At 37.6% G+C, this 60948-nt stretch overlaps 3 protein-coding genes across 5 annotated transcripts; 1 reads left to right on the top strand and 2 right to left on the bottom strand.

Moving 5' to 3' along the window:
- Positions 1–3968: 3968 nt before the first annotated feature.
- On the bottom strand, positions 3969–32523 carry usp22 (ubiquitin specific peptidase 22). The gene is made up of 13 exons (XM_028476815.1): positions 32053–32523; positions 27168–27300; positions 22762–22875; positions 17860–17961; positions 16565–16731; positions 15531–15678; positions 13772–13874; positions 12045–12203; positions 11848–11974; positions 11655–11746; positions 9079–9141; positions 8860–9009; positions 3969–6338 (listed from the first exon to the last, which is right to left on the bottom strand). Exons 1-13 carry the CDS (start codon positions 32170–32172, stop codon positions 6296–6298), a joined length of 1521 nt encoding a protein of 506 aa, XP_028332616.1. The 5' UTR covers positions 32173–32523; the 3' UTR covers positions 3969–6295.
- A 3169-nt stretch (positions 32524–35692) lies between these two features.
- On the bottom strand, positions 35693–44432 carry cops3 (COP9 signalosome subunit 3). The gene is made up of 12 exons (XM_028475968.1): positions 44378–44432; positions 43062–43191; positions 41892–42004; positions 41561–41610; positions 40540–40632; positions 40106–40285; positions 39893–40033; positions 38467–38640; positions 36905–36991; positions 36670–36783; positions 36469–36549; positions 35693–35771 (listed from the first exon to the last, which is right to left on the bottom strand). Exons 1-12 carry the CDS (start codon positions 44430–44432, stop codon positions 35718–35720), a joined length of 1272 nt encoding a protein of 423 aa, XP_028331769.1. The 3' UTR covers positions 35693–35717.
- Positions 44433–45441: 1009 nt separating this feature from the next.
- nt5m (5',3'-nucleotidase, mitochondrial) lies at positions 45442–53774 on the top strand. Of its 3 annotated transcripts, none has more exons than XR_003676303.1 (6): positions 45442–46126; positions 48133–48233; positions 50254–50314; positions 50398–50512; positions 51418–51507; positions 53055–53191. XR_003676303.1 is itself a non-coding variant. In XM_028477191.1 (6 exons), exons 1-5 carry the CDS (start codon positions 45863–45865, stop codon positions 51450–51452), a joined length of 576 nt encoding a protein of 191 aa, XP_028332992.1. In that variant the 5' UTR covers positions 45442–45862; the 3' UTR covers positions 51453–51490; positions 53055–53187. The 3 variants fall into 3 exon arrangements, 2 of the variants coding, with proteins under 2 accessions (XP_028332992.1, XP_028332990.1); XM_028477191.1 differs by having other exon boundaries at positions 51418–51490; positions 53055–53187; XM_028477189.1 differs by lacking the exon at positions 51418–51507 and having other exon boundaries at positions 45443–46126; positions 53055–53774.
- The last annotated feature ends 7174 nt before the right edge of the window (positions 53775–60948 follow it).

Raw genomic sequence — 60948 nt, 5'->3', positions numbered from 1 at the left:
CCCGCTGGAGACCCAGATAGTCGGTGTTTTTGTGCACCAGGGGTAACCTGTGTGGAGGCAAGGTGCTGCTGCTGAGCTGCTCCCATCGGTTTTTAAAAGTGCTCGGATCTGCTGAAAGTGGCAACAGCAGAAAACCCTTGTCGCTCCTTGAGTCCGAATGTGTAATATTAATAATATACACTATTAAAACCCTAAAGATTTGTGGAATAAAATTACAAATGCAGTTAGGTTGGAAATAAAGTAAATGAGCTTGTTCACGTTTATATTCCTCTCGACCTATGACCCCCCCGAAGGTCGCGCATGCACAGTTCCAGAGTGTGAAAAGGCTTTTTGTCACACATCCAAAACACTTGCTCCTTTTAGCTGACTGATAGCTAACTAAAAAAAGCGATGATTAGATGAAGGTGGCTAACGGTGAGAATTCTATATTAAAGCTGCTATCCGGAGTTTCTGAGAAATGTCTCGATGTCCCGCCCTAAAGCCTCACTTCCTCCCACTGCCTCTGCCAATCTCCCAAAAGCCACGCCTCTACTTTTCTGCACGCGCATCGCGGAACATAACAAGGTTGCATCGGGTCGCATTGATATAGGTCTATGGGTCAGGTAAGAGCCAAAATCATATTTACCTGTTTGCTGTTGTGACGCTTGGCCTCGTTTCCGTGCACAGTTCCGCATTCACTTTGATTGACAGTCTCAAAAACAGGAAGTCGAAGCCTATTGGCTGGGTGCACTCTGCGATTGTTTCCATTTGTATAGGTGTCTATAGGACGAAGCAGGGACTTACAGTATATACATTAATGTATATGAATGACCACCAGCAGTAGAACATAGTAAAAGACTAGTTAGGTATTTTTTCACATTTCAAAAGAATCATACATAAACATAGATTTCTCAGAAACTCCAGATATCAGCTTTAACTGTTTTGTATAAAAAAGAAGAACAATTGAACTAGCATTTTAAAAAGTCAGATTTGACATCCAACAATTGTACACTAAGTTCACAATAAAATAAAATAGATGATTTTGGGGCTCACAATAATGATACAATATTTTTGATAAAGGAAAACAGACAAACATAATTCAGTTGTGAAAATAAGGATGCTTTTATTTTTTATTTAACTCGGGACATACTTGCATACTAACTCTGGGTGTGTTTTTAACTCAACAGTAATATTAGTAATATACAGTAATGTGTTTCTTGCTATGAAGAAATAATCGGACACTTTTGATCACATGCTGCAAACAAACTTCTTACAAGTTCATCTTTTTGCTTTTCATAAACTGTAAATCGCTCAATGTTGACAGTTCTTTTTCAACTGCTGCACTTTCCAGTGTTTGGAATTTCAAATAGTTTGTTATTTCCTCTCCTGTCTGACATTTTTCATGCCGGTTTTTTTTTTGGTTTCCATAACCTTCAACCATATTCCACAATGTAGTGCATCGCTGCGATATCAATTCAAGCTAGGTTTTTAGCATCAAACTGTGTGCCAGTGGGAGGAGTCACTATTTACTAGGCCTGGTTAAGGCTTTTAGTTCATGTTTACAGCTTAAATATCTAAGATCATAAAAAAATGTGACTTCACAAAGACCTTAAACAATACTGTGAGAGCCCAGGCGTGACCAACAAGTTGGTTTGTTTGTGAAACCATTAGCACGTTATGCTAGTTGCACAACTTAGAGGAAAGCACAAAATATACACAATTAACATGGTATGTAAAAATGAATTGATTTAATTTAACTTTAGCCACATTTATAGAGGTTTTTTCTGATTTAGATAGATTTACAGCTCTGTGGGTAGTTAGGTTGCACGGGACCGAATAGAAGAGTAACTGGACACCAGAAAAAGTCACAAGAACTGCGTTTTTGAAAAATAAAAGTCAGGTAAAGACTTTTTGATTTCTTTATAAATTTTGGTAGCTTTTTGGGTATTTTGTCTGATCAATTTAAGAGACCAGATAAAAGGAGTAGGGTTTTGCCATTTACAAGTATGAATGAAATAATTACCCATTGAAATAAAAAGAGTTATAAGTTGCTATGTTGGCAACAGTGCTGTCAAAGCACAGAAAAAGTCTAGAATCTCGATCTGATCGAACAGCTTTTCACTGCTTATATTATGGGGGGATAAAATAAACATGTTGTTCTTTAGAGATAAAAACTTTCCAGATAGGTGCATATAACTATGACAGAGCCTGTCCGTTTATTGCAGTCTAGCACCATCTCCTGTTTGAAGTCACATATGAAATAAAAAAAACAGTAAAATAAATTATGCCCCTTTTTCTCTCTCTCGGCATCAAAATAAAATCTAATTCAATAAAACACAAGGTCAGTCAGTGCCCTCATTAACAGTGGAACCAAAAACTGCCAATTCAATCTTATACCTTCTATGAGTAAAATACAGTATATACAAATGCATACATAAATAAAATGTATATTTAGAGAAATGCAGAGCTCAAAAACTGACTAGTATTTTGGACTGATAACAATCCTGACTAAAATCTGTGCCAATTAATCATAAGCAACAAAAAATCATGATACCGCCACCACCGTGCTCTACTGCAGTGATGTCAAACTCCTTTTAGTTCAGGGGCCAAATATGGAGCAGTTTATTCTCCAGTGGGCCACAGGTTTAATGCGGAAAAATGAGTAATTTCAACATTATTGGGCCCTAGTTTGCACTTCTACATATACTTAAAATGTAAGAAACCAACAATATCCAAGCATTAAGTGATAAATATTAGCCCCAACAGGATCTTCATTTAAAAATATCCTTGATTTTGTTTCCAATTTCTTTTAAATTTGGGGAAATATTATTTTTTATACTTTCATATCAGACTATTTATATTACTAGTTACTGGGATAAAAATTTACTATATTTGTATTACAATATTGCTGTTTTTTTTTTTTTTTTTAATGTAACTGAGTTACACTACTTTGAGTTAATTTTGGTCCAGAAGACTAATTATATCACACTGATAGTGTTCGAATAACATCGGTCTAAGTTTTGTGTCAGATACTTCTGCTGTTTCAGGAGCAGAAAGCTCCTTTTTGTTCCCCATAAGTTATATTTAACTATACTATATACTTTTTATTCCTCAAATAATTGCAAACAGTGAGAAAACAAAGCAAATATGCACTTAAATTAAATATGCATGTAACGTTAATTGTAACGAGTAATATATTACACCACTTTTTGAGTTACTTCAAAAAGGAATACGTTACAGTAATATATTAAAAAAAATAACTAGTTACTCCCAACACTGCTCGGGGTCCATTTAAACCATACAAACAAACACAAAAACACACATTTTGTAATAATTTTAGGAAACTTGAAGGATTTTGTAACAATTTTTTGTTTTTTTCAACTGTAAAAATAAAAAAGTAACATTAAAAATGACTGCAATGATGTGATATAAGCATGTTTTCTCATAATTTGAGGAAAATTGAAGGATTTTGTAAGAATGTTGAGTTTTTTTTTCTCAACAGTTTAACATTAAAAATGACATAAGTAAATGATATAAGTACCCAGAAAACTGTGAGCCCAGGCAAATATTGTTGAGTTTTATTTACACAATGATTTACGTTTTTTTCCTGTCATTCTTGAGTTTGACAAATATGCTCTACTGTAAGTGTAGGCGTTTCTTTAGTTCAGTTAAGATGTGTTTTCACTTTTTTTGCTCAGAGGCTCAGATGGCTTTAAATTTAAAGATTTCATAGGTTGATTCTAGGCTTAACCTGCCCACGTGTTGAAGTGCCCTTGGGCAAAAAAATGGACACTTAATAAGATGCTGCCAACAGCATCAAAAAATTAAATTAATTTAAAAAAAAGATGCTGCCAAGAGTTCTGTAGTCATTAATGTGTGAATCTGGCTTTGGAAGAACTCACTCACATGATGAAAATATTCAGACAATAAGCACCAGCAGTACACCGTTCACCACAACAAATGACACCGTAGTCATGACAACACAGCTGTTACAGATATAAATTAGTCTTTATTTTAGTGTCTTTCTATCATTGTGTCCAGTTCTTGCAGCAGATAAATGTGTGTGCGAGTGTGTGAAAGGAATGACAAACCGGAGCAAGAAAAAGTTCTTTTCCATTTCCAACGTCTGTGAAAAAAAATCTGAGGTTTCATTTGTGTCTTACATACAAACTTTACACATGATACATTTAGACCATCAACATAAAGACCATCCAGTTCAAAAGTGTTTCCCAGCTCAGATAGCATGCTAACAGGAAGTACTGATTCAGTACACAAACACGCACGCGCTCAACACACGTGCTAACACGTTCACAAACACACAGACACACACACAAACACATCTCTTTTCTCATGATCGCAAAACATTTTACACAAACTGGGTTTTTCATTATTTTTCCTTCTTCTTTACACACACACACGCGCAAACGCATCAAATAGGAGCGACATGCGACAGCCATAGCACGGCTGAGTTTTCACGTTAACTCTCTGCCCCGCTGTCAGTTTGAGAATCTGATTCTCTTAAAAAACACACAAACAAACAAACACACAAACAGCTGTAGCAGCAGCTCCATGAGTGTCGTCAGTAAATACAACCAACGCTGAAATACTCAGTGTTTCTTCTGACGTGGGCGCCATCTTGTGAGTTTTGCATTCTTACAGTACAACAAATGCTAAGGCCAGTTTGGAAATACTGGTTTTTACTATTAATTATATACCTTCTTCATATTTGGTAACTTCAGCTTATAGAATTCTTTCTAAGAATAAACAGCATTTTTTATTTTTTTTTTAATTGTGAATCTACTTAATGAAGACAGTGAGATCCTAAATCAGGGGTTTCATAAGGTTTCGTTCTTTACAGATTTTATTTTGAAACAGTAAGTGCACCTACAGCCACTTGCTGTCCCTTCAAACAATCAGAAACTCGAAAAATCAAAAGGAAACATATATATATTCGTAAAAAAAATAAAAATAATAAAAATAAAAAAAATAACAACTTACTTTCAGTAAAAAAAAAAAAAAACTGTCAGGAACTCTCACCATCACCATGGTAACAGAAACAAACAAAATTCCCTTTGCAATTGTCATGGTCACAACCCGTCATTTAAAATGACAATTAGACATTAAATCTACCTGATTATAATCCAAACTGATTTACAGACCAAATATGATATAAAACAAATATTAGAAGCACTTTACATGCTTTAAACACCAACATAATAAGATTAACTCCATTACAGAAATGCTAAAATAACGCAACAACTTAATCCCGACATTATTTTCTTGTTGAAAATAACCAAGTGTAAATTGTAGATGTAAATCCAAAAATCCTGCTTCGTTAACTCAACATTGCACCTGTCATGTTCATTGCATCCACTAGGGGGCTCCTAAACCCTCCTCGACTCATGGTGCTTTTCTTAACGGTTTTGCCGTGCCCCAGTGTCAGACTCAAAGACAAAACTATGGAAAATATTCAGCTATATATACACACGGAGGTAGATGCTTTGCTCCAGTTCAGCCGTTACCTCACAAAACGCCGCCCATTTTTCCGACCATGTATTTTTATGATTATTGTGTACCAAACACAAACGATGACAACGCCACACACACGCACACGCACACACACACACACACAAACCAAAGGAGGGAAATTAGAAGAATGAAAAATCGTAAACAACCAACATGTCTTTAAATGACAGTGTGTATAAAAATATAATATTTACTGTGTAAACCATTTTCTCCCCATTTGTACTGTTGGAAGCAGCAAAAAAAGTGACAGAATAGAACAGATCCTTCATGCCCTTTAGGGAGAAAAATGCTTTTTTTGTTTTTTTTTTAAAGTCCTTAAAGAAAAACGTGTTTTAAAAGAAGTTCAGTCTGTCTTTGAAGGATTTGGTCTTTTGAAGGACAAGGATGTGTCGGATGAGTGTGCTTACGTGGACGTCCGTTTGAAAGGAGAGAACGATCACTTAGGCATAGCTCAGCGGACCCCCATGGTTCCACTTCCTCGCGCCTCATAAACGTGAGCGGTGCAGCATTTGGATGAAGTAGTTCACAGGACTTTCACTGCTTCCCTCTTCATTCTCTGAACAAACGCTTTGAAAAACAAAACAAACAAAAAAAAAAAAAAACCCTTTTCCTCCCTTTGTTCTTTACATTTCTCACATTTTACTTCAACATGTCATTGACGCATGTTGCTGAGAGGAAGTAGAACTTCAATCATACAGTGTTCATCCTTTAATGCCTATTCTGTCACCATGTTACCTACAGTATTTCTGTGTGTTCTCCTACAGCGCCCCCTGCTGACTGAAGGAAGAAACTATTCGTACTCCAAGAACTGTTTGTGGTAAAACAAGAGATACCTGACCAAAGAAAGAAAGAAAAAAATGGTCAATCATACACATCCTGAAACAGATTAATACTTCAAACTACTGACATTGTCTCTGATATTTCATAAAATGGTCATCATTGGGTAAGGTTTGCATATACAGTACATTATGATGGACTAGATTTTTTAGTCATTTTAAAGAATTCTTCAAAACACCAGTTAAGGCCACATGATATTTTGACACTTTGAATGACAGATTAATTACAGAAGTACTACATATTTTTAATCTTTTTATGCATTTAAACCGTCTTTTTTTTTTTTACCAAAAAAAAGGCAGTTGTGCAGAATATTTAGGTGTCACTTCATTGACCCATTTATGGTCAAAGCTGTTTAAAAAAATAAAATTTCAATCTCTACAGAGTAATAGTAATAATATTAGTAATAGTAATAGTAGTACAAACTCATCAAGCCAACTAATGATATGTAGGTTTGTAGGGCTCAATAAGGATTGTTACCTTTAAAATCAATATTTGCTTATATTTTAGTTCTTTTTTATTTCATTTTATTTTTTACATGTTTTCAATCATTTTGTGAAAAGCAAAAAAAAAAGCCTTCAGAATGCTAACAACTAGGGCTCGGTATCGATTCAAATTTCCCAAATCGATTCGATTTTACGATTCACTTTAGGATATCACGCAGTACCAATTTTACTTGGATATGGACATTCTCATTAGAACTAATGATGCAAATAATAGAAACTACAGCTTTATCTTGGTGCACGAGTAAAAATATGAATATTTACATTAATGATTGAATCTCATGCTACATTAATCATGGATGTTTTATTTAACATGACCTGAGCAGAACAAAAATGCAATGACAAATCAATTCAAAGCACAGGAGCAGGCTGTGTAAATAAAGTGGCAACAGACACATTGTGAGACTCAAAGCAATGAGAATGTCTTAAGTTTACAAAGGTTTTGTGCTAATGTTCCAGTGGCTGCATAACAAATTTAACTGTATAGGAGACACAACCATCAAAATAAATAAATAATTGTAAATAAAAGCAAACATCCAGAAATTAAAATGATTCTGAATTGTCTTAAAGTGCAAAAAGTTGGTAAATGTAAGACAATACTTCAAGAAAACTTCATTTTTCTCATTTATTTGTGTTATGGCAATTTTTATATTCATCATAATATCGTCAAATGTGTGTTCATGTGTACAATTTGTCATGTTTTAATACATGATGACTGTATTGTACTGTGTGCAACACAGAGTCTCTGCTGAAGGCCATACACACGAACACACACACTATCAAGGATAGATAAGAGTGGCGCCCAATCTTCCTCATAATATACACGTCTTCATCATCCTCAAATGTTTCCACTGTTGGGCATCTGACTCCCTCCTTCTCCTCACCTCAGGGTGGAACTTTTTCTGTTATCTGTATAAAAGCTTAAGCTGTGAAACTGTTAGTTAGAGTGGGTCTTGCCTTTTTGCTCTGCCACGAGCCTTTTGCCTTTCATTCTTTCAGGATGGAAGCTTCTTTTTTACTCCTTTTTTATTTAATTTTATAATAAACCTTTTTCATAAAATCATCAATGCCTTGCCTGGACTCCATCATTCAACCAGAGCAATAAATCATGTCTCCAAATGAGGTCAACCGCAAATTTGCCGTGACATTTGCAAGTCAAATATTACGATGGTTGTGATGCCAAATCAATGACACATACCAATATATGGGTGGGGCCCATTACCCCGTACGTGTCACGGGGCTGCCCATGTTTCAAATGACCACTCCACTGTTAGTTTTTGTTAGATCAGTATGTATCGGTATGAATACTCGAATGAATATGATGAGATTCTCGGAGCCCTTTTTTTTTTTTTTTTTTTAAAATAGGGCCCGGGTGCCCACCCCCCATTTCCGGTAATTTCCAAATTCATGGGAACATAGTCGTGTGATATATTGTTATTCAACATAGATTATGACTCTCACAATTTTTTTTCCATTAAAGTCATTTTCTCATTTATTTGTGAGTGGTACCGAATCATTGACACATACCAATATATAAATGGGGCTCATTACTCCGTATGTGCCACGGGGGCTCCAGGGGGGGCCCATTTTTCAAATGACTACTCCTCCATTGGTGCTCGTTGAATTGGGCTGTAATATGACATGGATATTATCTCTGAGACCTTTTTCTACTCGGTGGAACTGAGTGATTTGACTAAATTCTCTGGAACGTGGTACGTGTTATTCGGCGTGGAGACGTTCCGCGGGCCCAGCCGTAGTTCATCAGAACTTGTTTAATTAAAATGGTATAAATCTAGATATTTACAGTACAAAATGAAGCTTTAAATAAAATATATACCAAAAAAAAAAAATATATATATATATATATATATATATATATATACAGTATATATCTATATATTTGGAATCTTGATATATTGCCCAGGCTTAGGTTCCAGTACAATTTTCTTTTTCAGATTAATATTTCCTGTATCAGCTACTTCCTGATCAGACTTTCAGAATAAAAGTTGTTGCTCACCCTTCACTATCCAGCACATCCTTGATGCTGGCTTTTGTGATGATTGCGTCGTCGCACTTAAACCACTGGTCTTTGTGTTGTCGGATGAAGGTGGTGTAGTGGCCGCTCTCTAACGTGCCCTGGTGGTTTACTACTGCAAACAAACTGTACCTAAAACAGGAAACACACGTGAGCTCAGTGCTGCAGCTCAGACTCACAACGTCACAAAGTCGCTCTTACTTGTTGTCGTTGTTGAAAGGATCCACGGCCAGCTGGTATTGTCCGTTCATGCGGCTTTCTTTACTGAAACACAGTCAGACACCAATAATTCAACAATAACATCAAATTCCATTAATTTTCAAAGGTGGGAAACTTTCCATGGGAAATTAATAATAAACAGTGTAACGACGAGGTGACGTTACTTATGGACTGTTACACTTATGAACTGTTGTAATTTAAAAAAGAGTCAATTGTAATACTGTGACAAACTGCAGTGCTTAATGAAATTAAGAGACACATTTTTGTTGTATTGGTTTAATTAATTTATTGGTCAAATGGTGAAGCACATGGTTCAGGCCACAGGATTCATCTAGTGATAAACACAGAAAATACATTTCAGTTAATTGATAAATTACTTAGCAGTGACATGAAAGATAAAACAATTAAATATGTTCTGGTATTTTGCATGTGATTGAAATGTAATCTTCAACAAAGCTTAGCTGTGCATGCTCTCTTCCTCTTTCCTGAGGTGTTCGGGTAAAAGAATTCCCTGGGGCTTTTGGACACCTTTTTATAGTTCCAGGTGGGAGAGACCAAGCAGAGACTAGGAACAGGGGAGCTGGATGTGTGTAGCTCAATGTAAATATGTAGTTCAATAATTTAGGGGATGTAAATAAGATTAATGATATTAATACAGGGTTAGTGTTTGTGATAATGTCTGTTAGGAAGTGTTTGTGTAAATATTTATGTTGTACTTTTAATATGCACATTATATGTCACCCCATGCTTGGTACAGGCTAATTAGTGGTACACCTGTATATAAGGACTTTCATTCTGTTCAGTTGAGTGTGGAATGGAGATTGAAGTACACTGTGCTTGTGGTGCAAACTAAAAAATAAACAGATAAAACTGATGCATCAAAACCTGGAGCCTGGTTTCCTTATTGACTGCCTCCACTGCTACGGTTGATCCTTGACAAACAGGGATGTTAAATACAGTTTGGAAAACATATTTTAGCATCATCTTGACTTAAATCACATGCACATGGCCACGCCCCCTGCATGCACTTAGCAATCCTCCATCAGCATCAGGAAGAAGACATTATCTGAAAGGGTTTTAAACAGAATTTTCTTTCTATTTATTCAGTGCTTTATGATTTTTAGAATAGTTATGTTTTATATTTAAATAAATATTACCATTTCTGCTTTTTTTTATTTCTGACTCATTTTATGATCTTTTAAATTATTTAGCAGAACTATGTAACTTTTTCACCTTAATAAATCCTTCTCGTAGTCCCTGTGAGCATCATACAAGTGTTTATGGGGTAATTGGGGGTCCTTCATCTCCCCCTACTGTCTCTGGCCAGAAAACCGAACTTGCAACTTTTTTGCCTCTGACCCGGTAGGACGTACTGCTTTACGGCAGCCCAATACAAACTAATGCTAGATTATGACCAGCCCCGTGGCTGCACATGGTTGTCTACAAATTCACTTTTCTTCAACTTATATCATGGCGGAGCCAGCAAAAAAAAGGCCGAGAAGATCTTTGTCAGAGGAACGGAGCAACTCCATGCAGTGACAGCTCAGCAGCAACACACAGCAATCACACACACTGTCGTCATAGTGTGTGTGATTACGCAACAGGCACGCACACACACTCGCAACCCAGCACTCCATCAGGCAGCACACGCACAAATATCCATCCATCTATCTATCTCTCTATCCATCCATTTTCAGAGTCGCTTTGTCAGCAAACAAACATCACACACACTTCCACGTCATTCATTTATTGTACTTGTCTGTCTTCCTCATACTGTTCACATGGTCACATGGGACTATATGTGTGAAAGCACCGTTAGTGTCACTGTTGTATTAGGATTTTTCAGTGATCGGTTGCTACCGTCTTGGGAGAGCAAAGGTACGCATGTAGCTGTGGGGTGTGGCAGGCGGCGGGGGTGCTGAGTTTTTACGACAGTGACATAACCAAAAGGGACCTTTAGGGGGAGCGCTAAGCACAAGTTACTTAGTTCTGCTTTAAATTACTTCTGTGTGCATTAGTCTCTAAACCTTTTAATAATTTTTAGAAAGTCACAATAAGAATGGTTGTTCACACTCACCTTCCACTCAGAAATATGAATTATGTTGAATAAAACATAATGTGGCTAAAAATGCATCTGATCCCTTTTTCTTGAACCACAGAGTGTCTGTTTTATGTCAGTTATAATCTGATAATAGGTCTTACATATCATAAAATATGGGTTTTAGATTATTAATTTAAAGTTGTTCAAGGTATATTATTGCATTTGTACGGTCATTGTGAGTTTCAGTGAGTGCTCGGGTGTGCGTTTCCCTTTAAATGTTGTCGCCGCTAGGAATTGTGGTTCAGCATTTTCTTGTCTCCTTTGGTAAAGGATGCATCAGTGTTTCCTAGGCTAAAGGAGGTAAAAAATGAAACATTGAGTCTCTTTTCCTGAGCTTACAGAGAACTCGGACACTCTTTATCATGGCCGCCATTTAAACACTTCCGGGGGTTAAGGAACAGTGGATAGGAAAGGAGATAGGGGGGACTACTCGGACGCAGCCTTGGACTTTACTCACCTTGAGGCCATGAATGGAGTCATGTCCAACTCCAGTGGAAAAGAGACGTAGGTTGTGATCTTCCGTCGTAGTTTAGCTGAATGTTCAAACCTCTGAGTAAGAACGAGCACACACACACACACGCTCAAACGTTAGCCCCACACTAGTCAACTTTAGATCCACTGAACGATCAAACAAACTTTGAATGTTTTACTTTGAGGTGAAAGCAGGCCACGATGGGCAGCTTCTTCATGGTCAGCTGCTTGGTGGATTCCTGGTAACTATGGCAACCGCTGCACTTGATCTTGGCGCTGCTGCCGAGATGCTCTGGTCTGGTGAATCTGAGCAGGAGATTTGACTTGATGAGGACCAAGATCAGTTGGGCCTTTATCGCTGTGATATTTCCATTACCTGCGCAGGCAGTCAGTGAGAGTGGTGGCCCCTGTGGCGTGACTCTCTCCGTTCAGCGCTGATCCGTCTCCTCCGGGGCTCAGGGGCCAGAATGGCGTTGAGGATCCCGGCAGGTCCAGGCTGATGTCCCAAAACGGGTCGATGGTTGTTGAAACACCACTGGGAGGAAAACAGAGCACAGTAATGAATGAATGAATGAGGAATATGATAATCACTATTTTGTTCCTACTGTATCTGAAGCAACATGGAGGTAACAACGTGGAGGATTACCATTTTTAAGTTAATCTAGAGCAGGGCTGTGAAACTCATTTTAGTTTCTTACATATTATATATATATATAGACTAAATATGTAAGAAACCGACCATGTACAAGCAATAACTGATAGATATCATTCCCAATACAATCTTCACTTTAAATTTCCAATATTTTGTGACCAAATTCTATTTAATAAAGGGAAATATTGTCATAACTTTAAGGAAAACTTAAGGATTTTGTAAGAATTCTAAGTTTTTTACAACTGTTTAACTTTAAAAATGACTGCTATCATGCAACATAAGCACTGAGAAAACTGAGTTTCATTTACACAATGAATCATGTTTTCTATGATTAATAAGAAGTTAAGCTTTTATGAACACTGTGCATTGACAACAGACCACCAGGAGGCACTAGGGAGCTCCTTTACAGAGGGAGTGCTGTTACAGGATGTTCCTGATGCTGCAGTGTCATGGTTTAATGTGTGTGTGTGTGTAAATGTGTAAAAACTCTGCATAGCAAAGCTTTATTTACTTAATTTTTGTCTCATGACTAAAGCAAAAGTCCTTCACGCTGCAACAAGGATATCAAGTTTAGACACATTGTGATGTTTGTCACTCAGAGCTGTTGTTGTTAGAGTAAACAAAAAAGAAACAACACAACAACACTGATGTCATACCTTTTTCAACTGTTTTGGCTAAAGTACCCCCTTTCTCTTATTTCTGAATCCAAGTACCCCCTATGTTCGACTATAGAGCATAATGATGGAATAAACGAGTAATGAGACACATTTTAAAGAATCTCATTCTGTAAATAATTGGAAAAGAAAATGTATTTAGTGCAGCAGTTTTCAACTTTTTTTTGGATAGAGACCCCATTTTGATATCAAGAATTTTCTGGTGACCCCAAAGACATGTTTTTCTTGTAGAATTAGTTTTTGATCATGTTTGAGCTCAAATAAAAAATCCCTTTACTGCATTTTAGTTGAACTCGATCCACAAAGCGAAAGAATAGAAATACTGTTGATTAAGATTTTTTTTTTTTTTTTTTTTAATAAAAAAAACAAAGATTAATAATTAAAAAGTTTCAAAAATCTATTTTTATTTTTCAAAAATTTCAGGTGATTTAGATTTATTTCTATAGTTTTTTTTATAATTTACGGTCATCTCATGTCTAGCGAGGGACCAAGACTGAAACTTTATTTTAGGGGTGCCCTGATCCGACATCGATACCGGACATCGATCCGATATCAGCCTGAAAAAAGAAGTACCCCCTGTAGTGCCATCCCGTACCCCTAGGGGTACACCTACCCCCATTTGAGAAACACTGCCTTAAGGTATACTAAAAACATTGCTTAAAGTAACTCCCAATCAGGCTCCCACTAACATGAAAACCAATTAAGTTAAAGTGTCCACTGACATCATCAGATATAAGTCCTGACAAAGGCTATAAAAGCCTCTTTACACACACTCACTGGCACACTTGGCAGGTGACGTCAGACTGCAGGCCTCCAGTGAAGATTTGGTCGATGATGCAGTTGCAGTGGTTGGGGTTGTTGGCTTTCTTCCCGTTGTCATCTGCGTGATTGGAATTGCAAAAAAAACAAGAATGCAGGAGTTGATGCTGCTACACGCACTCACTCACTCTGAGGGGGTGGATCGCTTCTAAATTTATGCGCACCAGTCTAACGCACGCATAGCTGCCTGCCTAACTTTTACTAAACTTACCTAATTTCAGTAGTTAGGTGTAGTGGTAGGTGTGGTGTGAGTGAAGCTATAGCGATCAGGTGACCTTCACTATGTAGCAATGTCTACGTAACACTTAGAAAAAATTGTTAGGTGTGCAGGCGTATACACGCGTGCAAGTGTGTGAGTGTTGTATCCTGTCCAATCGCAGCAACGATCTGACTCAGAGCATAACACTACAGTCACTACCACTCTACGGACGGGTGTAGTGACAGACTGTAACCGGAATAAATGGTGGTCCGTTATACACACTCACATACCTGCACGCGTGTATGTGTGTAAGCGCCTAATATTTTTCTAAGTGTTTACATGTCACATAGACGGTGCAACATAGTGAAGCGCGTCTGATCCCAATCGCTTCACTCACGCCACACCTGCGTCTACATGTGACTGATCAATTTATGTTTGTTAAGTGTACATCCAGGTGTAGCGTAGGTGTGCATACGCTTTAATGTGTATGTACATTAAAGCGTATGCAGACGTATTATCACGTTAACACGTCTGCAAGCACACATGCAGAAGTGACTTGTGCATTGTGCCCGTGTACTAGGAATGTGCGATATTTTATCGTTAATGATTTATCGTCAAAAATATTCTCACCGCTAAGAATTAGTCATCCCACGATATAAATGATAAATTCCCCTGTCGGAAATTAGAGAGGGCCACGGGCCATTTGTCCCTCAATTTAGCTAAGAATGCCCAAAAAAAACACGTTCTATGGGCCAAAACTGCCTGTTTGTTGTCAACAACTTATTATTCTCTGGAGCAAAACGTTGTTTACGGAAGCTCTGACGTGCACCGCCACCGCCTTCCTCACACACCACCGTCTGTGTGAGTGAGGTGCACGTCTCAGCTACCAGAAGCTACTGTGCTGCGATACATCACGGACCGCTACTTGGTTAAGACCAGATAACCATCCAACAAAGTGAACCAATCCAAGTTCCTCCATCAGATCCACTCAAAGTTCCACAAACGCGGGTACAGAGATGAACCTCTAGCAACGATTATGAACTGGAAACTCAACTAAAGCTAACTATGCTAAGCTAACATACTGACACACAGACTGGGCTAAGGGCTAATGCTAACCACTCCATATAAGGAATAATAGACGAAATAAAAAGAACACGTCTAACTGTCATAAAGCCACAGGCAGCTATCGACTTGTTTATGGTCATATTTAACACTTGTTTGGAAAGATAAAAGCTAAACATGTGTGAAATAAATGTCAGCATAAATATTAATGTGACCATTAATCCGTCCCAATTTGTGAAACGCAATATTTTTTTAATGTAAGGAACCTGTTTACACCAAGTTGTGATTTTTTTTATTTATAGTTTTTTGTGATTTTTATCGTTATCGTGATAAATACCAGAAATGATCGGGAAATTTTTTTTTGTCAATATCGTACATCCCTACCGAGTACCCAACCTAAGTCTATGGGAAATGTAGATCAGACGTGCAGACTCTTCACTCCACGTGGGCTCTGACCTTTGCAGTGTCTGTGCAGAACATCCAGCGCTGCGATGAGGAACTCGTGGGCGTCCTGCTGCTCGTAGCCGGCGAGGTGACGGGCGTGAGTCCACACCAGGTGGAGAAGGCGGAACGGGATGTGAGGCGAACGGTGGCCGGAATAAAACTGGAGAGGAACAGAGTGTGTGAGTCATTGGCTGAAGTGATTAATGATGTAAAATCATATCGTTATCAATTCTAACAGTGTTACAGTGACGACAACACATCATAGTCGAGTACGTCATCATTGCAAAGGAAAAGAACATTTACACAGGAATATAAGCTTGAAAATGTGGGAAATTTTCTAAAATATGAATTATTTGTAGGAGCCATTTATTTGAAATTAATAAAAAATTGAAATTAACCTTAAATAATGGCATCATAACCAAAAATAAATATTTGCATTCATTCAAAACACAACATGTCAACTAGGGTTGCAAAATTCTGGGAATTTTCAAAGTTTGAAACTTTCCATTAAAATTCATGGTAACTTTTCAAAGTTTTACGATGGCCCTTAACAAAGATGTTGAATACAGTTAGGAAAATATATTTTAACAAGTAATTTAAAATTAATCCCAAATTGGAAATACAAAAAATTTATATTTTTGAATATCCACAAATATTTCCTTATAAACAGAAATTTTCCGTCACTTTGCATCATTTATTTGTACAGCTCATGTGATCAGTGGCAATGCCTAAAATAATTATTAAATTACATTAATTTATTATTCTAATTTACAGGAAATGTTTTTTTTAAATTAAAATATTCTGGAATGATGTAACTATTAAAAACACCTTGACAGAAACTCAACCTTCTGTTTATTCAAACGACTCTATTGGATCAAACCTTCATGTTTTTGGACAACAGTAATAAACAAGTGTTCCTGTAAGAAACCCACACATGCTCTACACGGTAAACCACCGATAAATACTTTAGAAAGCTCGTTTAGTGTTGTGTCATAATGTTCTGATACATAATGTGAAGTGCTGATGAATAAAGACATGTTGGTCACCTCCTGGAACAGCTGCGACATCTCACACACTAAGCACGAGTTACTCTGCATTTCACACTTGTGTCGGTCGGACAGGAAGAAGTCACGCAGCAGCGGCGTGTGCGTCAGCGCCTGGACGATGCAGTTCATGAAGCACGTGTTCCCCAAGTTGATAAGACCTCGAAGGCCTGAGGGGAGAGAACAATAGTCAGTCATTAAATAAGAATAAAAACAATGCGATTTTCATTGAACAGACGAAAACAGCAAAAAGATCATCATAATTATAGCATCTGCTCTCCTGTGTGCACATTAGCCACTGCAGCTCAAATGCTAAAAGTTATATTAATTCTAATAAAAAGGTGTCTGAATACTCGGTGGTTTGCAGTTTTTGGGTCATAACATAATCATATGTTTCTGTACAAAAGCACCAGCATAACAGTAAGTAAGAATTTGTTGTATTAATACTTTAAAGCAGAAATTAATTGGCTTTTTGGGTAAAAGTGAAATTCAATAGGTGGAGCAAAAACTAGCGCTATAGAACTAGAGCGAAACACCTGATAGTTTGTCAATTAGTATTCATTTATATATTAAAATAATTGAAAATGCTCTATTTCAAGCAATTTTTCATGAAGTCTAAATGTCACAAGCACACACATTTGAACACATTTATTTATTCTCTTTTTTTTTTAAATCTCAGGATTAAGAATAATTCTGGCCAAAGGAAAAAAAAAAAAAAAAAAAAAAAAAAAACTTATGTAGAATTTCCATTGACACATTATCATGGTCTCGTCAATCCAAGATTCCCTTCATCCACCGCCCACATTAAGCACAACAAATGTTGCACCACTTGCGGTGATCATACAGTGAAATAATGACATGTTACATTTGTCATTTCACACTGAAGCATTAAAGCTGAAAATTCTGCATTATTGCTTTATGGGTAAAACTACTTCGAATATTTCATGCAAATTTATTCCGATTAAAAGTCAATGATGTGACGCCTAAAATGTTCTGTCCAACTGCATTTCTTTCAGTTAAAAATGATTATTTAAATGCATAAAAAGATATATTAATATATGAAATGAAAAAAAATCACATTACTTTTTTTGTATTTTATTCAGTTAATTAAAGTCTATAAAATTATGAAAAAATCAATTCAAATTAATTTTCTGCCATATTAGGCATGTTTTCCTCAGTGTTTTGCAGGCCTCTATTTTTATTTTCACCATAATATCCATTCAAACTTTCTCCGATTATGCTTATTTTATCAAATCATATCATGCAGTGGGAATCCTCATACGTCACTGATCACTGACCGATTGTGCAGTTGGAGGTGATTCTCCGTCTTTTGGGGTTGTGTCGGAGCAGCTCCAGTTCTCTCTTTGTTGGCTCCCAAGTGGAGTATTTCTCCCCAGTGCCTGGATTACAATACACAAGAAGTACAACGTCCAACAATGAGCACATACACATACAACAAAGGTGAGGAAATGGATTCTGTTGATGAGGCAACACGGTCGACTACAATCAGCTTTAAAACTCTTGTTAGTCAGTTTAATGCTGTTAACACCTCCACTAACAAATTAATTAATGTATAGTATAAACTTTCCATTGAAAAGAACAGAGTTAAGGCAGATTTGTCAGAATGTTCGCAGTTCATAACTGATTAATTAATGTGTTTATTTGACCATTAAAATAGATTCCAGAACAAAGACCCAAAAATGACATAATTACAAAAACACATTGATTGCACTAATATGTTAAGGTTTCATTTATTCATATACAACTTTCCACGAAATTAGATCTCCTGACATGCCAACTGTCAGTCTTCCTCGGAGGCATCTAGTGATTGCGTTGATGTATCCCTACGAGTTCTTTCATAAGAAAAGCATTAAAGTATCTAGTGATCGCTTTCATATGTTTCTGAGTTATTTCTGGGCGTGGCCAATCTAAGAGTTCTCCCAGGTTGCCCCCCCACTATCAAATACATCAAAGCAATCAGTAGATGCCTCTGAGGATGACTGACAGTTGGAAATCAAAACATGTCAGGGGATATAATTACCTGAAGAAAAAATTGCTTTCTGAAAAAATGAAACCATAACATTATTTAAAAAAAAAAAAACAAACAAAGACAATATCAACTTGCTGGACTTATTACATATTATGTAAACATTTTGTTGCATGTATCAAACGTTATGTCTTTAGTTATTAGTTTTTGTTTGGTATGCGTGGGCAGATTCATTCTTACAATGTAAGATCATTTAAAAGTGTGGTATGGATAAGGGTGAGTAATAAAAGCATGGCTGCAGCCCACGTCTTTATCAGTGAGTGGAAATATTATTATTTTAATTTATCAATGTGTAAATCTCTCTGTATTTCTGTGTGGTACTACTTTGTGTTAAAGAAGTGGAAGAATCACTGACACTGACTGAAATCAACGGTGTAGTAATTCAACGTGAACAACTCATTGATGCTGTACGACGGTAACAACTTCAACTTCCTTCTGCTGTTTATGAATAATATGGCAGCCATTTATAAACAATGCATCTTTTTCAAAAGTGATGCAATGATTCCTCGAGGTTCTCAAATACCTCAATAAAAAAAAAATGTAAAAATGATTTATGATTTTTTTCTGCTTAGAAGCCTTGTTTATTTAACATGCCTGCATTTTTCATCTTAGGTTGACAAAAATCTTTATGCGACAAATATGCATTTTCTTCCCCTTCTCTATAATGCATTATATGTATGTAATAAATAAATGTAATTTTTACATGAAAAGAAACAAATCGGTATTATTATTATTCATTTTTATGAACCGCCACCTTAACGTGGTGGAGGGGTTTGAGTACCCGAATGATCCTGGGAGCTATGTTGTCGGGGGCTTAATGTCCCTGGTAGGGTCTCCCAAGGCAAACAGGTCCCAGGTGACGGGTCCGACCAAGAGCGGTTCAATAGCCATGTATGAAAAATCAAAATCAAAGGAAGTTCACGTCGCCCGGATTGGCGCTACCGGGGCCCCACCTTGGAGCCAGGCCCGGGGTTGGGGCTCGAGTGCGAGCGCCTGGTGGCCGGGGCTTTGCCCACGGGCCCCGGCCGGGCAGAGCCCGAAAGGACGACGTGGGCCCGCCCTCCCGTAGGCCCACCACCCGCAGGAGGGATCATACGAGGCCGGTGCAGTGTGGATCGGGCAGTCGTCCAGGGCGGGGGCCTTGGCGATCTGATCCCCGGCTACAGAAGCTAGCGTTAGGGACGTGGAATGTCACCTCTCTGGCGGGGAAGGAGCCTGAGCTTGTGTGCGAGGTGGAGAAGTTCGGACTAGATATAGTCGGTCTCGCCTCGACACATAACAAGGGCTCTGGAACCAGCCTTCTCGACAGGGATTGGACTCTCTTCTACTCTGGAGTCGCCAACGGTGAGAGACGCTATACTTCTTGCCCCCCGACTTAGTGCCTGTACGTTGGAGTTTACCCCGGTGGACGAGAGGGTAGCCTCCCTCCGCCTTCGGGTGGGGGGACGGATCCTGACTGTTGTTTGTGCCTATGGGCCAAACGGCAGCTCGGAGTATCCACCCTTCTTGGATTCCTTAGAGGGAGTACTGGAGAGTGCTCCTTCTGGGGATTCCCTCGTTCTGCTGGGGGACTTCAACGCTCACGTTGGCAGCGACAGTGAGACCTGGAGGGGCGTGATTGGGAGGAACGGCCCCCCTGATCGGAACCCGAGCGGTGTTTTGTTGTTGGACTTCTGTGCTCGCCACAGATTGTCCATAACAAACACCATGTTCAAGCATAAGGGTGTCCATATGTGCACTTGGCACCAGGACACCCTAGGCCGCAGTTCGATGATCGACTTCGTAGTCGTGTCATCGGACTTGCGGCCGCATGTCTTGGACACTCGGGTAAAGAGAGGGGCGGAGCTGTCAACTGATCACCACCTGGTGGTGAGTTGGCTCCGATGGCGGGGGAGGATGCCGGTTAGACCTGGCAGACCCAAACGTATAGTGAGGGTCTGCTGGGAACGCCTGGCAGAGTCTCCCGTCAGAAGGAGCTTCAACTCCCACCTCCGGGAAAACTTCAACCATGTCTCGGAGGAGGCGGGGGACATTGAGTCCGAGTGGGCCATGTTCCGTGCCTCTGTTGCTGAGGCGGCTGATCAGTGCTGTGGCCGCAAGGTAGTCGGTGCCTGTCGTGGCGGCAATACCCGAACCCGTTGGTGGACACCGGGGGTGAGGGATGCCGTCAAGCTGAAGAAGGAGTCCTACTGGGCCTTTTTGGCCTGTGGGACTCCGGAGGCAGCAGACAGGTACCGACGGGCCAAGCGGAGCGCAGCCACGGCGGTCGCCGAGGCAAAAGCCCGGACATGGGAGGAGTTTGGTGAGGCCATGGAGAACGACTTCCGGACGGCTTCGAAGAGATTCTGGACCACTATCCGGCGTCTCAGGAGGGGGAAGCAGTGCACCGTCAACACTATGTATGGTGCGGATGGTGCGCTGCTGACCTCGACTCGAGACGTTGTGGATCGGTGGGGGGAATACTTCGAAGACCTCCTCAATCCCACCGACACGCCTTCCAATCAGGAAGCAGGGCCCAGGGACCCGAGAGTGGGCTCTCCTATCTCTGGGGCTGAGGTTGCCGAGGTGGTTAAAAAGCTCCTCGGTGGCAAGGCTCCGGGGGTGGATGAGATCCGCCCGGAGTTCCTCAAGGCCCTGGATGTTGTGGGGCTGTCATGGCTGACACGACTCTGCAACATCGCGTGGACATCGGGGGCAGTGCCTCTGGATTGGCAGACTGGGGTGGTCCGGTCCCCCTTTTTAAGAAGGGGGACCGGAGGGTGTGTTCCAATTATAGAGGGATCACACTCCTCAGCCTCCCCGGTAAGGTCTATTCAGGGGTACTGGAGAGGAGGGTCCGCCGGATAGTTGAACCTCGGATTCAGGAGGAGCAATGTGGTTTTCGTCCTGGCCGTGGAACTGTGGACCAGCTCTACACCCTCAGCAGGGTCCTTGAGGGGTCATGGGAATTTGCCCAACCAGTCCACATGTGTTTTGTGGACTTGGAAAAGGCATTTGACCGTGTCCCTCGGGGATTCCTGTGGGGGGTCCTCCGGGAGTATGGGGTATCGGACCTCCTGATAGGAGCTGTTCGTTCCCTGTATGACCGGAGTCAGAGTCTGGTCCGCATTGCCGGCAGTAAGTCGAAATCGTTTCCGGTGAGGGTTGGACTCCGCCAGGGCTGCCCTTTGTCACCGATTCTGTTCATAACTTTTATGGACAGAATTTCTAGGCGCAGTCAGGGCGTTGAGGGGGTCCGGTACGGGGGCCTCAGTATTGCATCACTGCTTTTCGCAGATGATGTGGTCCTGTTGGCTCCAACATACCGTGACCTTCAACTCTCACTGGATCGGTTCGCAGCCGAGTGTGAAGCGGCCGGAATGAGAATCAGCACCTCCAAATCCGAGTCCATGGTTCTCGACCGGAAAAAGGTGGAGTGCCTTCTCCGGGTTGGAGATGAGGTTCTGCCCCAGGTGGAGGAGTTCAAGTACCTCGGGGTCTTGTTCACGAGTGAGGGAAGGATGGAGCGAGAGATCGACAGGCGGATTGGTGCGGCGTCTGCAGTGATGCAGAGTCTGCACCGGTCCGTCATTGTGAAAAGGGAGCTGAGCCGAAAAGCAAAGCTCTCGATTTACAGGTCGGTCTACGTTCCAACCCTCACCTATGGTCATGAACTTTGGGTCATGACCGAAAGAACAAGATCACGGGTACAAGCGGCCGAAATGAGTTTCCTCCGTAGGGTGGCTGGGCTCTCCCTTAGAGATAGGGTGAGAAGCTCAGTCATTCGGGAGGGGCTCAAAGTAGAGTCGCTGCTCCTCTGCATCGAGAGGAGCCAGATGAGGTGGCTTGGGCACCTAATTAGGATGCCCCCTGAACGCCTCCCTAGTGCGGCGTTCAGGGCACGTCCCTCCGGAAGGAGGCCCCGGGGAAGACCCAGGACACGCTGGAGAGACTATGTCTCTCGGCTGGCCTGGGAACGTCTCGGGGTCCCCCCGGACGAGCTGGAGGAAGTGGCCGGGGAGAGGGAAGTCTGGGCCTCCCTACTGAGGATGCTGCCCCCGCGACCCGGAAACGGCTAAGCGGGAGAAGATGGATGGATGGATTTTTATGTTGATTTGAATACTGGAATGATCAATACAATACCTGATTACTAGAGCAGTGTAGTGTGGCATACCTTGCATTTTCCAAGCTTTCCTTTGTTCCTCTTTGGCGATCTGTTCCATGTCTTTGTCATAAATGTAGTCTTGGCACATGAAGCAGTAGATGCCGCCGTACAGCAGGTCAATAGCTGCAAAACAACAAGCGTCCATTCAAACACTGTCATATACCAGTAGTGTACGTTTCATTTAATGTCATTTAATGATCTCCTCTAGTGTTTTGTGTTGCAATGCTGCTGTGATGTTGGATGGATGTCTAAAGACAACTCTAAAGAAGGATCTGACTAGGGCTGCACAATCAATCGAATTTTAATCGTGATCACGATTTTGGTTGCCGCGATTAAATAAACCAGATCGTCTGCAATATTAAAGCAACACTGTAACTTTCAGTCGGGCCAGCCTCTCTTGTCTTTTGATTGTGTGTGTAGACAGTAGTTGACCTGTTGGTTGAAGAGAGATCATTGATTCACTATTAAAGAAAAGTAAAGTTAGTTTAATGTAAGTCAGAATCTGTCACTTGTGTGAAATACCTGAAGTAACTGAAGCGATTAGATTACATTGAAATCAATGTAAATGACGCTACCTCAAGTTATCCCCCCTCAAGCGACGTGACTTGCGTGATTTGAGCGACGAGGTCAAGCACAACCTTGTTGCTCAAAGTTGAAAAATGTGAACTTTTTAAGCGACTTCAAGCGACAACTCTCCCGTCCTTCACTGTCTGTAGAGCCGAGGCAACAGCCCCTTCCTTCCGCTACAGTGAGACGGCTACAGCAGAGGGCTGTACTACACTTCCTCAATTTATCGGGGCAAAATAAAGTGATTAACTTCTTGAATAGGTCTACATTCTGAGTGAACTCATCCTTTAGTAACTCCATAAGTTGATCATTTAAACCGTAAAAGCGGAGCAGTCTATGATAAGTGATCAGACCTCTCTCTCTCTCATCTGGTACCACTCGCACGGACGCACACACACACGCACACTTTTACTTCCCTAGTCAACGCGTCAGTGGAGCGATGAAGTGATGAGTGACCAAAAAGCACCACTTAGTGAAAAATAGCAGTGAAAGCCTTAGCTCCATGAGTACATCTGAGCCTGTGGTCACGTGACTGCAATAAAGTGAAACGTTCTCCAGGCATTCTCCAGGTCACATGACCTGGCCAAAGACGGTCCGTTTCCTCCAAACTTACATAGTCGGTATTTCAAGAGGGAAGCCCCACTCGGAGCATTGATACTGTCAAGTGCTGTATATTAGCCTGAGGAATCATTTAAAATAACTCATATGCATCAACTCTTTAGGTTACAAAGTCTGCGGTGTGGCTTTAACATTTAAATGTGGGCTCTGCTGCATATCTAACCAGGCACTTTCTCAAGCATTAGCCAGTGACAGCTTTAAGTCATTTGGTGGATTGATGAGAGTTGTGAGCTAAAGCTTCATTTTGCACAGTAAACTGTTCATATATTGTTTTTTAAAGTAGTGCAATAGAAATACATGTTTTTTTAACATGATAAATAATTGTCATCATAATTGTGATAACAATACTGATCAAAATAATCGTGATTATCATTTTGGACATAATCATGCAGCCTGAGATCTGACCAACCAATGAGAATGGCAAAGATGCTAAGTCATTCGTACTGATTTAAGCTGGTCAAAAATGACTTGGAGACTGAATGAAAGCCCATTGAAGGTGTTCACATTGGTAAACCTTTCCCTCTTTAGATGTGTGTGAGTCACCTATTGAATCATTAAAAACAAAAGAAAGACACGTGAAAGTTTTCAAGCGAAAGGTTTTCTTACCTTCTGTTTATTTAGCATCTTTTTATTATTTTTTTTACAACTAGGTGTCACGTCAAATAGTAAAATAGAAACAAATAAATCACATCCTGTCCATTATTGCTCAGAAATGTTGAAATTCACAGTCAGTGGGAATAAATGTTGTTGTAACGTGGCTCTTTAAGACAAAACTACACATATTTCAATAGAAACAGCGAGATGATAAAGCAAACATTGGAGAGAAAGCACGGTGGTGTATGAGCTGTGAGTGAAAACGGATTCAATGCAGACACTCAGTGTGTCACTGACTCAGGCTCAGACACACACTTTGATCTTTGACAATTCTCCGTTGTTCTGAGTTACTGCTCAAGCTCAGTTGGACCCCCTGTTGAGTGTGTGTGCGTGTGTGTGAGAATTTTTCATTCTCACACACACACACACACTGAGTGTAACTCTGGGATTAATTAGGTTAGCAGCTGATTTGGATGTAGGATCCATCTTAAACACACACAGAAAGCCGTTAGAAGAAGAAGCTGATCCTTACAGACTTATGAGGCAGTAATTAAGTCGTCTTTAAAGAACCCTTGTGGAATTAGCCTCTATTAATCATTAAACCCTGGCCCCTCCTACTACTTCCCTTGTTTCCTTTCATTATTTCCCATTTTTGCCTTTCTTCTTCTCTCATATCTACCCACTCTTCCACCCTGTCTCCATCCTCTTGTTACCATGGTTACCCTGCCAAGACCCTTCGGATATTCACAATTTGTCTAATTGTGCTTTACACCATCATGGCTTCGTCCCTACTCTCTCTCTTGTCGCCTTCCTTTCTTTTTATACCTTCTATCTTTGTTCTGCCTTCCGTACCTGCAGGCTGCGAGGCTGGTTGTTATGGCAACAGCAAACAGGTATCTACAGGTTAGAAAGCAGGTGAGGAAGGAAGGGACTGATTCCTTCGCCGTTTCACTTCCTACTGCTTTCCCAAGTCCCTTTTCTTTGTGAATGAGTTGCATGTTGAAACATTTCTTACTGTTTTAAGTTACTGCTAGTTTTTCTTATTATCTTCCCTATAATTAAAGGGAAACAAATAATAATAATAATAATAATAATAATAATAATAATAATAATAATAATAATAGTGAAACCATGAATATTCTGTATTTAAGAGAATCAGTACATTTGAAGTCACTCGCAGTTTGAGAAAGGTTGGTGACCCCTGCTTTAGAAACTCAGATTCAGACGTTATTTAAATGTACATTTCTGAATTTAATACTTTAATTCAAAGTTTTAAACGTTTACATATTAAATAAATAAAAGGTTATGAAACTGGATCTAGGATTATTCTCACTTTTTGTATATAGATTTTTTATGAGCAGCTTCCTCCTTCCTCCTTTTGTTTGGTTACTTTGCAGCTTCACTCTGAAATAATGGGGTTATTTCTGAGCAATGCTTTGGCTATTACAGGCTACGCTGATTCCCTGTGTGGGAGTCTTAAGGATGAAAACAGATAACTGCTGGCAAAGTTCAGCAAACGCCCACCCCTTTGTGCTGATGTGGAGCTCAAACCTATATTCCCCTTTCCACTTTGTGGCGGGGGATAATAATAACTCGAACAGCAATAGCAATATATATACCCTGTAAATTTCAGAACCCTCATCATAATACTTCAGCTGAAATGAATGTTTGTTGTTTATGTTCTAATAAGCCACACCCACTTTTATGAATCACGATTAACTTCGAGATATGGCCTCAGGAACAACCCAGGGTCATACCAACCAAACTTGGTAAAAATTGGTCTTGACAGTTAAGAAATATAAATATCCCATATTTGCAGCGCTCCCTAGTGGTCTACATTATTCAAATTTGGCGCATACCCTTTCAGTCACATGCCAACCAAGGATCTCAGATTTGGTGTTGTTTGCATATCTTGGTAAAAATAAATGCTAACAGTATGCATTTTTATAGCTTGCTAGAAAAACTTTATTTGTTAATAATTTGCGCTTACTACAAGTATTAGAAAAAACAAGAAGACATAATCCCCCGCCCGATTGGTTCTCATTAACTCACAACCTTTTCCTAAATATCCTAAATCTAACTTAGAGGTATACATAAGAAAATATTATCACATCAGAATATGAAATGACAAACTATATTAAACAATTTCTAAGAAAATCTGTCCCCATTGAAGATACCTCAAACAGAGTAAAAAAAACAGAACAAGGGCAATAACTCTGGAAAAAAATAATTGTGTGCTTCTCATTTTCGAACTCCATCAGGGTATTACAGTATTACCCTGAAGCCACACAACAAATTTAGTTATCCTATCTTAAACAGTTTCTGAGAAAAGTCACCTTTAAAGGCACCCCCCTTCCACATTTGTGGAAGAGGATAATAATAAAAATGATAAAATATTTTATTCTGTCATATTTTTGTCTTGCATAGTTTATGTAGCATAAAAGATCCTAAATATGTGATCCACTTCAAGTCTCTAAACTGTGTATTGTTGCTTTACTAGTGCATGACTACAAATTCACATGAAATCTGTAGTCAATGACGCGACTGTGTTTTTGATCACGTTACATGTCATACCACATACATCATACAGCTCCAAACCATTGACTCGCAGTGAGCGACTGGTGGGCGTGTCTTACCCAGGTTATGTCTTTTACTCTTGGCGTGCTCGTGGATGTGTTTTTTGGCAAAGCAGGCGAAGAATACACAGTACAGGCAGGAGTGGAGTCTGTTGAGGTGAGCGCCGCACATGTGACAAATACATGATTTGGCCTGAAACACAAGAGGAAAAAAAAACAAGTTGGAGTTGAATATTTATTAAGGATGCATCGATCGATCGGCCGGCCGATATCAAGAAGAACCTTCTGCAATAAGTGCAATAAGTCTGTGAGAACAACTGACCTGTACCATGTTAATTTTATTCATTACCTGTTGACTTTTGAAAATATTACACATGCTGCATATCATTTTTTGTAGAATGTTTTGCTTTTGTCCTGTAAACTGTTGAAAGTTATCTTTAGATTTAGAATTTTACGTTTAAATATCCACAAAACTGATGTATTTGGACATTTTTTTCTTTTTGCACTACAAGGAAACCTAAAGCTCAGGACACTTTATTAATAGTTTAAGATGTTTTGTTAGTTTATCCTGTAGATTATTATAGAGCTTTTCATAATCGATGAATCAATAAATAAATGTATCAGATTTTTTCTTTTATAAAAACATATCAGAAGGATACAGTTATCTGATATTCATTGTGTGATGTGTATTTGAAAAATAATAATATTTAAAAAAATAAATAAATAAACAGAATATCAATCAGTTTTGTTTTGGTTTTTTTTTAGCAATTACTAGACATTTCAGGTCGACCGCACATGGGGTCCTGACCCCAAGGTTGAAAAACACTGAGCTAATGTGTCATTATGCATTAACAGGTATAACATCAGGCTGGTGAACTACACACTGTTTTAAAAACTAGCACAAATGCACATTCTTATTCTACTCATGCATACGTACTCGTGTCCTCCATGCGTAAAGCGCTGCCACAGCACATGAATTATGAAAACTCCCATCAATATGCATCAGTGTTTACTTTCCACACTCATTCTTCTGGCTGTCAGGGTTACAGCTTTGAGCTTTGTCGCCTTTTCTCACATGTCGGAAAAATTGTGTCGTCTCCTTGTGCATCTTCACTGTCATCGACGTAGTGGACTCAGGCCTTAGTTTGCGATGTATACTGTACGTTCTTAGAAAAACTCTTATTCTTTTTAGATGGTATTCTTTAAGCATTTTAACCAGCTTTGCTTTTGATGCAAAATACACGATTACATTTGTTTAAATGTAGTATTGTTAAAACATGCTAAATAAAGTTATATATTTTATCCTTTTTTTTTCTTACCAAACTGTGCTGTCTTTTAAGCCTGAAAGCATTTGACTAACCATTCTTGTATTCTCTGTATTTAATTTATGTTTTTTAATCATTGAAGCTCCTACAGTGACCTTAGATACCTTGAAAGGCGACACTAAACAAAATATATTATTATTAATAATATTATTTAAAACCTTAAAAAGTTAAACACGTGCAATTCTGTTCGTCGGCGAGGTAACATACCTTGTACCTCTTTAGACATTTAACCTGAAGCCATGTACCCCCTACACCTGTACACTTAAAAAACATAATAATGTAAAGTCACATACAATGTAGCTCTACAGTGAAATTTGTCTCTGAATTGTAGCAATCCTATTGAGGAATAATATATAATAAAAAAAAGAATAATAATCTGTGAGCACACAAAAAAAAAAAATCTTATTCAGATTTATCACTCAATTTGTTTAAATAATTAGCCTACTGGCATTCTCAGTGAGAAACCAATCTCTTAAAAAAAATTTAAAAAATAACAATAAATATACCAAACATTAGTTGATTGAACATATACCAGTAATACAACATATTTATTCATCACCCTGAAACTGTGAAATACAACTTGCTGGAACTTAAATGAAAAGAGTGAAAGAGTGAGGTTGAGAGGATGAACAGCACTCTACGCAAAGTCTTGTTCATGTTTGTCAAAACTGAAAATCCCCTTTCACTTAAGTCAGTGGTGGCAAATGGCATCAAGCTAGCGTTTGGCTAGCACAAAGCAATATAGCTCACGTCATATTTGTGCTTTTTTGATGAGATTGTTTTTCTGTCACCACTAGAGGGCAGTCTTACATGATCCAATGTGGAGTTTGTGGCAATGCATGGAGGCTCCTGACTACTGCACTATTTATATTCTAGTTTCCAATAGAGATGTAACAATTCACTCAACTCCCGATACGATTCACGATACTGGGTTCACGATACGATTCTCTCACGATTTATTTTAAAAAATGGGACTGTACACAAATGACTGAAAAATATTCCTTTATTAATACTGTACTATTTTCCTTTTATTTTTCATTATCAAAAGAATCCCTTGATAAACTATTCAAAACAATGCAATTTAACTAAAAATAAATCTTGAATGAAATAAAATAAAGGAATAATACAAATGAAGAAGAAGCCTATTAATTTAAATTCTGGTTCTATAGTAAACAATGCAAAACTGCATAATAGTTATTTTTCTTTTTAAAAGTGCAACTGAAAATGTATTTTGTGCCTTAACAATTGGACTTAAAAAAAAACAGTCATTGAACTGATTTACGTCAAATATTTGTTTGGACCAGCAGAGGGTGCTGGTAACCCAGTGGTCAGTTGGCATGCAGATTCTTGCAGTGAAGAAGAGATGCTATGCTAGCAGACAGAGCTAATAGAAAAACGTGACTTTTACAGATATTCAGGTAATATTACAGATATTCTTTCGGTGCTAAAGGGGTAAGGATTCATTTATGAACATGTTTAAGAGTAGTAGGCTGGCAAAAAGAAAGTAGTAGCAGATTCTGTCCGCCACATACACTGCTGAACAAGAGAAGGGATAAATATATATGTTTAAAAAAAGTACTGCGATTCAGTTTTCACAGTATCGGTGTCAACCGTAATACCGATGAATCGATTTTTAACTGCCTTACGATTCGTTACATCCCTAGTTTCCAATGTTGTCATGCTGTTTTTTAATTTTTTCCACGTACCCGTGACAATTTGTGCACCCTACGCTGGAGAACGAGAGCAAAGGTGTCAAACTCAAGGCCAAGGGGCCAAATCTGGCCCTTTAGAGCATCAAATTAGGCTCACAAGTGTATTATTGTGTAAAAGTACCAAATAATTTAGTGGTAGATATTTGTGGAAGAACGTGAGCGAACATGGCTCAGTGGATGGTCCAATACCCGAAGGGTTGGATGTTTGAATCCCACTCTAAGCAAGTCATTGTAATTGTGTATTTGGGCAAGGCACTGACTTTACTCTTATTGCCTCGTATGAATGTGGGTGTGTGAGTGAGTGTTGGTCGGAGGGACCTCGCCTCTGTCAGTCTGCACCAGGGCAGCTATGGCTACAATAGTAGCTTACCACCACTGTGTGTGGAGTGAAAGAATAATGCACATCAATGTAAAGTCCTTTCAGTGTCTATGAAAAAGCGCTATATAAAATCCAATGCATTATTACTATTATTATCTGAAATTCACAAATTAAATTAAAACTCCACAATTCTTTTCAATGCTTATATCACATGAATGCAGTCTTTTTTTAGAAAGTGTCTATTTGTACGGTTAACGTACCGACAACCCCCGATGCTATTGGTACGTTTACCGAAGTACAAGTACGTAGCGTCTTAGGTTTAGGTTTAGTCTTAGTCACGTACCCTAAACTGACCTATGACTGACCTATCACGTGACCTTAACTGGCCAATGAGGGGCTCTACGTATGGATAGAATGTTGGTATATTGATACGGCAAACGTACGGATAGGCACTGCCCATTTTTTATGAAAGTGTCTATTAGTACGGTTGCCGTACGGACAACCCCCGGTGCTATTGGTACGGTTACCAAAGTACACGTACGTAGCGTCTTAGGGTTAGAATTAGGTTTAGAGTTAGGTTACAACCCAATATCGCAACAATTTTTAGGGTTAGGTTTAGGGTAAAGTTTAGTCTTAGTCACGCGACCTAAACTGACCTATCACGTGACCTAAACTGGCCAATGAGGGGCTCTACGTACGAATAGAATGTTGGTATATTGATATGGCAACCGTACAGCTAGCCACTGCCCATTTTTTTAATAAAAGTGTTTATTTGTACGGTTACCGTACGAACAACCCCCGGTGCTATTTGTACTGTTACCGAAGTACATGTACGTAGCATCTTAGGTTTAGAATTAGGTTTAGAGTTAGGTTATAACCCAATATCGTGACAATTTTTAGGGTTAGGGTTATGTTTAGGGTAAAATGTAGTCTTAGTCACACGACCTAAACTGGCCAATGACTGACCTATCACGTGACCTAAACTGACCATATAGGGGTGCTGCGTACTGATAGACTGTTGATATATCGATACGGCAACTGTACGGAGAGCATAGTTAATTATGGAAATAAATCTCTATCGTTATGTCTTTTTTTACTTTCTCCTGCGGGCCACAATGGAGCTTCTAAAGGGCCAGGTTTGGTCCCCAGGCCTTGAGTTGGACACAGGTGGTATAGAATAAATGATTGCGGTGATGGATTTTCCATCTAACATGACTACCCGTTAACATGCCCTAAAGCTGGCCTGCTCTGCATTGTGTGGAACTGATGTGATAGTGAAGTAAAAGCATCACCACTGCAGTGTAAACACATGCAGATTCATGCAGTGTTCACAAAACGTGTTGCCAGACTCTGGTTAAACCTGAAAAACCCCAAGACCATGATCCGGTCTATGTTTTATCCCGGAGAGGCTTTAAAAACGTGTCACACATATGCGTGCGTGTGTGTGTGTGTGTGTGTGTGTTGTCCTTGGTATGGGCGGGGAGCTGTGCACACACGCAATGCCAGCTCTCTCTCTCTCTCTCTCTCTCTCTATCACACACACAGGTTGATAGTGTGGGACATGTCTGAGTGTCAAGCACCGACATTACCTTTCGTTTTCTGGTCTCAGCCGAACCGCTCCACACAAAGCACTGATAAATGACCCTCAGGTTCTGCTTCCAGTTGTCCACTTTAAAGCTACTGACATGAGGGCAGCCCGCAGGACTCATGGCAGCCACAGCATCCGGATTATATCCTCTGTCCTCAGTGGCTACTCAAAGCATCTGGGTTCCCCACAGACGCAGAGTCCGGGACGGGGCTCCCCCGGGTAGCAGCTCAGATTAAAGGATGGCTTCGTTGAGTCGCCACAGTCTGTGTTCCGGGGCTAACTAGCCATGTTTAACTCACTATAGTTAAAATGCGCTCAGAAATGGATAGAAAAAATATTCCACTTCATGTGAGCCAGTTAAAAACGTGTTTTCAATCTTGACTGCTGTTAAATTCCTTCTTCATTTTCGTTGCATCGCATGTTAGCAGGCTAGCTAAAGTTGCTTTGCATTGGAATTTCAACAACGCCAAGACCCGCCTTATTCACCGGTGACAGCCAACCAGAAGCCAGCAATGTTTTTGATTGGCACATGCTAAGCCAATAGTTTGTGTCTGCAGAGCCGGAGACCGCACTGAGAGGGCTGTATTCTTCTTCTACGGTCATACGTTTACATCATAGACAGCGCCACTTGTACTTTTATTGCTTTATTTACCGAGTTATTAAAGGATGAGTTCACTTCAAATATAGTTAGATTTGACAAAAATACCAATTTGATATTATCTGCTTGGTGGATGTTATTAACTTTAAAAACGTTGGTAGAATATGAGGTGTATTATGTTCCTTTTATATTGTGCTTATATTATTTTTGAATAAAGAATTGACTCTAGCCAGATGCACATGCTTGTCTTTATATGTATGAACAGAGGCCCTGATTTCTACGTAATAATACCATGATGTTCTTCACAACAATTTGGGAGTGTTTAATGTTGGAAAAACATTATGTTCCAGACTGTCTACTACGGAGCCTGCCAGGGGGCATCACAAGGAAATTAATTATTGCGTTATTTGGCAATAATTCATGATAAAACAGAATAACTATTTTAAAATAACGCAATACTGTTGCAAAATAACACAATAGTTTCTACTGCACAAAAGTCGGAATCTTGGGAACCGTACGGTGCACAGACACGGTTCAGGCACCATTGGAAAGGTCTATAACGGGGGTCACCAACCTTTCTGAAACTGTGAGCTACTTCAAAGCTAGTGAATAGGCCAAAGGGCTGCCAGTTTGAAATATGCTAAATTTCCACTTTCTTTCAACTTGCAACACTTTATTTCTCTTAATGTATGCAATTGTTTCATTGTCATTACATTCCACAGAAAATCGTCATGTTCCTATTTTACTAGCCACTAACAACTTTAAATAATAACACGTTTGTACAATTCAACCATGATGTAAAATTTCCCAAAAATCCACTTTGCGTTTTTTGTACCACATCTTTTCCTTCCCTTCCCCATGATTGTGTAGCCTACAGAACTAGACTGGAGACCATTTAAAGGCCTTTGCAGGGCACCAGGTGTCTTCCATATCGAACCTCTCCACAATATTCTAATTTTCTGAGATACTCAATTTGGGGTTTTCATAATGGAAAATGTGTTATGGTCCGATGAAACCAAGGTTGAACTTTTTGGCCATAATTCCAAAAGGTATATTTGGTGCAAAAACAACACTGTTCATCACCAAAAGAACGCCATACCTACAGTGAAAGCATGGTAGTGGCAGCATCATGCTTTGGGGCTGTTTTTCATCAGCTGGAACTGGGGCCTTAGTCAAGGTGGAAGGAATTATGAACAGTTCCATATACCAGGCTGTGGTGGCAGAAAACCTTCGGGCTTCTGTTAGAAAGATGAAGATGAACTTTATCTTTCAACACGACAATGATCCTAAGCACACAGTCAAATCAACAAAAAGAATGGCTTCACCACAATAAAATGGAGGTTTTGGAAAGGCCCAGCCAGAGTCCAGACCTGAAACTGATTGAATATCTGTGGGGTGATCTGAAGAGGGCTGTGCACAGGCGATGCCCTCGCAATCGGTCAGATTTGGAGCGGTTTTGTAAAAATGAGTGTGCAAATATTGCCTCATCAACATGTGCCACAATGATAGACTCTGACCCAAAAAGACTGAGTGCTGTAATAAAAGCCAAAGGTGCTGCAACAAAGTGTTAATTTAAGGGTGTGCACATTTAGACTTAGGTTTTCCCCTTTAAAGGTTTCAATTTGCAGAAATTATTTATCTTGGTGTCATTTTTTTTTACATCACCAAAAACCCTGCATTTTAACAGGGGTGTGTAGACTTTTCACACATTATACACAAAGCATATGCGTGCAGATTAATAAAAGGTAAATATAGAATGATTAGAAATAATTGATTTCCAATTAAGATTCGATGTGCAAAATGAATGTTCCAGCATATAAATGTGTGCACGTAGTTATTTTTAAACAAAACAATATATTGCCTAAAAAAGATGTGTGTATTTAAGCTCACCTCTGCAGAATTGAGTATCGGTTGATTTGCTAAAATGTTTAAAATGCATTTTCGTACACACAGACATATATATATATATACATATATAAAAAAACAGGCTTCTGAACAAATAAGACATACTCTCAGTGCGGTCTTCTTTCAAGCAACCATATCCTGCCTTACTAGGAAAATCCTGCGATGTAATTGGTGGGAAATCCCAACAAACCACATAATTTCTAAGACATTCATTGGCTACAGCTTAAATTAGTTCGGCACATCAATCAGGAACAGCTGAGCTCTTAAAATACGAACCATATCGAGTTTCTGGCAGTGGCGATCTGTACGGTTGCCGAATCAATATACTGACATTCTATCCGTACACAGCGTCCGTATTTCGCCAGTTTAGGTCACGTGACTAAGACTAAACCATACACTAAACCTAACCCTGAAAATTGTTGCGATATTGGGTCATAACCTAACCCTAAGACCCTACATACTTGTACTTCGGTAACCGTACCAACAGCACCAGGGGTTGTCGGCACGGCAACCGTACAAATAGACACTTTCCAATTCAATCTGTTGACTTCAGGGTTGTTATTAAACCATTTTCTTTACAGCGCTAAAGCGACATCTGGTGGATTCAAACCAACAAATAAAAGTGTTCACAGGTTGAGGACAATTATCTCCATTGTACCAAGTTATGTCGAGGGCATTTCCATCTGGTCAATTCGCCGTGAGTGAGTGAGTCATAAAAACAGATTACTTCCTTATCCAATGTTGAAATGTCACAGCAGTCATCATCATGCAGCAGCAGAACAGAAACCAAGCAGGGAGGCTGTTTTTTTTTTTTTTTTTGGAACAAACCAGTCCAGTTTTTATTGTTGTGGATTCTGACATTGTAGCTGTGTGGTGCTCCACCCTGAACATTGATAAATAAAACACTGACAAAATCGTATACTTTTTTTTTTTTTTTTAAGGATTGTTTGCTATCCTTACAACACTGTGAAGTTGGGAGAACCAATTTTATTGTCATTCCAAACAATTACAATTTCCTTTGAACAATGTCCTTTTTTTTTTTTGAATAGAATGTTTTTTCCTCTTTTGAAAAACCAAAAATCCAACTCATCCTCGGAAGAACATGTTGAAGTATTGTGGTGAAGGGGGGGGGGTGGGGTATTTTCCCCCATTCCAAGGCCTCCTCAGGAATAACTTGATGTTTTGCTACCAACATCATCCTCCTGTGATCCCATACTCTGATGGAGAAACACAAAACATGACATTAGTGTAGTTATGCAAAAAAGTTGATTTGGAACATTTACATTGAGACAGATAAATAACCCCATGATAATGTCATGTGATGTGAACTACCGTAAATGCTGTATCTCGCAAATTAGCTGTGAAGTAGCTGGATAAAAAGGGTTCTCACTAAGAATTGTGCATATTTTCTATTTTTATTTAATTTTTTTCTTTTGGTTTGCCCTCCACAGGAAGGCGAGAAAGGACGCCATCAATCGCCCAAGCAGGGCCACCCCGCCAGCCATGGACCGATAAGCAGGCGAACCCAAGCACCCCCAGCCAGGCAACGCCATCCCCACACCAATATGCGGCCATCAGAGCCATCTCATCCTATTGTTCTCTGACTAATATCACTTGATAAAAGGCTTTCTTTTTTTTTTTTTTTTTTTAATATTCCACACTACAAAAACGGTAATAGAAGTATGTATCATTTGTGCTGACATTGTATTGATATGGGTCAATAACCACGGATAGGAAAACCCACGAGACTGTCCATAATTTGAGATTAGAAATGAAACATTAAGTCTGAGTTTTTGTTGCAGTTCAGTCTGTGATCTGTCTCGTTGGTGTGGTGTAAACATCAGGATATTAAATAGAATAAAAAAATGATGAATATGTCCACGGAGGATCATAATAAAATAAAGACTGCCTCACCTTCTGAACAAACTGTGGGTTTACTGTGATTTCCTGATCCATTGACTTTAGTTTCTCGTCCAGCTCTATACATTTCAACATCTGATGGTGGAAAACAAAGGATGTGATCACAACTCTGCAGATATTATTAATATCAAACTGGTCAAAGCAACAGAGATTATAACAGCACAAACACTTGGCATTAGAACTGGGCTTGGTCACCTCTTGGTCAATTTTGTGCAGCATTGCCGGGTTGTTGTACTTTTCGGGGTTGTCGTGGAAACAGACCATTCCATCCTTTTGGTTAATGCTAGCATATATCTCCCCGTCTTCAATCTGAGAAGGATTAGAAAACTGTCAAACACACTCATTTATAACCAATAGATCTGACGTTGAAAATATCACAAGTGAATATAAGAATTTAAAGCTACAAACGCCAAGAAATTCTCTCACTCACCATGTGTAAGACGTATTTCTCCGCCTCCTGGGGGCCAGAGAGCTGCACTCGACTCGCCATGTCTTGTAAAGACAGCGTCAGGAACGTCTGCAGAAAAGTGTTCAAAACAAAAACTGATATTTTACTGATGTGTTCCTCAGCTCTGTCTCATGTTTATAAAGCAACATGAGCTCGGCTATGGAGTGGGTGGGAGGAGGGCAGGCCGTCGTCTGGCTCTATGTCACCGTGCGGGGAGGAGGAAGTCAGTGTCCCGTCTATAGACACGCCCACTCATGAATATGCATAAGTAGGCCGCAAATCAGCCTGTTTGTATAGAGTTGCTCAGAAAGTGACTTTTCAGAGGCTAAAACTCTGAAAAACAAACAAGTTTGGGAAAATAAACCTCAAATACTATGTTTTTGGGGTTCTTAGAACAAATGGAGATGGTTTAAAAATAGCATGACATGGGGCCTTTAACAAAAAAATGAATAAATGATTGGCCGACTTGAGTGTTACTTTTTGAATATAGTTTGAGTGCTAATTTTTTTATAATATCCTTTAATATAAGTGAGTTTACGATTTTAAACAGAGCTGTAGATTGAAGTCAACAGTGGCGTCTGAACAAATGTAACGTGATTATTTGTCAACTTTATGCTGTTTATTTCTATCATAAACTGGCTGATTTTTACTTTATCCCGAATGTTTTAGCGCTCTCTCTCTCTTTATGTGGGGGTGTGTGTGTGTGTGTGTGTGTGAATGTGTAACAATTGTCAATTATAATTTAACGCAAAACTGGGGAACCATGTTACACTTCTACATTAACAATGATACAAATATGTTTCATATCAAGCTTTCCCACATTTCACCATTAAAAACTAATTCAATTGAGGGGAATACTGATAGATGTCCACACCAAAAATACTAAAGGAAGCCTAACAAGATAATCAATAGATAGGAAATAAATTAGATGATAGATATTTGTTTTTTGTGTATTTTACAGCTGATTTAGGACCCGCTATCATAAGACATGCTAACAGAAAGCTAACTAAAAAGGAAGGTTAAGTTTTATTTAGGTTATTTATTTCAGCCTCGGTAATTGAGATACATTTTAATTGAACTTTAGTAATTGAAAACATAATTGTAACTGAAAAACAGAATTGACTCCAACCCTGAAGATAACTCTTTCTTGGGATAAAAAACTATTTCTCTTCATGAGACCATTTTTATTTTGGACCCCAACTTTGTGTTTATTTCACCACTCGCCAATGTTGGTGTCCTTTACATGAGGTCATTGTAGCTTGGCTCTGTGTCTTATAATCATTTATTTTGAGTGAGATGTCCTGAAAATGTGTTGAAATGACATGGAATGACCTTTCTACAACATCATGATAACATTAAAGCACCAGCATTAACAGCAATGGACCAAACTATAGCTGTGAAACAATAAGTTCCATCTCCTTTTCTACCAATTACCTAAAAACAGATCACATGACGACATGCCTCGACATGGAGTAAGCCTGGGAATCATCATTATTAGTCACAATGATTCAGCGATAAAGAATGTGTTTCCTCATCAGTCTCACCTTCGTTAGCCTCTGGATGTTCTTCTTATAGAGGGAGGAGAGGCACTGTTTGACCAGGCCTGTGTTGTTGTCTCGTGTGAACGTCTCACTGTGTTTGTTGACCAGGTTACGCAGCTCCGCTGGGTTGTTGGTGGCATAAACCTGGGCTAACTCGTGGTATGCGTTGCTCAGAGGCTTTGGGGGAGAAAAAGGAGAGAAATTAAGGTAGAATCATGGAAAGCGGTGAAAGAATGGACTGCAAAGAATAGTTGTGATTAGGGGTGTGCATTGTGATGATTCTGACGATACGATACACATGTCACTATACAATATATCCCGCTACTAAACAATACGATATATAGCAACATCAATATTTACAAATTTCCCCTTTACAATCACAAAATGGTATGAAATACAATTTATTGTAATTCAAATACCAATATCAAAAACAAGTGGTATGTTTATCAAAATGTCAAATTCCTTTTTATTTGTTCTTCTCCAACAGGTTCTGATTCTGTTAAGTTCTAAAAAAAATTTGTAGCTACACATTCACAGTCAGCAAGCTACCTCAAGTACAACCGTTTCAGTGGGAACTTCTGGTTTACAAAATAAAAGTACGTTGGAGCAACGTTATTAGAACGTTACATTCAAACAACATCTCATCAGAGCTACAGAAGATAGGATAGTTTAAATTAGGTTAAATTGTCCTAAGTTGATTGAGATTCAGTAAACCATTGATCCTTGAGAGGAAACTGGGTGACATTAATGCAGTTCTCATACATCTTTATATGACATATAAATAATTAAAAAGGAGCAGTCAGATAATCCATGTCACTACAACTTTTGACATACATTTTTGTTTAATTATGTGGTTTTTTTATTTACTAGTATTTATTTGTTTCCTCACGAGTTAAAAACTAATATTTTCTTTAAAAAAGAAAAATATTTCTAAAAAACGGAATTTAAAAAAATTAAAGTGAAAAATGGAATTTGGGAAAAAATAAAGCTGAATTTGGAAAAAAATAAAACAGATTTTATAGGGCCCTAATGTTTTATGAAAATAAAGTACAATCAACTATCAGCTATAATGCACTGAGTAGTGAGGTAGTTTAACCTGATGTGGTTCACTGAGACCTAGTGACTAGGCATTTAAGTGCTATGTATATGATAATGCTCGTGCAATGAAATTGTTTTTTCGTGAAAAAAAACATGATTAAAATTTTTGTGTGATTTCAATACAATAATCGTGTGGTAAAATATCACAATACATCACTGAATCAATGTGTTCTTACACCCTTAGGTGTGATCATCCTTATGGGGACAACAGTATAGTGGCTTTTTTTGTAATTTTAAAAAAGTGTAATTTATACGTATATTTATATGTATATATTTATGTCAGAAGCTTCAATCACATTTTGAGAGTTTTAAACTATGATCCTTCCCTTACCTTGATGAACCTGCCTACGATCTGTGAGGTGTATTTGGGCAACGGCTGAACTTTGCCGTGGAGAATGAGTGAAACCAGGATGTATTTCTTATAGGCTTCCAACATGATGTGGCTCACTGCCATGGCTGGAGTGGTTATTGCCTGTCAACGACAACATTAATCAGTGAACGTCATCATTTCAATCTGAACAATCATATGATGTAGAATAACTACCTGTTCATAAAAATACAGTGCTCTTTCAAAGTTTTTCAGGCCCGTGTAGATCATGCCACCATAGTAGTAGTAACATAAAAAGTGCTTTGCGTCGTAGGCTCCGTTCTCCTTACAGATGTCCATCATGTCCAGCTCCAAGAAGGGCAGGGCGGGCTTGAAGCACTTCGCTAACAAGCACAACTACACACACACACACACACACACACACACACACACACACACACACGCACACACGCACACACGCACACACGCACACGCACACGCACACACACGCACACGCACACGCACACGCACAAGCAAAATGAATGTGTAGCATATCTCAACTCTCAATGGTTGCAGTCTTACAACCTTAAATAATCGATTACAGTAGATAGCAGTGTAACATGTGTCACGAGTGTGGTTATGCTAATGCTGTAGAGGTGCTGCTAACTCACCTGACACAGGTCTGCATGAACTGAGGTAAGTTGGTTTGTGTTCATCTGCATTTTGTCTATTGCCTGTTTTAAGATGACGACACCCCTCAATGGCTGTGGAACAGGGAGAACATTACACGTAAACTCAGCTGCTGCTTTCTGACCCACAAACAAAGACTGAACTGTTTAAGCAGAGAAAAATCCATGCAGTATTTAGAGACAGGAAAAGCTCAGTAACACAGGGAAGCACTGGATGCTCGATGTAACCAGAATTGTGTCAGAAATCAAAAATATTAAAACATAGTATGCTAAACTCTTGATAGGGTAACAAAGGTTTAAAAACCACTTGAAAAAGCTTAAGTACATTTTTTAAAAATCTGCAGGAGTAAAATTTAGCAAAATGAACTCAACCGACGATTCCTGAAATGCTCAAATGCTAAAGCTAAGCTAACCTGATTATACATGAAAAAACGTCAAATACCGTGAAACCGTTGGAATTTTGAAAAATATATACTGTACATTTTTGGTCATACCGCCCAGCCCTAATTTCCACATTTATAACCATGCAAAATTCAACAAAAATATATATTTTTAAAAACATGTCAAGTAAAAACATAACAAATGTTTTCAAATCAAAAATACAGCAAAAAAATATAGATGATTTATTTATTTATTTATTTTTTAAGTGCAGCTTATGTTCCTTGCTTGGAAATTACACATTTTTCTTAAGGTGAGTGCGCAGCAACAGTCACAGCACCCTCAATTGTTAAAGATCGATTTTTAGCTGATTTAGGACAGATCTTTACATCCCTACTCTTCACCCAAGAAAGCACTTTTCCTTGTTTAGTCTTTGGCCCTTACAAAAAAAAAAAACAAACACAAAAAGAACAAAATAATGCATTTATTAAAAAAATAACTTCTTCTAAACCCAATTGAACTCCAACTATTTAATCAACCAGCCACAGTGCTGAGACTCCATCTGTGGATCCTCACTGACTGCTGAACTAAACATAAACATAGAGGCAGGACAGGAGTGTCTTACCTGTTTCCGCTCGACAAGTGCGTTTGTCAACTGGTGACAAAGACCAGCAACTGTAAGAGAAGACACTGGCGTAACGCAAAAATAGAAACCCATAAAAGTGCTTAAATGTTTTAGGTAAATGATCAAAAATACTGGAATAAAATGAGTGAAAGATGCAGGATTTGAGTTGTATTAATGATGCCAATAGGCATTAAACAATAATATCTAAAAACTACTAGAGCATTCCCATTTAAATCCATCTGTTGGTGTTAAATCATAAAACATCAAATTGGAACAGCTTCTACAACCTATAACTGAACTGTGGGGGATGTAGCAGATGTTGGGGACTTACAAGTGTCTGTTGCATATCTAATGTGCTCCCCATTGCAGGTGCTGATGAAGAGCTGAACTTGGGAGAAGAGCGTCTCAAAGTCAGGGATGTTTGGCATGGAGAACTTGACAAATCTGGAGCAGAGGAGATCAATAATCAGACTGTTAATAACTGTATAAAAACAGTTAGGACAAACTTGTATTTCTAACAACACATGGATTAAGTTCATTAGAGACCTGAAATGTAGGCTTTAAGTTTACATCGACCTGATCGGTTATAAAGGATTGGTCGATATTTTGCATTTTATGTAATTAATGATTAATGTGATCGGCTGTAATGTTTTCATTCGCCGATCCGATCAATGACGTCATTGTCATGTCGAAACTTTCTGTAAATGCTCCCATTGCATTGTTCTATCATCTCATTTATACTGAAGAGTTGTTTGCTCTACGTGACACGATTTTATTTCACTCATATTAGAGCACAAACATGAAAACCTATTAGCTAACAGCGAAAATGTCTCTGGTTGGAGCGAAGTGGCACAAGAATTCTTTCCCAGTCTACCGGAACTGAAGGCGGGGGCAATGCCTGCTGTGAGTGTGTGTTTTTGTGTGCACGTACTTGTTTTGTTTATTCAGCCTGAGCACATCAAAGGGCCTATGTTACGCTAAATGGGATTTTTCTGTGCTTTAAACATGATAAAGTGTTATATGGGCTTCATACACATGCCCAAAGTATAATAACCAATTTGAGCATTAAAACAAAAAAGAACAAAAGGGGTTGTGTCTGTTTTGTAATATTGTTGTCATTTTTGAGTGTTTTTTGTTGTGATATAATGTCATTTGTTTGAAATAATTTACTTGTTTTGTGAGTTGTTGTCCGTTTGACTTGAGAATCATGTACTATTTAGTGTATTGTTGTTGATTTGTGAAGTCATCCTGTCCTGTGTGATTTTTATTTATTTGGAGGGAGCCACATGTGGACCCCGGGTCACCAGTTGCCCATGTTTGTCCAACATTTAAAAGTCAATGTAAAGCTTTGAGAGTTATTACATCCTAAGAGACTCATTAACTATGTGTATACATGTATTTTTTCACAATACAGCACAGGACTGATGTGATCGTGATCCCTCAGCTGGATTGGGAATAAATAATATGAATAAACAGTGTTTAGGTTCCAGCATGAACTCACAGCACTGCCAGCACGCCTAAGGAGTGCTCCTGGATGTCCAGGGCCCCCAGCACTGTGTCCAGGTGAGAGAGGTTTTTGGCCAGCAGCTCCCCACTTTTGTTGATCAACTCACACAGCTGAGTCATCTGGCCTGATGGGGGAGAAAGGCAAGAGATTAATCAACATTTAAGTTCAAATATGAGGTAAAAATAGACAAACATCATTTCTCACTATTCACTACTAGGCTGGTGACAAAGACTGCTGAACTGACAATAGGAAATCTCTTTACTTACATTACTGTACATGGATAGGTTTTATATGGATACTTGTACTTTAGGTATATTTCTGAATCAGTAATTTTACTTATACTTAAGTGCGTTGTAAAAGAAGCAATTTGTTACATTTCTACACCCAACCGCTACAGATAAATCATTGTTTTTTGCTTTAACATGATCGACAGACACTGTGAAATTACAAAATAAATTAAATGACCAGACAACAATCAAATGCATCACATCATAGCCGACCAATCAGGTTAAAGGCAATGCACGGAGTCAAAATAGCATTGAATGGAGGTTATATCTTATTTTATTGGTTTCAGAGTTCAAGTTTTTTTTTTTTTTTAATTTTGAATTTAATTCATTGGAGTTATTTTATACAAAAAAAAAATAAAAAATTGTACTTTTTAACAAACCTTTTATTTTACACATGAATTAAGATCCAATGGTGCAAGATTTGGTTTCTTCTATTTTAAGTTTGTACATGAGATGCTTTGAGTACTATGTAAAAGATCTACTTTTTACTTGTCCTTGCGTATTTTCCGTGTATTTGTCCTTAAGAACAATTATATTCTAGTAATAGTACTTCTATTTGAGTAGGATATACCAGTACTCTTCACACCTCTGCTTATAATACACATAATATTGATGATGTAATATGTCAAATTTAAAATAAACTAATTAAAGACAAAAAGCCTGTAAGTTAACAAACGGTAAATGTTGTGATATTATCGTAGTTTGTAGGCCTTACCACATTGATTATACAAGTTTAACTAACCAGTGCTTTCGAACCATACTCAATGAATTTCAATTTTTCAAGTTTAGTTCACTTAAGGTTAAATATTGGCCTCGACGCGAACCAAACTGTCTCCCAGTGATAAATAAAACTCATAAAGCTCAAGAAAACATGTGTTTTTAGCAATGTGTTTACATGATAACGTTTAAAAAAAGGTGGTCCTTAACCAGTTTGACTGCATAGCTACCAGTTAGGCATTGGATAGCACAGCTTAGCCAACATGCTAACACTTCTCCCGCTCCAGTGAGTTTCGCGCCCCGTACCTTGAGCGGAGAGCTGCCGCACGTTGTTCACGAACTGCTCCAAGGCTGAAGCCATTATTTTCCGTATTGAAAGTGGAGGTAATTAATGATGTGACGTCCCTTATCGAGGATTTTTGAAGCGTGTGTTGAATAATCCCAAGCGGTGATATGTGATGAGCGCATCGAGGCTCATATCAATGACGTAGGCCATGACGTGCAAATACTCGCCGGTTGGCCACACCTTCCAACCAGGTTTTTATTTATTTTTTTATTTTTTTTATTTATTTATTTTTTAATGTATTTATTTATTTAATAATTGTTATTGATACAATTTAATATTTAAAATAATAGGTAACATTAACAAAGCAAGAAGCTTGAGTTGTGTACATTTACAAACGCCGGCTTTTAAATCAGTCATTCGTAAAACAGTTCTTTAGTTGGTCCGCTACTCAAAATACATTTTTACATTTTTTTTAGCCGGCAATTTTCCCCAGTGTGGGAACGTACACCTTAATTTCTGCAGATTTTTTTTTTTCTTTTTTTTTTATAAATAATACCGATTTTGTAATGCAATTTATCTTTTGCATTCTTTAATGGTATTACACAATTAATTAATCAACATTTGTATTGTGTTCATATGTATATAGGTAGCTGGTATATAATATGGGTAGTATATAACATTACTGTATGTACATTGTTTATGTATAAATGATATTTATTTATTCATTTTTGTTTTTATTTTTTTTCCAGTCCTGTTTTTTTTTCTTTCTTTTGGGACAAAACACAAGTGGAGAAAAGACAAGCACCGAATTTTCGGATTTTTGTTCGGAAAATTTTGTGTGGGAAGACCTAGCAAGTGTCCCAAAAGAAAGAAAGAAAGAAGAAGGAAAAAAAAAAAAAAAAAAAAAAACCGGACTGGAAAAAAAATAAAAAAACAAAAATAAAAAAATAAATATCAAGGGGGAAAAAAATAAGACGAAAAAAAATAATAATTTAGACCAAAAAAAAAAAAAAAGAAATACTTTCACATGTCCACATGAAAAAACACAGTGAAAATGAAAATATTTCGGTCTTGAAAACAAGTAAAGGGTGAGCCATCTCCCACAACGTCATATCTTCGTAAAGGATAGAGTTACAGCTTGTTCTTTCAGCTGTAAACACAGATTTCTTTGGTTGAGGATTTCTCAACAATTCATGTTAAAATTCGGCACTCAGACAAATAATCGCCGGGAAATAATGCCGGCATCTTTAGTTATTTTATGGCTGGACGAAATCATGTCACTATTGACCTGTTCGCTGTGTTGCTAGCCTAGCCTCCTAGCTAGCCATCGGCTGCTAGCTACACTACTGTAAAGAAAACAACGATGTTGTGATTCCATACTCCATATTACAAAAAATAATATATAAACACCGAGTGTTCAACGTTTAAAGCTTTTGGTTCATGTGAGAACTTAACACGTTTTTTTCACTCGGTGTTGCTGTTTTTGGTAAATATCAGACCTAACGATGTTTAGTTTAGGGCAGCTGGGAAAATTCAGAACTTCCCCCTGTGCGACGTTCAGGATTTTTTACGCCAACATGTTGACGTCCTCCTCTTCGGGTAAGAAATTACGGGTTCTGGTTGATATGGATGGGGTTCTTGCGGACTTTGAAGGCGGTTTTTTGAAGAAGTATAAGGCCAGGTACCCCCGGGAGCCCTTCGTGGAGCTGGAGGACAGGAGAGGGTTTTGGGTGTCGGCGCAATACGGACGACTGCGGAGCGACCTCTGTGTAAGTGTTAAAAAAAAAAAAAAAAAAAGACATTTAAACTCTTTTCATTAAACTTTTCTAAATATGAATTATGTTGATACTAAACAAGCAGGGAAAACGGTTTAAACACAAGCCACGCCTACATTTAATACGTGATATTGCGTGGGGTCACGTGACCAGAAATACTCCACTATTTATTTTATTTTCTTTTTTTTTTTTTTTTTTTTTTTTTTTTAACAAAAGTGTACAGTATATACACAGATAACAAGCTCAATCTCTACACAGAGGAACATAATAAAGAGACAAATAAATAAAAATGTAAAATGAATAATACATACATAAGGGCTTTTAAAGGGGATTATTCAGTGATATGGTAGAATACTGATTTAAAGGGGGCTATGGTTTTTTCTTTATCATTTATTTTTAGCATATTCCACTTAAATCTAATGAAGCAAATTTTCTCACATTTCATCTGAGAAGTTCCTTCATATCAATTGTCATTAACAATGAGCAACATTAACAACAAACACCTAGCCAGCCATTACCATATTAGGCATATAAGTAATAGGGATGTCCCAATACAACTTTTTCCACTTCCGATACATTACAGATATTGCAGCCTTGCGTATTGGCCGATACAGATATTGGCACGATATGATATCGGCACGAGTCATACATACTTTTATTACTTATTTTAGTGTGGAATGTTAGAAAAGGCTTATTAAGGATTATTTAAAAAAAAAAACAAAAAAAAAAACAGACCTATTTATTATAAACCAATGGATTACGTGTAATTAACCTTTTATAATAAGAATATTATATGATTGAATAAAAAATAAATAAATAAATAAATAAAATAGAAGATATTGAAAAAAAAAATCAAAAAAAAAATATAGATTTTAGATGCAGTCCGATAAAATCCGATATTCGTTTTCTGACTGATATCGGACTAATATCAGATATCAATATTGGATTGGGGCACCCCGAATATGTAACTTTTGTATGTTGATTTTCATCATATAGCACAATACTTAACCATTAAGTGGCAGACAGAAACAGAGCTTTAATAATTTATATTTGTCAACATTAGTGCTGTATTGTATTACATTAAGGCACTGCGTAAGTAGCAGTCTATCTACAATCCCTACTCAGTGTAGAATTATTTACTATCCTCTATCGCAGGGGTTCTCAACCTTGGGGTCAGGACCTCATTTGGGGTCGTGAGACACTGGGAAGAGGTCGCCAGATGCCTTTAAGAAACTAGGAATATTCTTTGAACAATTTGAGCCCATTTTTGCTTGTTTTTACCTTTTTTTCTGCAACTACACCAAACTTGTCATATTTCAACCAATTTTCATCACTTTTTCTTGCCTTATTTTTTCTCCTTTTAATGCATTTTTGGTAAATTATTCCCATTTCGGCCACTTTTCAATCACATTTCAATGCCTTTCCTGCACATTCGTTCCACTTTCTAGACATGTTACACAAATTGTTCCTACTTTTTAAATTACATTACCCCTCCATTTCTGCCACTTTTAAGCCAATATTGACACTTTAAACCCTTTTTTTTTTAAAACCACTTTTCCTGTTCGCTTTAGGCCACTCTGATTTGCAACTTTTAACCAATTTCTGTGGTTTTTAAAATCTCATTTCACCACCTGTTCCACCATTTTTGGTCACTTTTAACCCATTTTTATTTCTGATTAAAACAAGGATTTACACCTTTAAGATGACTATATACTATGGTGCAAATAATAATAAACTTGAGTGGATATGGATGGACATTCATCCAGTTTGTGCAGTATTTCTAACCTCATCCCATGTCTGTATCCACACACAAAATGTATCATGCTGATGTAAATCTGTCTATTGAAGACACCAATCGTTATTAAAATGAACTTGTGTAATGACAGTGATCCTGAAACAATCCTCGGTGTGGGCGTACGTGCTTTTTACTGTCACCCTAGCGACCATTCTGTTCTGTCAGCGATGAGATCTGTGCACGTGCTTGTGTTTCTTTCTGGCAGGAGAAAGCCATCAGTATATGGGAGTCTAAAGACTTCTTCATAGACTTGGAGCCTCTGCCAGGAGGAGTGGAGGCGGTCCGAGAGATGGCCAAGATGGAGAAGTAGGTCTCAGAAGATGCTGTGTTCATCAGGCAATGAAAAAAAAAAAACAACCTTTTTATCACACAGAAAAATATTTTTAGTAGATGTGTTTATTAGAGGTTCGATGATAGATACACTGGATTCACAACACAACGCAACACTATGTGATGATATTATTGGGTTTGTGAGATCGATGTGATACGATATTTTGAAAAAGAAAGAAACAAAATGCTTTAATTTGACTTTGAACTCTGTGTGTGAGTATTTCAAGTTTCAAACTGAATATTAAAAATAAAATAAATAGGTTTACAGTGATACAACTCGGATGCCAAAGAGAGATCCTGTAAGCCTTAGTGTTGTATGCTGGTACGGCAACCAATCAGGGACACAAAGAAAAATTGAAATGCATTATGCATTTAAAAAAATGTTGACAATGAGCTTAAAATGCTCATATATACAGTATATAAAATTACTGCACACATTTAAAAAATTAAAAAAAGAACCAAATGGAGGCAGAAAGTAAAGAATAGTAACTGAAATCATCAACTCTAAATGGAACTTCACAGAATAAACAACATTACATTTTTTGCAGAAATGGTTTGATAAAACAAAGCAGGTTTGGGAAAAAAAAAATAAAAATATATATATATACAGTGTATATATATATATATATATATATATATATATATATATATATATAATAGTTAGATGGATTGCATTATTAAAGTATAAGGCGATTATTGCGATTTTTTTCTTCAATATATGACTTAAGAAACAACTAATCTGTAAATGTGTACACCTTCATTAGAACATTATGTATGAAATAAAATTTATTGTCATATTTTACACTTAAAACATTGGCTTTAACATGCCATGTGCCAACAACTTAAAATAAAAAAAACAACATTCAATCTGCCTGTGACTTTTAAACCAACTTTGACTTTAGTGCAACTTAAATGAGGTATATGCCTAGAACATCAATTAAATGCAGAAAGTTAGTACTTTCTTTTTAGATTTTATTGAAAAAACACAACATGTCCAGCTTTCAGCCTTTCAGCGCACTTCTTTGTGCAGTTACAATGTCTCCTGCAGTGGAAACTAAAATAAAATAAAATAAAATAAAAATAAAAAAATTGATATGGATGCATTTTGAATCGATCCGCGAACCATGCGATGTAATATCGCGATATATTGCCGAATCGATTTTTGCACTCGATTTTACTTGCCTGTTCCGATTGGCCGAGGCGTTTGAAGGGCACACTCATCAGCCAATAGGGTGCGGCCTATGTCACGGCGTGGCCTTTACCTGGATTTTTCTTTAGAAAATTGGTAAATTATGAAAATGCTGACAATACAGCGCTGCGTTCAATAGCCCGGAAAATACGGTATGTTAAGAGTGAAAATTGATTTATTTATTAGCACTAGTTTTAAGAATCAACATTAAATATGAGTCTGAACAGGTCGTGTTTGCTCTCTGTTCTCCATGTTCTGACTATAAACTTTCTGCTATCATGTCCTTGTACTTTCTTGTTGTAATGAGTGGATTTGTGTCAATCATCAATTGTGTTGCAAAACTCAAAAAATGTCAAGAGTTTGACAAAAAAAAATGGACAATTTCTTTATATTTGTAAGTATATTTATTTTGCGGTTATTGCTAATATCACGACCTGTTACTGTATGTTTGTGCTGAACATCAGTCTTGCACCTGAAACAACACCCGAGCACGAGCCTTCCTCCTCGTGCGTCAGTACGAGTTGTTTTTTCTTCTGTCAGACCAAATGACTGGAAAGCTGTTGAAAGCTTTCCAATCACAGACATGTACTGTGTTGATACCGGCCTCTTTCTGTGTGCTATGGAGGATAATATTCTCTCAACAGTGGAAGAAGCTCTAAAAATAGCCTCCACTGTAATGAGTTGCGAGTGTTATTGTGCTGGTTATACTTTTAGACCACATGTACGCTGAAGAGTCCCAATAATGGCGTCTGTTCATCACAGTGAAGTCATGTTTTCTCTTCTTGTGTCTCCTCCTTTTCCCCACAGCACAGATGTGTTTATTTGCACCAGTCCAATCAAACATTACAAACACTGTCCCCATGAGAAGGTGAGTCCCCCCGACACTCGCCAGCTTCGCCGCAGTGAGTGATAATGCACGTTAATTCATCTAATCGTAGTCTTTTTCCACAGTACGCCTGGGTGGAGAAGCATTTGGGTCACGATTTGCTGGAGCGGGTCATCCTGACCCGAGACAAGACATTAATCAGCGGTGACATCCTCATCGACGACAAGCCGGACATTCTCGGTAAGGACACACGCTCCGTGCTGTGTTTGTTCCAAAGTACAACAACGTGAAAGACTCTGACATTAATAATTGTACATACACTTTTTTTATTATGTCATATGTTTGAGGACATTGTATCATTATGTAGGTGATTTTTTTTTTTTTTTCAACAAATCAAAGGTTTATTTATTATATTCAGTCAAGCCACAAATCATACTAGTTTAGATTATTTATAGAGCGCAAATGATAAGAAAAGTCATCTCATAGCGCTATCAAAATATAAAAATTGTAATAATTAGGAAAAAAAACCCAACAAAATCCACATGAACAAGCATTTAGTGACAGTGGGAAGAAGAAAAAAAAACTCCCTTTTAACAGGAAGAAATCTCCGTTAGAACCAGGTTCAGAGGTGGCAGCCATCTGCTGTGACTGGTTGGGGTTAGTGGACAGGGGGAGGAGAACAGACCAGGATATAGAGAGAGAACATCAGAGTGCCTCAGACTAGTGGAGTCATGAACCACAGATCAGGAGCTGCCATCATCAGCTTCACGACACCTGAAACAGAGAAGGAGGAGGAGAAGACACCGACTGCAGAAAAACATGATACAGTATTATCAAGTCAGCCTGCCTCGTTCTGGGCTTTGTTCCTAGTGGTTAGGGTAACGCTTGTTAGAAAGGTGACGAATCTCTTCCCGTAGATTGGTTAGCTAGCGGCAACTTAATGGTCTGTAAATACGACCGTTATAGACGAGCCCATGTCCGCTCTAGTTGACGCTATTATACTGTATACGCTTTAGCATATAAGTAGGTGTTGAGTTTACTTTTAAAGGTGGAGAGAGTAGCAGCCTCCCGCACTGAGACTGGGAGCTGGTTCCAAAGGCGAGGAGCCTGGTAGCTGAACGCTCTGCCTCCTGTTCTACTTCTAGACACGTTAGGAACTTCCAGTAGACCAGCAGACTGAGAGTGGAGTGATCTGCCTGGACGATTGGGCACTAACAGGTCTTTAAGATACACAGGTAGAGCATGTAGAGCTTTGTGTGTTAACAGGAGGATTTTAGAACAGAATATCATTTATTTTCCTTCAAAACAAAACAAAAAACCCCTAATAAATAAAATGCCATTTCATTTTAGACATAAATGTAATTAAATACTAGGGATGCACAATTAATCGAATTTTAATCATGATCACAATTTTGGTTGCCATGTTAAAATAAACCTGATCGTTGGCATTACTTACACTTATAATATGGTTTCTGCACTCTGTAATATTTTAGTTCAGTTAACCTTTGGTTACATTTTTTGGTAATTTTTTTTAAATTATTATTCTTATTTAAAGCTTCATTTTCCACTGTAAACTGTACACATATTGTTTGTTGAAAAGTAGTGTCATAAAAACTGTTTTGTATGTATCAAAATTAAAAAAATAAACAAAAAAACTATAATTTAACAAAGAGTAAATATATATATATATATAATTTAAAAAATTATTTATTTATTTATTTTTGATAAATAACTTATTTTCGTGATGACAGTATTGATCAAAAATAATCATGATTATCATTTTGGCAATAATCGTGCAGCCCTAATAAATACTCAAGTAAAGTAAAACGATATTTCTTTATGTCTATAGAGGTAGATCTGTATTATATAATAATACTTGTCTACACTTGTCATGAATCCATCTGAGACAGAGTTGGGGTCAATTACATTTTTTAATTACATTACAATTACGTCTTCAATTATACATGTTTAATTACAACTCAGTAATGTTTACGGTGACTGGCATTTTTTCCAATTACAATTAAAATCACAGTTAATATTTTCCCCCCTGAAATTACTTTCTCTATTAGTAAAATGTAATTACAAATAATCACAATTACTGAATAAGCCCATAAAACGTAGCCTTCCTCTTGTGTTAGCTTCTTGTTAGCATCTCTTATGATAACGGCTCAGTTTTGACCCATGTTGTAAAATACACAAAAAAAATAGTTTCTATCATTTAGTTTGTTTTTCATCTCTTGGTTACCTTATTAGGCTTCCTAATCAATGAAAATATTGGTATTAATTTTTTTGGTGTTTGCGTCTAAGCCTTTTTTCAGTGTACCCCTCAATTTCAATTATTAAATAAATGGTAAAATGATCCTGACGAGAAGTGACAGGTCGTGGGAAAAATTGCTATGGAACGTATTTTAATAATTATTAACTATGTATGTGTGTAACATGGTTCACCTGTTTTTCTTTTGCATTTAATTAATTTGTAATGAACAGTTTTTGTAAAATTCCAATAAAAATTCCATAGAATTTTCCATAGCATTGCACTTACAAAGTTAAATATCTGAACTCATTTACATTTTAATTATGTTTATAGCAGCAACAGATTTTTTCCAATTACAGTTGAATTTATAATTCCGCCATCATTGTAATTAACTATCTATTACACGATTACAATGAATTGTGTGATTGTATTCATCAACTTTTCGAGGTTTGTTTTGTGCATTTTAAAGCAAACTTTCCCATGTTGCTTTGCTGTACATCATCAGTGTATCTGTGTGGTCCTAATTAGGTGTGGAACCCAAGCCAACATGGGAACACATTCTGTTCACCGCCTGCCACAATAAGCATCTCCCCGCTGATCCATCCCAGAGGAGACTCCAGTCCTGGTGGGATGACTGGAGGAGCGTACTGGACAGCAGAAGGAAGTGAACGAGTTGCCAAACTCTCATCAAACTCCAGGAATCCTCCAGTGTTTGGCCACAAGGGGGCGCCCTGTGACTGAGTGTTGGGGTTTCAATCACTTTCCACGTCCTTGTGGTAATTCCTTTAAGGCAAATCAGTGTGATCAGTGTGGACACCTTCCTTTTAGATGTTTTTCACCTCATATTTGCAAACATCAGGTTCTAGAATGGTTCAAAAACGCCAAGATTCTTCTTTGGTCATCACCATAGCTTTTCTGGATCGAGCATGAACAATATAAACACAGCCAAGTGAGCTAGGTCTACAGATACTGTAGTTATAGGTTTATCTTTACTCCACAGGACTACACTGTTTTCAGCTACATTGGTGCTCTTTTTCATCAAAGAAACATGGTCGTTACATTTCACTCTGAAAGAAAAGGCATTTACACACATTTCAAGTGTGCATTTTGCCAAATAGTATTTATTCTTTAGTGTCTTTTTTTTCACTTTTAAACACATTGGAATGTAAAATGTGTTTTACATTTCACATTTCAAAGACAAAATGACTCCAGAAACACACAAAATGAGAGTAAAACATGCAAAATGACAACAAAATGCATCAAATGAGAGAAAGATATTCAAAACAACAAAATCACAAAAAAAAAACGTGTATTTTGCCCATTTACCATTTAGCAAATTAAAATTATTACTTTTGTTCAGTTTTAAACACATTGAAATGTAGAATGTGTTTTACAAACACACAAATAGACAGAAAAACACTCAAAACGACAGCAAAAACACACAAAATGAATCCAGAAATGAACAAAATGACTCCAAAAACACACAAAAAGACAAAAGAATTACATAAAATGAGAGTAAAACATGCAAAACAACAACAAAATACATAAAATGAGGGAAAGATAATCAAAACAACAAAATATTCGACAACAATATCACAAAAAATGAGATGAAAGTTATTACATAAGTGTGTATTTTGCCAAATAACATTTACCATTTAGCAACATTTTTTAAATTAATTTCATTCAGTTTTAAACACATTGAAATGTAGAATGTGTTTTTACATTTCACATTTCAAAACACACACAAATAGACAGAAAAATACACAAAACACACAAAATGACAAAAGAATTGCACAAAATCAGTCAAATATGCAAAATGACAACACGAATACAGAAAAACAACAAAAACGATCCCAAAACCACAAAATACATAAAATGAGAGAAAGATATTGAAAACAACAAAATATGACAGCAAAATCACAAAAAAAACGAGAAAAAAAAGTTATTACATAAGTGTGTATTTTGACAAAACATTTACAATTTAGCATATTTTTTATGATTACTTTTTCAGTTTTAAACACATTGAAATGTGGGAATGTGTTTTACATTTCACATTTAAAAACACACAAATAAATGACTCCAAAAACACACAAAATGACAAAATAATTACACAACATGAGAGTAAAACATGCAAAATGACAACAAAAATACATTTTAACAAAATACATAAAATGAGAGAAAGGTATTCAAAACAACAAAATATGACAACGAAATCACACAAACCGAAATAAAAGGTGAAACCATATAATATGAAAGTGAAATATAGAAGAAAAAAAGATATCTTTTTTTGAAATTTAATTTAAAATCTGATGCATTTATTTATATTTAATTTGTGTATTTTATGCCTATTTAGGCAACATCAAGCAATAGGGTTAAATCAACCCAGTGCTGACTGATTACCACCAACCAATCATATGCATTCATTTAAATTTTTTTTTTTTTTTTTTGTCATTTCAAAGCTGTGATGTGTTTAGTAACCTATACCTGTACTAGGTTAATGTTATACAAGATAATTTATGCTCACTTTTAATTTAATTCTGTTGTTTTTTATTTTTCTTAATTTGAATTGAATCATCTGAAATAAAGACAGAATTAAAAACTCGAGTGACTCGCTACTATATGTTTTTAAGTGACAACCAGACTATGACTATTTGATATTTTTGACTATTATCACGTCTAATTTACTGTATCTACTATTTACTGTCATGGCCTGGCTTAAAATCAATGACAAAAAGACGGAGAGACAGTGCAGATTTACATGTAACCATGTATTTATTTTACTAACATTAATAATACTGTCCACTATCAGGTTGATAAATGGGAATTTTGTCTTTTAAAAAGATGCATAAACACTTATGTTTTATATTTGAGTCAACTACAGTATATCTGTAACAGATTTAGACGACTAAAAAATGTAATGCACTCCTAGACCACATATGTCAAAATCGACAATTTTGTTACAAGTAGAAAATCCAGCAAAAACAGGACTTTTTGTAGATTACCAGATAAATTATAAATAAAATATGATGTGGGTTGCAATACTATACTAAATTATTTTGTAATATTACATTGCAATAATTTTTTTTTTAAAAACTGGAATATTCTCGCAATTTATCCCACAGAAATTGCATCAAAAACAGGACATTTTGTAGATTAGATGAGTTGTAGATGAAATATGAGGTGGGTTGCAATACTACATTATTTACAGTAATATTAGATGCCAATTATTTTAAAAAAAATTCGCGCAAATTATCCTGCAGAATTCTGGAAAATTAATTGCAAAGTCAAGACATTTTCACCAATTGCTTAACATTCTAGATTTTGTTTAAATTTGTGCTTTTTTTTTCCTGCAAAAAAAACATAAATATTTCTGGTCCGGCCCACAGGACGATTTTATTACAAGTAGAAATTGCAGATTATCAGATAAGTTGTAAATAAAATATGATGTGGGTTGCAATACTGTACTACATTATTTACAGTGATGTTGCATTGCAATTATTATTTATTTATTTTTTTTAAAAAATGGAATATTCTCGCAATTTATCCGTCAGAATTTTGGAAAATTACATTGCCAATTTGGAGAAAATTTTAGATTATGTTTGAATTTGTGCTTTTTTTTCCTGCAAAAAAATATGACCCACTTGAGGTCAAACCGGGTCGTACATGTGAGATGTTTAAGCAGTGAAATAAATAACTGTCATTAGCATGAATACGGTGTCATTAAGTGTCGTACGTTATTCTAACTCCACTAGACCCTTCACCTAACCCAGGGGTCTGCAAACTGTGGCTCTGGAGCCTAATGTGGCTCTTTGGCTCTTTTGCAAGGGCTCCCTATAGCTTAAAAAAAAATATTGAAATAAAAACTTATTTTCATACAGTCTATTAATGATTAATTACATTGACACCAAATAAAATCATGACATAATAATTTGTCAACCTCAAAATAAATCACATTGCGCAATAACTCTGTCGCCTTCCCAACTCACCTCTTATCCACTTTTTTTTACCTGTGGCTAACCTTAAGTTTTAAATCCCTGGTACGAAAACTACATCACCTAAAAGATTATTCTGGAAGAAAATGAATATTTTAATTATGTGGGAGAAAGATTAATTTCATTACAGACGTGCCGGCTTAATATGCATGCTTTATATGTGGCAAGGAATGAGCATGACCATGTGTTTTTAATATTCAAGTTATTATTTGTAGCCCTTCAAGTAAATTACCTCAAAAAGAAACTTTATATAAAATGACATTCACATAAACTGAGATGCGTACGAATTTGAAGATGCAAGATACTGATTTGTTTTTATTTCTTGATGTTAATTTATTTTATTTTAAACTGTTTTTTAGTTGACATACATGATCAAAATAAATAAATATTTATTATTTGATATATTTTTAACTGTATAGCATTTCATACACTGTATTGTTGACTTAACTGTACCCCTGACCTAACACAAATAATGCCAACATAGCTCCAAAGATGTCATAATCTAACAAACGACACTTAAAGGTGCAGTCCGCAACTCTCAGATGCCAGTCTCCTTGCTGCTCTCTTGCCCTGCCTCCAAACTTTCCAAAGTCCCTCCCTCAGAGAAGCTAACAAGCTAACGTTAGCCAGACAGCAACATCACCACCAGCACACACATCAGCAGCAGCAGCAACAACACAGTGTCACTTACAGCAGCCCACATGGACGCTGCTGCGTGCACATGAACAAACGCATGCACCACAGAGTTCTAGTGTAACAATTACAAATCAAACATAATGTAAATCAAGCAGCGGTAATCACCTTTCAAGCAGAAAAGTCGCTAATTCCATCTTCTACTCCTCCAGACCATACACTGTAAAAAAGACGACGCTACAGCCCCGGGAAAGGGGCGGGGACTCAAGAAAGCTGTCCTTACATAGTGACAGCTTTAGCAAATATGACAAAAAGTTACTTTTATAAGGATTGCAGATTGCACCTTTAATCACAGCCTTCATCACACCTTATTCACGTGTCAGTGTCATAATAATGACAGCGTAACGTCAGCCTTTATGTATAAAACTTCATGTAAAGTGTCACCAAGAGAAGAAAAGCTTTCTCCCTCACTAAACCAGTCAGGTGGTCATAATGTTTTGGTCCCTCAGTGTATGTATGTAGAAAGCAAAGTCACGCAGCTTCAAGTTTACTTTTCTACAACCACGTGGAAACGTATGGAGTCACGTTTTTCCATCATGGGGAATGAAGATAAATAGATCTTGTGCTGTAATTTCCGGTTGATCGTAATCAATGAGAAACATGGAGTGACTGATGAATATAAGAGTCAGGCTAGGCTGCACGTTTCCATCACTCAAATATACTTTCCCCTCCGTCTGCACTTCTACCTCTGGCACATGTTGTTTATTTTGGGATTTATGATTATTTTATTATTATTGAAGCTTCATCCATTTACAATCTGCACTGGGAATGAATGATTATTATTACATATGTAGACTTCCTGGTACTTAAAGCCTTTGGCTACAGGCTAAAATGTTAATTGTTAACGTTACCAGTTCAAAATCTGGTATTTTTATTCAACATTTACATTATATGGAGAGCAGTGGTTCCAAAAGTGTGGGCCGTGGTCCCCTATTGGTGTTTTTTTTATGAATAAAATATGCAATTACATTCAAGAACATCCCATCCATCCATCTTCTCCCGCTTAGCCGTTTCCGGGTCGCGGGGGCAGCATCCTCAGTAGGGAGGCCCAGACTTCCCTCTCCCCGGCCACTTCCTCCAGCTCTTCCGGGGGGACCCCGAGACGTTCCCAGGCCAGCCGAGAGACATAGTCTCTCCAGCGTGTCCTGGGTCTTCCCTGGGGCCTCCTTCCGGAGGGACGTGCCCTGAATGCCTCACTAGGGAGACGTTCAGGGGGCATCCTAATTAGGTGCCCGAGCCACCTCATCTGGCTCTTCTCGATGCGGAGGAGCAGCGACTCTACTTTGAGCCCCTCCCGAATGACTGAGCTTCTCACCCTATCTCTAAGGGAGAGCCCAGCCACCCTACGGAGGAAACTCATTTCGGCCGCTTGTACCCGTGATCTTCTTCTTTCGGTCATGACCCAAAGTTCATGACCATAGGTGAGGGTTGGAACGTAGACCGACCTGTAAATAGAGAGCTTCGCTTTTTGGCTCAGCTCCCTCTTTACAATGACGGACTGGTGCAGACTCCGCATCACTGCAGACGCCGCACCAATCCGAACATCAACATATGTTCAAGAACATATGTTGATGTATTTTTACATTCACGTATATAGATATTTTCCTATTTTTATGTTGAGGTTATTATAATAACATTTTTATCCATCTATCCATCTACTTCTCTGGCTTGATTGTAAAGGTGTAGCTATTGTTAATCATTAGATTCAGGCGTGTTGGAGCAGGAATACATCTAAAACATGTATTTAGCGGCTCTTGAAGACCTCGAACAACAACACAGATAATTCCATTAAAATAGGGAAACAGGAGAAGCTTAGTATGTATCTTACCATAATTTATAAAAGTACAATAAATAAACTTCGCTTCCTGATTCATTCCAAACTTGCAAAACAGCTATATAAAACACACATGGGCACATGGAGGCCCAGGGACAAGGTGCGGCCTTCGGCTTTATTTTGTGCAGCTCTCAAAGTAAAATTTATTCCAACACGCAAATAGACAGAAAAATGACAGCAAAAACTCACAAAATGAGATTAGGACATTCAAAATGACAACAGAAATACAAAAGTTGAGAGTAAAACAAAAAAAAACTCACTCCAAAAACACACAAAACGACAATAAAAACATACAAAATGAAAGATATGCAAAATGACAACACAAATACACAAATTGAGGGTAAAACAGATAAAATGACTCCAAAAACACACAAAACGACAACAAAATGAAAGTAAAACACACAACATGACCACAAAAATTCACAAAATGAGAGAAAGATATACAAAAAGACAACAAAAATACAAAAATTGAGAGTAAAACAGATAAAAATGACTCCAAAAACACACAAAATGACAACAAAAACATACAAAATGAAAGCAAAACACACGAGTACAGAAATTCACAAAATGAGAGAAAGATATACAAAATGACAGCACAAATACACAAATTGAGAGTAAAACAAACAAAATGACCCCAAAAACACACAAAATGACAACACAAATACACAAATTGAGAGTAAAACAGAAAAAACTACTCCAAAAACACACCAAATGACAACAAAATATACACAAAATGAAAATTAAATATTCAAAGCAACAAATTATAGGATGACAAAATATCACAAAACAAGATAAAAAGTTAAAACACAAAATAAAACTAATAATTTTGGAAATAACAGCAAAAACACAAAAATGACTCCCAAAATACACAAAAACCCTTTGTTGTTGATTTCCTGCATTTACGTATGCTCAGATTGGTCATTTTATTTAAATGCTGTCATGAATGTTGATCATGTGACCCTCAGATTAGAAAATCACATGTTTATATCAGGACCAAAATATAAAGTACAAGATGTTCATGCATTTAAAAAACAACAACAAATAAATAAAATAAAATAAAATAAAATAAAATAATAAAATAAAATAAAATAAAATAAAATAAAATAAAATAAAATAAAATAAAATTCCTATTTATCAACCTGATATTGGATGGTATTAATACACAGACAGATTTGATGTGATTAATGCGTGTGATTACATGTTCCCATGAGTTCTGATTGGATTTCGTCCCATGTGACAAAATTGTAGTTTCGTTTTTATTAGTCGATGAAAATATTATTACATCTTTATACATTTTTCTTGTATTTTCATGCATTTAAACAAAGAAAAAAAATGTCTGTGTTCACATGTAGTACTACTTTGGTTTCTACCCAGGAACTTTCTTGCCAATAGAGCTTATTACCATTAATCTCCCATTACTATGACACCCCTAAACTGTCATTATATAACTGCATTCTCAATTGAAGCAAACGTCAGCCTGTGATTGGATAACACTGATGTACTGTACAGGGAATATTAGCTATTAACGCAAGCACAGCCTGTCATTGCTACGTCTGTTCTGGTTTAATTGTTGTGTTTTTGAGGCACATAAAATACTGGTTTACCAGCAATAATATCTTTTTTTTTTTTTTTTTTTTTTTACAAATCTGTCAGGATTTTGTGTCAACCACGAAATGAACTTTTGACTTAGTGTGAACGCATGTGTGGAGGATGACGCTGTAATATAATCACATGGGTCTAATCACTGTCCACAGTGATCGTCAACAGTGTGAGACAAACCAACAAAGGAAGTTAGAAACATTTTGGAGCATTTCAAATATAATAACATCATTATTGATTTGTACTTGATGATGCACTGGGGTTCCATTCAGAATGACAACAGAAATACAAAAATTGAGAGTAA

The sequence above is a fragment of the Gouania willdenowi genome, chromosome 19 (assembly GCF_900634775.1).
Source record: "Gouania willdenowi chromosome 19, fGouWil2.1, whole genome shotgun sequence".
NCBI lineage: Eukaryota > Metazoa > Chordata > Actinopteri > Blenniiformes > Gobiesocidae > Gouania > Gouania willdenowi.
Note: the sequence above shows the minus strand (reverse complement) of the source record. Positions and strands in the feature narration are given on the sequence as shown.

Bases quoted from the DNA above. Each gene is read 5' to 3' on its own strand.
- usp22 (XM_028476815.1), bottom strand. From the start codon at position 32,172: ATGAGTCCTGCGGGCTGCCCTCATGTCAGTAGCTTTAAAGTGGACAAC. The intron at 15,679-16,564 runs GTGACCAACATG...GTTCCTCTCCAG, and splicing joins TGTCGCAGCTGTTCCAGGAG to TTTTATTCCGGCCACCGTTC. The intron at 9,010-9,078 runs GTAAGAGCGACT...TTCCTGTTTTAG, and splicing joins CCTTTCAACAACGACAACAA to GTACAGTTTGTTTGCAGTAG.
- cops3 (XM_028475968.1), bottom strand. From the start codon at position 44,432: ATGGCTTCAGCCTTGGAGCAGTTCGTGAACAACGTGCGGCAGCTCTCC. The intron at 36,784-36,904 runs GTGAGTGAGAGA...AATCCTTCTCAG, and splicing joins AGAAATACGTCTTACACATG to ATTGAAGACGGGGAGATATA. The intron at 36,550-36,669 runs GTGACCAAGCCC...TTCCACCATCAG, and splicing joins TGCACAAAATTGACCAAGAG to ATGTTGAAATGTATAGAGCT.
- nt5m (XM_028477189.1), top strand. From the start codon at position 45,863: ATGTTTAGTTTAGGGCAGCTGGGAAAATTCAGAACTTCCCCCTGTGCG. The intron at 48,234-50,253 runs GTAGGTCTCAGA...TTTTCCCCACAG, and splicing joins GAGATGGCCAAGATGGAGAA to CACAGATGTGTTTATTTGCA. The intron at 50,513-53,054 runs GTAAGGACACAC...GGTCCTAATTAG, and splicing joins CGACAAGCCGGACATTCTCG to GTGTGGAACCCAAGCCAACA.